Source organism: Equus asinus, chromosome 27, assembly GCF_041296235.1.
Source record: "Equus asinus isolate D_3611 breed Donkey chromosome 27, EquAss-T2T_v2, whole genome shotgun sequence".
NCBI lineage: Eukaryota > Metazoa > Chordata > Mammalia > Perissodactyla > Equidae > Equus > Equus asinus.
In genome coordinates, this window is record NC_091816.1 from 41758786 (window position 1) to 41830874 (window position 72089).

Genomic DNA, 72089 nt, shown 5'->3' on the forward strand with positions numbered 1-72089 from the left:
CTGGGTTCGGCCGATTGGAATACTGGGTGTGAGCCTGCTCACCACTGCTTCAGTCATTATGGGGCATACATCCAAGGTAGTTCAGAGGCAGATGGGAAGGGACGTTAGACAGGGCCAGACTTCCACAGCAAATACAGGAGCATTGTCAGCAGGTGTGAGCTCAACGATGCACTTCTGCCAAAACAAAACCAGTTAAAATTTGCAAAGAATAGAAACACTGAAGCTAAAAAAAAAAGAAACAAACGAGCTTGCTAGTGAGAAGAATAAGATCTTTATGAAGAACCTTAGCAAAACAGGTGAAAGCTATGTCAATCAAAAACTAACAAACGTTTGGGGAAAGAAATTCAAGGAGACACACGGAGAAAGAAGGATATTCCAGGATCTGGGAATGGAAGAATTAACACACTTGAAACGTCCATACCGGAGAAAGGAATCTCTGGATTCCATGAAATCCCAGTCAAAGTTGCAGCAATATTGGCCACAGAGACAGAAGAGAGAATCCGAAAGTTTCTACCGAGCAACAAGAGACCCTGAGTAGGCAAAGGAATCCTCAGGAAAACGAAAAAAGCAGGACGTGTCACTTTCTGATTTCAACATATAGGACGAAGCGCTAGATACTGAAAAGGCACAGTCTGGGCCCAAAAACAGGCACGCAGACCCATGCAACAGAATCGACAGCTCACAGCCCAACTCAAACGCATATGTACATCCCATTTTCGAACAGGGAGTCAAGAGGAGACAGTGGAGAAAGGAGAGTCTGTACAATAAACGGTGCTGGGAAGCCTGCACAGCCACATGGACACAACGAGAGTAGACCATGATGTTACACCTGGCACACACACCACCTAGAAATGGATTAAAGCCTTAAATGGCAAACTTGAAACCGTGAACCTTGTAGAAGAAGACCTAGGCAGAGTCCACTTTGCCATCTGTCTGAGCCCCCTATTTGGAAGAAGCATGTCGGACCGGGCAAGGGCAACAAAGCAAGCAAGAAACAAATGGGACGACATCAAATGCACACACTTCTGCCCAGTCAAGGAAACCATCGACTCAATGCAAAGACAGCACGACAACCATGGGAGGATGTTTGCAAAGCACACATAGGACAAGGGTTGAAAAGCCCAAAGATATAATCACCTCGCACGTCTCCACAAGAAAAAAAACAAGAAGCCAATGAAAACCTGGGCAAAAGATGGAAACAGAGATAGCTGCCAAGAAGATTGAAAGAGGGCCAACAGGTGCATGAAAACTTGTTCACCATCATTAATTCTCAGGCCAACGCAAATCCAAACTGCAAGGGCATAGCAGCTCACTGTGTTCAGAATGGCTATAACGAAGCAAACACGAAAAATGTGTCAGAGAGGAGGTGGAGAGAGTGGAAGCCTCCTGCACTGCTGCTGAGAGTGTAAACCGGTGCAGCAACTACTCCAAGCGGTGTGGAACTGCCTCAGAAATTTAAGAATCCGTGTCTCATATGATCCAGCTATTCCTCTGTGACGTGTTTATCCAAAGAACCCAGAAACACTACTGCATAAAGACATGTGCACCCCTGAGTTCACCACTGCACTACTGCCGCTATTGAAGACTTGGAAGCCGCCCTGGTGCGCAGCAAGGGAGGAATGCAGAAGGAAAATATGCTATAGCCACACAATGGCATACCAGTCAGCCAGAACAAATGATGCAATCCAGCCATTTGTGACAACCAGAATGGCTGTGAGGGTTTTAGGAGAGGTGAATCAAGCCCCAGGGAGAAAGTCAAATACCGTAGGATCTCACTTACAAGGAGAAGAATAAGCAAGCACTAAACAACAGGTGGCAGAGGACATTTGATTGGGGGTTCCACAGGCAAAGAGGGGCGGTGGGGGAGGGTGAAAGAGATGATGAGGCACAAGTGTATGGTGAGGGCCTGTCATTAGGCTTACGCTGGTGCAGATGATGTAAGCTACGCAGAAGTCTAAATCGATGAGGATGCAAATCTGAAAGATAAAAGATGTTCTAATTCAGGGTTATGGAAATAAATTCACCAAAAATCAAAATTCCAAAAAGGGGTCCAGAATGACGGCATAAATCTTTGGGGGCTGAAAGAGATTAGAGAAGGTGAACTTGCAAGGATGGAACATCCTCTGAAAATGCTTACTGCTTCTACAGAAAGGTAGACCATTCCAAACAGATGAAGAGGAATACTACCAAGAGAACATGATCCGTCCTAAACCCATGAACCAACGGAAAATGTTACCGTCCATGATGTTACTACTAATCACCTTCACGAATAATGCAAACAGGCCCACGTCTTCCCAATTCAGGCAAAAGGTTGGTCCAAAATTACAATTCAGGGCCGTCTCTGTGATGGAGCGCGTAAGTGCCCACGTTCCTCTTGGGCGGCCCAGGCCTCACTGTTTGACATCACGGATACACATCACATTAGCAGTGTTAGGAAATATAGATTTCATGGTACTATGCGGACAGGGATGATAAATAAGTTGCAATTGTGAGGATACGTTATCAATACGCACCAGAAAATGAACCATGAGAATATTACAATCTATGAACGAATCTGGTACACTTCCCCAAAGGAGAAAGGAAGGAAAACATGTGACCTGCCAAGGTGGAATATGCAGAGTGCTAGGAGATGACACGATCATTGCGCATCACAGGATTGCCTGGGCAACTTCAACTTGGCAGGGAGTCCAGGGTTTTCTCAGGGGAAGGTCCACCCACTTGGCCATCTACACAAGGTATAAGAGATACAACCCAGGATAATCTTACAGGAAAGAAACCAGTGTCTAGAGAGAATGCAGCAGGCCTTCAAAGTTCGAGAAGAAAGTTAGAAACAGACAGGTAATCCAGAGAAAGGAAAACTATCCTCCCTGGAAAGGGTGAGGAGTCAGACTGGTCTGAGATGGCTCTAAAACTCTGTGTGCATGGAGATTGTCAGGACAAGTTAGAATTTTGAGGTTTTTTATGGCATCACAGTGACCATGTCTCCGTCGTTTTCTAACTTTCTCCTCTAACTTTGAAAGGTCTACTACATTCTCTCTACACACAGGTATCTTTCCTTTAAGATTATTCTTGGTTTTATCTCTTATCTTTTGTGGATATGGTTAAACTGGTGGACTTTCCCTGGAGACAGTCCTGGAGGCCATCCCAAGTTGAAGTTGCCCATTCAATTGCCTGATGCACAATGATCATGTGGTCTCCCAGCAGTCTGACAATTCCACCTTGGCAAGTCACATGCTTTCGTTCCTTCATCATTTGGGGAAGTGTACCTGATGCGTTCACAGATTGTAATATTCTCAAGGTTCTCTTTCTGGTGTGTATTGATAAGGTCTCCTCACCATTTCTACTTGTTTATGTTCTCTGTGCCCATCAGACCGTGAAATCTGGATTTCCTAACGCTTGTAATATGGTCTACACCCGTGATGCTAACCTTTGAAACCCGGTCAGCTCAAGTGGAACATGTGCACTTACCCGCTACACCACAGGGCTGGCCCTGAATTGGACTTTTGGATCAAACTTTGGCCTGAACTTCGGAATATGTTGGCCTGCTTCGATCATTTGTGAAGGGAATGAGTAGTAACATCATGGATGGTAACATTTTCCATTGGGTCCTGAGTTTGGCTCGGACAATGTTCTCTTGCTAGTATTCCTCTTCATCTCTTTGCAAAGGTCTACCTTTCAGTAGCATCATTAAGCATTTGGAGGTGATTGCCAATCCTTGGAAGCTCATCTTCTCTAATCTCTTTCAGCCTCCAAAGCTTTAGGCCGTAAATCTGCACCCCTCTTTGGAGTTTTGATTTTATGTGAATTGATTGTCATAACCCTACATTGTAAGATCCTATAGCTTTCAGGTCTACATCCTCATAGATTTAGACTTCTGTGTAAGTTACATCATCTTCACCACCGTAAGCCTAATTACAGGCCCTCACCACACACTTCTGCCTAATCAGCTCTTACTCCCTCCGGTTGCCGCCCCCATTTCCCTCTGGGAACTACCAATCCTATGTCATGTGCTACCTGTTTGTTAGTCCATTTTTCCTCTTCTCCTTGTGCATGAGATCCTGTGGTATTTGACCTTTCCCCAGGGCTTTTTTCAGTTCCCCTAATACCCTCAGGAGCCTTTCTGGTGTTCACAAATGGCGGCACTGCCTCCGTTCCTACAACTGATTGTTATGCCATTGTGTGGCTATAGCCCATCTTCCTTCTTCTTTCGTCACATGATGGGGACCAGGGCGGCCTCGAAGTCTTGGATATCGGGAGTAAGGCTGTGGTGAGCACAGTGGTGCACGGATCTCTATGCGTTAGTGTTTCCAAGTTCTTTGGATAAATATGCTGCCAAGGACTACCTGGATCTTATGGTAGATGGATTCTGACATTTCTGAGGCTGTTCCACACAGCTTTGCATAGTGGCTGCACCGGTTTACACTCCCACCATCAGTGCAGGAGGCTTCTCTTCTCTCCACCTCCTCTCCGAAACCTGTGGTTTCCTGTCTTCCTCCGTATAGCCCTCTGACCACTGTGAGCTGCTGTCTCATTGCCGTTCGGATTCACATTGACCAGACACTTAATGATGATGAGCATGTTTTCATTTGGCTGTTGGCCATCTTTCTATATTCCTGGGAGAAATGTCTGTTTCCATCTTTTTAACAGTTGGTATTGGGCTCGTTGTTTTTTTTCCACTGGAGACACATGAGTTCATTGGATCTTTTGGCTATTCACCTCTTCTCCGATGTGTGGTTTGCAAACATCCTGTCGCAGTTGTTGTGCTGTCTTTGCATTGAGCCGATGGTGTCGTTGGCTGGGCAGAAGGTTCTGCGTTGGATGGAGTCCTGCTTGTTTCTTGTTTCCTTTCTTGCCATTGCTCAGTCACACATGCTTCTTCCAAACAGGCAGCCAAGCCAGATGGCAAAGAGGAAGCTGCCTGCGTTTTCTCCTCATAGTGTCACGGTTTCAAGTCTTCCATTCAAGGCCTGAGTCCATTTTGAGGTGGTGTGTGTGCCTGGTGTAACATCATGGTCTACTCTCATTGTGTTACATGCGGCTGTGCAGTCTACCCAGCACCGTTTCTTGTCGAGACTCTACTTTCTCTGCTGTCTCCTCTTGGCTCCCTGGTCGTAAATGGGCTGTCCATGGATGTGTGAGTTGACCTCTGGGGTCTCGATTCTGTTGCATGGGTCTGTGTGCCTATTTTGGGGTCCAGGCTGTGCTGTTTCAGGACCTAGCCCTTTGTTCTATATGTGGCAATCAGAAAGGGTGATAATTGCTGCTTTGTTCGTTTTCCTCAGGATTCCTGTGTCTATTCAGGATCCTTTGTTGCTGGAGAGAAAGTTTAGGATTCTCTCTCCTATTTGTGTGGGACAGATTGCTGCAACTTTGACTGGGACTGCATGGAATCCAGACATTGCTTTGTCGTCAAAAATAATCCATAACCAATCTATAAATGAAACTTTGGGTGAGCTTACTCTGAGCTTAAATCTGAGGATTATAACCCGGGCATCAAACAAGTGGGGTGCACAGACTGGTTATATGCTCCAGAGAGGATGTTTCACATAGGATTGAAATGTCCCATTTACAATAGTCACGAGACTACTCTGTTGGCACAGCGATTGATGGAAATAGCAGGTAGGTCTTCTGTCTCATTGAACACAGCAGGGTGGCGGTCTGTTGCCTCCAGCTGACTGGTCACAGGTGGGCTGGGTGGTCAAAGGTGAGTGCAGCAATCTGTTCATGGCCTAGGACAAAATGCTTATCCCTAAGGAAATGTTAATGTTGGGGAAGTTGCACCTTTATCTTAAGGGCCATTGGAAATGTCTAAGCAGATATGCAATGCGTGCTAAATAGCCCTAGTCAGGCCCTTTTGGAAAAAACAAAATCAGGCCGAATTAGGTCTATACCAAATGGCTTCCTCCTATACTCCAATATATCCTATTGCTTCCCATTTTTATTTGTCAGCTTTCTGCCGTATGGACGTTTCAAGTGTGTCCGTTGTTCCATTCTAAGGGCATGGAATAGCCTTGCATTGCCTTGTGACTTGTGGAATTTCTTTCCCCAAAACTTTGCTAGTTTTTGGTTTCCATCACTTTCTCCTGTTTGGCAAAGGTTATTCGTAGATATAATTTTCTTCTCACTGGCATGGGTCTTTTTTATTTTGAGGTTCAGCTTTTCTATTCTTTGCAACTTTTAATTGGTTTTGTTTTGGCAGATGTTTATGGCTGTGCTCAAATCTGCTGGCCATGCCGCTGTATTCTCTGAACAAGAGTGGTGCTCTCTAAAGTCGCTTCCCATCTGCCTCTACACTAGGTCACATGCCTGGCCCGGAATGGCTGGACGATCATTGAGGAGGCTGACCCCCAGGATTCCACGTGGCTGACCATGGGCTATCGACCCAAAAGAAGTGAACTAAACACTGCCCCACTGGCCAGCCCCTTTCATGTTCCATTGGCAACCTGCAGTTGACTGGAATGGGACTTGAATATGCTACTTGAGCCCAAATCTGGCCTGGTGTAGATGAGCCCAGCCTGTTTATCTGGCACACTGTGATGTCGGAGGATTTGTCAGAATCGTGTCTCCTCTGTCCAGTCTAGCTTCGTGGACACAGGCTTCAGATCCTGCGGGGACTAGTCTCATAACTCACCCTTCCCAGTTAGACCAGGTTTGACCTTCGCTGTAATTTTTGGGGTTGTGACTTTCTCAGACTTTCAAGCGTACAAGCAGAATGTGTCTAAAGACTGACGTCTATCACTGTGGATTATTCACTTGTGATTTCTGTTGGCCTTCCATTTGACAGGACCTTATTTTCTTTTCCGTCGTCCAATCGTCATGGTCTTTCTGAGGTATCTCCCTTTGGTATGCTTATCAGTGCGTTCTCCTTCATTCCAAGTTATGAATTTTGCATTTCTATAATCACCTTAGGTTCTGTAGGCCGAGGTGTGAGTCCTTTCGTGATTGTTGGGTGTTGTCTTGGAATTTTTATAGGTCACTTGTAGGAATCTTTGCTATCCTGGTCGAGTTGACACTGAGCCCTGAGAACTCATGGTCGTCTTGGCTGGTTTGACATTCTGAGATCAGAAAATCCAGATTCGTGGGGGTCCCGGCAACCGCCTTCACGGACATTATGTTTCTGAGGCAAGTTAGCAAAATCTGATGAACTCCTCTCTCCAGGTAACAGATTTTTCTGTCTCTTTTCTGGATTTGGGAAATTTCGAACTTAACCCCTGATCCTTGGGCGCTCCACCAGATTAGGTCTAGATACTGGCTTACTTTATTTCCACAGGGTTTTCTATAGGTTTGACTTACATCCTCAGCTCTGGCATGTGTAGTTTTCTTTAAATATAATGGTAGTGTTCTAATTTTCAGCCAACCCCCTTCCATATGGTGTCAAAACACAGAATCACTACTCCTTCTACGGCAAGAGATAATGGGAGAGAATTTCATTGGAGTCCAACTGAGCACGCTAGCCTGTGGGGGCAGCCTTGACACAGGAACAAAGCCCTCTGGAAAAGGGTGCTTTTCAGCATACTTCCAGTGCCCTTCCAAACCAGCAGACATACTCAAAGAATGACAGGCGTGCATTTCTTCAAGGCTTCAAAGAGATGTCTTGGGACACATTAGCATGTACCCAGTGGGCCCCCATGACTCCAGAGCTGTGGAAAGGGAGACTTCTCTTCAAAGGATGCTAGGGGCGTAGGACGGAGGCTTTGATTCTTCTCTTCAATGTCCTCAAGAGATCATTCTTGACTTTGGATTATGAGTAAGGCAGAAGGCCACATAGGACTGATAAGCACCAAGTCCGGCCTCTTGTTTCAAATCAAGTTTCAAGGTTGAATCAGCACGGCCTCCCCATCTACTTGAGTAGATGACAATGTTCTCCTCTCAGCGCTTGTCCCTCTATTACCGCTTCTTCCCAGTGATTCCTTTGTTATCCCTTGAATCAGCGTCTCTTTGATCTCTTCAAGTTTCTGTGCCTGGTTCCTGTTGGGAAAAGCTGTTTCTGGGTATCTCTCACTTCACTATCACAGCCTAGGAAAATACTCGCCCTGGAAGCATGCGGACATCTTTGGTGACATGTTCACCGTGATGTCATAAACACCCTCGGATTTTTCTAAGTTATCCTGACAACGTCCATGCACACAGTGTTTGAGAGCCATCTCATACCAGTCTGAAGACTCCATCTTTCCAGGTAGAATAGTTCTCCTTGTTCTGCATTTCTTATCAGTTTCTAAGATTCTCCTCGAACATTGAAAGGTCTACTACCTTCCATCCAGAGACCGGTTTCTTTCCTTTAAGATTATCCTGGGTTTTACCTCTTACCTTTTGTGGATATGGCCAAATGGGTGGATTTTCCACAGAGAAAGTCCTGGAGTCCCTCCCAAGTTCAATTTGCCAAGACAATCCTCTGACTCGTGTGATCACCTGACAGTCTGACAATTCCACCTTGTCGGGTCACATGTCTTCCTTCCTTCATCATTTGGGGACGTGTACCTGATACGTTCATAGATTGTAATATTCTCATGGTTCCTTTTCTGGTGCGTATTGATAAGTTCTCCTCACAATTTCTACTTCTTTATGATCTCTGTGCCGACCAGACCATGAAATCTGGATTTCCCATTGCTATTAATCTGATCTCCACCCGTGATGCTAGGCGGTGATGCCCGGGCCGCCCAAGAGGAATGTGTGCACTTACTTGCTACACCACAGCACTGGCCCTGAATTGGACTTTTGGAGCAATCTTTTGCTGAACTTGGGAAGAAGCTGGCCTTTTTTGATCATTCGTGAAGGTAATTAGTAGTGACCTCATAGAGGGTAACATTTTCCCTTGGTTCATGAGTTTAGCACGGAACACATTCTCTTTGTAGTATTCATCTTAATCTATTTGCAATGGTCGACCATTCTGCAGCATGATTAAGCATTTTGAGGAGCTTCACAATCCTTAGAAGTTCATCTCTCTAATCTCTTTCAGCATCAAAAGCTTTATGCTGCAAATATGCACGCCTTTTAGGATTTTTTCTTTCCCTCTGGGAACCACCAATCCAAAGGGAAGGCTGGTATCCAAAGCTAGAATGCTCAGTTTGGCAACAATGAAATTCTCTCCCCCATCCCTAGCCATAGAAGAGTATTGCTTATGTGCTTTGACACCATATGTGAGGAAGTTGACTGAAAATTAGAACATTACACTTATATTTAACGAAAAATAAACATGACAGAGATGACTATGTAAGTCGAACAACTAACGAATCCTACAGAAATAAAGTAAACCAGCATCCAGATGTAGTCTACTGAAATGATCAAGGATCCAGGGTCCACTTCGAGCGTCCCCAAATTCAGAAAAGAGACATAAAAATATCTTATGTGGAGATAGGAATCCATCAGATTTCTCTAATTTGTCTCGGAAACATTATGTCCATATGGTGGTTGCCAGGACAACCTAGAATCTGGAGATTCTGATCTCAGAATGTCAAACCAACCAAGATGACCTCGTGTTCTCAGTGCTTAGTTGGACCTAGGCTAGGATAGCAAAGATTCCTTTAAGTGAACGATTGAAATTCAAAGACAATACCCAAAAATCACGAAAGCGCTCACACGTCAGCCTAGAGAACATATGGTGACTAAAGAAATACAAAATTAATAACTTGAATGAAGGACAAGGGACTGATAAGCATATCTATGGGAGACAGCTGAGAAAGACCATGACAATTGATGTGGATTAAGGCCACCCCAGCTCGAAAAGCCCAAGGTTATCTGGTGTACATGCAGAATTATATGACCCGGTGAATTTCTTTTGGTATGAATTACAGGTGCCACAGTGAGAGAAGCCCAGGTCATGCTCACCTACATGTCTATCTATATGGCCAGATTAGTATCTAATATTATATGACCACACAATAACCAGACCCCATCTGAACTGAAATCATTTCATGACGTTTACATCATATTTTCTTTTTCCAGTCAAAATAAGTCATGTACCCATGCCTCATAAAATTAGCCCTTCCCCTCAACTCAGGGCATCAGCAGGAGCTCTGACTGCCCATGGGTCCTTTGCGTCTTCAGCAGCAGCAGCAGCTCTTCGCTGCCCATGGGTCCTGTCCCCATGCATGCAGCTCTACACTGACCATAGATCCTGTCCCCATGCAGCAACTCTTCACTGCCCATGGGTCCTGTCCCCATGTTATCCTGTAACGTTCTCTAAATAAAAGAGCACCACTACCAGACGTTGAGAGTCCAAGAAATCTTTCAACTCTTCAGCTCGCTGAGCCTGCATCATATCTTGTGTCCTGTATGGGGAACTTGCTTCGTCAGTTTTTGAGCTCGACTTCTGGTAAGTGCCCCTTTCTTCCTGGTGCCTCTCTCTTTTTCGAGGATGGATCTAAACTCACTTCTCCATCAGGAACTTTCTTGGTTAGCTCTATGAATCGATGTTTGTTGCCCACGGTTACTCTATGGGGCAAATCATGGCATTCAGCTTGAAGAGAATCAGTAGCTTAAGCCTCAGGGTGATGTAGCATGAATTAATCCATTCCTTCCTGAGTCTATCTCTAATATATAAATATTACCTGGGCATGCATAGGCCACTCAAGTCATTAGGATGGTTGGCAATCTGCAAGACTCCAGTGGAAGGTTTATTCTACCAAGGCTGGATTGGGATACCTCCCATGGCACCTGACCAGGCTCTGAACTGTGCAAATGTCCCAATCGGGAATCGAGTTCAAGGAAACTATCAAAGTCTAACCTTTGCTTGAGTATGGGAAACCCTTCTTCAGAGAATGACTCCAACACGCAATTGGGTAGAATGTCCCTCAGAGCGGCGGAAAATTCCTCACACTTTTTCTCCATTATGTTCTCTCTTAAACTTCTCCTTTTGTCTCGGGGACCATTCACCAGGCACCTATTACTGCCAGGCAGAATAGGAATGATGTTCACCAGGCACCTGTTACTGCCAGGCCTCCGAGGGAAGGTATACAAGGGATGCAATGCTGGCAGACACCCCCGTCACCCCTTGCTATAGGAACCCCACAGTAGGAACAACAGGTGGGATGCTGCCGTAGGTTCAGAGGGCATTTTCAAGGTAATGGACGTGTCTCTTTCATCTTTGTTAGATATACAATGGCCATTTTCGTCTCCTTTTGAGCTTTGCAACTGGGAAACAAAGAAATCTTTCAAGAGTCAAGTCCTCCAACACTGGGAGCCCCAACTTTGGCTTTCTGGGCCTGATCACCCTGGCGAGCCCAAGAAGGGTGCCCTCTGTTGGCGGTTGACTCATTGAGTATTTTAGTCACCTACTGAGTTGGCTATGAGGGTAGGAAATCTGTGATTTTTTCTGTGAACAGTCGTGCTACGGTAGTGTGCCACAGCACGGGAACTGTTGTGTGACTGTTATCTTGAGAACCCTCTGAGCGGCCATGAGGGTGAGGTCTGGTGTCTTCTTTTCCTTTCTTTGTTTTGGTCATCATCTCCTCTGTTGTCACCAAGTCGAGGTTAAGATCAGGCTGGACCTGATCAGAACCTGCACCTTCTGTGAAATCGAAAAGCTTGAAAATATTTTTCAGGGGACTTAACTCTCAACCCAGGTACTTGGAGCTCCAGGCCCCAGTCAGTTCCAGGCCTTTGTAGGCACTCCACCTTTCTCCACTCCACTGTCAGTCGCACACTGGCTTTACTGCCATGGGGAATGCCATAAGCATCCCCAGAGACTCACCACTCAGGGTCATTCTAACTAATTAGAAACACTTTCAATTGTCTGGGTTATGGCACAGAAACTGCAGCTGGGAGAAAGTTTGTGAGGTTTCTCTGTGCCTTTATGGTGCAGTTGGACAGGTAGATCAACCTAGAATGTCCTTCAAGTTACAGTCCAGTTTCTGAGAAATCAAGAGCAACCGTCCTTAGAAAGTCCTTGCAAGACTGGAAAGACAGTTCTAGAGGCAGCTCAGTTTCGACCTAGTTCCTTTATCATGAAAAGGATTATCATCCCCCCTCTCCAGGAACTACTATCTAGCCAATCACTCAGTCTTAAGACTCAAAAAAAAAAAACAAAGAAAGAAAGGAGGGAAAGGATAAATGGCCATAAGTGTGTCATTGCAAAAAGTATAGCATCTAGAGAGTCTTCTCCATAAGCATTAGTAAAAAGGCTCAAAACAAAGTTTGGATTCATAACTGGTGAGCTTTATATTATTGTACCTGTTTCACGGCAGTAGCTTTTAAAACAATAGTTGTACAGTCTCTGTGTATGTGTGGCTATGTGTACGTTATACATGTGATATTTTTACCCCTGGATGATATGGCCAAAATAAAGATCTCTGTTTAGTAGGCTTAAAGTAAGTGCTTTCATAAATTCTAAATGTAGTAGAAATTAACTCAGTGCCTTTCAAAGTTAACATCATGTGAATTAACATTTGGTAAATGAAAGCTTCTTTAAGTTTGTTGGTTTGACTGAAAATAGTCTTGTCAGAGTTGTCAGTATTTGCATAGGATGCAGGCATTCAGCCTCGGTTTACTAGTCATATAAGTTCACGTTGTCTGTTAAATTTGTCAGTGAAATAATATATTTAAATGATGACCAGTTTTGTCTAATGCCTCATGAGGGTTTCGTAGGTAATCTGAACACAATTGTTGGAAACAAATTGTTTAAATACATAAAACTCATAAAAGTGAATACAATAACATTTATGGTCTCTATACTTGGGGGAAAAAAACAGCTTCAAATTCTTTTGGTAACAATCTTGAATTTTGCCAAGTAAAGTTAAATAATAAATATCTGAATATCTGGATCATTTTTGGATAGGATGAAACACTGAATCATTATTAATAAACATATCTAAGTTATCTACTTTTGGCTTCTTATGAAAGAGGCTAAAAGCGTGTGGGTGTATTAAAAAGCATGCCTTGTGTTTTGTTGTAAAGCGGCGTGTTTCTAAACTTATGAAGTGTTTAGAATACTGATAGAAAAGACAATCCATAATTGTTTACCTTTTTAGTGTTTACTAGGTCTGTTAAGGGTTAAAGTTCTAATTACCTTATGGAATTAAACCTACTGCAAATTACTAAGGAAAAGAGCTTTGTATTCAAGGAGGTTAAAATGGATGCTTTCAGTAAAAAAGGTATCAAGAATGGAAATATTTTTGTTTGATGGGTTAAGAAAGATAAATTTGTCGTGATGTACTAGAAAGGAAAAAACAAAGACTTTGGGTCAAATTCTGAAAACAAAAAAGAAAGTTGTAGAAGGTTTGTGAAGGAGAAATTCTGAAAGGAGTTTTATGCCTGGTCAAGTAGACTAAAGTAAGTTCAATTAAGTGCATGAGTTTGAAAGTTCAAAATAAGTAGGTGCAGAAATTCAAGTTTGGTTTTCTCTAAAAGGATACATTTTCTTGAACTTTCGATCTGCTCTTGGTAAAGAGGTCTTAAAAGCTATTCCTTTGAGTAAGTCTACCTAAGAGACAAATCTGTTTTGTGAAAATAATGACTGAGGTCACTCTTAAGATTTTTGACTCTGTTATCACTTTGAATAGATACCCGAGCATTGCTTCACAGCGAGTGTTGCTTTCTATTTGAACAAGCATTTGAAAAGCTTTTGATATGTTTTTACAAGCTTCTCCCTCAAAAATATTCAAATGCTGAATGAAGGCTTTCTTTTGACCTGGTAGGCAGAAGAAAAATTACTCTGAGGATTTTTAGAGGGCCCCTGAGACTTCTCGAAGACATTTGCTCTCTCTTCCTATAAGAAGGAAGATATTAAACTAATTAGGCTTACTTGGTCTATTAAATTACATGGGAAACATTGTGAAATAAGTGATGATAGACTTCCTTAGGTGGTATAAGATGGGTAAATGTTATTAATATAGGTGTCTTAAAATTATACAGCATTCCTAAGAGTCTGATCTTTCCTGGTTAACAGTCATAAGTCCAATTATTATCAGCAAGTGTTATATGTCACTGAAGTAGCCAAGTTTCTTGGTCAATTGCCCTTTTGAGTCCTTTGTCCATTTCCAGGTAGTTGTTGTTTTACTCTGATGCTTTTTTCTTTTGCAAATATGCTTCATCTTCCGAGAAATTCCAGGAAAGGGTTCTGACACAAAGGTTCTAAACGACAGGCTTCTGATAAACTTTCAGATTGTAAAACTGAACGGAGTAAGAAATTACAGAATTCTAACAGAAACTAAGCTCATCGATGTGCTAACAGAAAACTCAGCTCAAGAATTGATTATACAGGACTGTGTGAACTGATGAGGATGGTTGTAATATTTTAGAACTACTGTTTGAAATATTGTTGAGTTTTGATGTGATGTTTTGTTTTCTCGTAATGAAGGAAAGCTTTTTCTCTTTTCCCTTATGCTAACAATGACTCACAGCCATTTGGTGAAATTATACCTTCATGAGCAAAACTGAAACATTTATCTTTTTCTCCCTACCTTATCCCCAAGAAATTTGGAAACTCTTTGTCACTGAGTATGGTTATTTAGTGGCAATATTTGCATAAGTTCCATAAGAATCTGTTCACCTTATAACAGGCCACATTGGTTATACTACCAAGGCTTTGACTGGAATGTCATATTTGAAACATACAGGCTCAGATATGACAAGACAGCATTTCAGGAACAAAGATTGGACTTTCTGGAATACAGTCCCTAGGAAACATGGGCCTGGTACCTTGTTTACAGAGATTCTGGCAATCTTGCCCGGTCGCTAAGGAAGCTTGCTTATCTGCCAGGTGCAAGGAACCTCCGAATATTTTGGTGGACCTCAAAGAGAACTCAACTCACATCTGTAGGTACTGCAGGCCAAATCTGATGGCAAGTCCTTGGCTTGGCTTTTCTGGCATCTAGAGGCCTTCACAGATCAATGTGAGATTACTCTCCCTGGGGCAGCCCCAATTCATACTAGAAAAATATCCACCAGGTCATGTAGTTTGGCATGTAGGCCAGGTCACCTTGGGCTTCTCTAGCTTGGGCAGCATTAATCCACATCATAACCCACCCCTGAACCCATTATGACTGGAAATCTTTGGGGATATGAATGATGGTCAGTCTTCTGTAACTACTTCTGGCTGTACAAGGTCGTAGAGCTGCCCCAAAATGGGGCCATAGGTACAGGTAGGAAGTTCAGTGGACCAGAAGTCTTCACCGGTGGAGTTCAAGGGTGACAAGTTGTACAGAGCCTCTGGAGACGAGAGAATCCTTTGACGAGAGGTGGTCCAGGAGGTGAAACATTTTTGACATGCTAAAGACAAACAACGAAAGAGACAACAAATTATAATAAGAAATACAAGCAGTATGTTTAACCCAATGAATAAGATTTTGAAGTACTGCAGAAACCTGGTCCTGACTAGGAGTTCAACCAGTCGTTTACAGTTAGGGTTGGTCAGACATGGATTTAATTTGGTGGCTAGGATAGGAAGCCAGAAATATTTTGATGGTAGTCAGGAATATAGACACAACATTGTTTTTATAATGACACTGGTGCCCCCTTGTGCTGCTGTCAAGACATCCAGTGCCATTTGGATTTGGAGGACTGCCTTACACACTTGGGATACTTCTAAATTGAGCAGCAAAATGCTATGTTGTGTATCATTTAATGCCTTCATAGTAAATTTGTTTAGGACTTCCATGTGCAAGATGATATTTTCGATTCCTAATTGGGGAAGGAAAATTGCGGAAAGATTGTCATACCAGTGGAAGACACAGCGGGTCCAGTGCTGTTGCAGGTTGTGTAGCTTAGCAGGAGGAGATATAGTAAATGTAGTTCTACGTTGCATCCAGACAAAGGCTAGGGTGCATCATCCAATCCATCCAGGTGGCAGCCAAGGTAATAAATTGGAGCCACATATCCACTGAGCACCGTTAGGGGCTAACCAAGGCATACTGGGCAGTCTATCCAAGTCAGTCCCAAACTAACCTGTATTTTTTTTTAAGGCTATGACATAAGAACACATATAAAAGGGATTTTTTCCCAAGGTCAGCTGCTATTAGGCCATGTATCACAGGTGTGGTTGGTTTGTTCCCAACAGAGAGTGGCCTTTTACTGAGTTGCCCACTAGTAGGAGTGAACCAAATATACCCATCCCAAATTAGATATGGTCCATCCTGTGTGTATCGATAAGTTGGGGACTTTACTGTTGGAACTTGTTTTGTTTGATACACCTGTGACAAGGCAAATCTAGTTAGTATTTGGACAGTAGTATTGAAGGAAAATGTTTAATTGTGGCCAGGGAACTCCGAGGTGTCAGAGATAGATGGCCACAAGGAGACATTACGATTAGTAATAGATGAATCTTGCGGAAGAAAAGAGCTAGAATCTAATATCCATGAATGGCTACTGTAGCTTCTACAGAAGCGTAATTTTCTGCTCTCTTAAATCATCCTCATTTTTACAAAAGGTAGCCAAATTATGATTAACACGTTTGCAAATAAAGTGTAGTTTCAATACAACTTGCTCCAATTATTTACATACGAGCAGAAAGAATCGGAATTGCTTATACAGGTTTTTTAAAATCTGCTTTGCTGGAATTTTTTCTGAGGAGTCTCAGATTGAACTGTGAAGGCATCTAGAGGCCAGAAAAGCCAAGCCAAGGACTTGCCATCAGATTTGGCCTGCAGTACCTACAGATTTGAGTGGCGTTCTCTTTGAGGTCACCCAAAATATTTGGAGGTTCCTTGCACCTGCCAGATAAGCAAGCTTCCTTAGTGACCGGGCAAGATTGCCAGAATCTCTGTAAACAAGGTACCAGGCCCATGTTTCCTAGGGACTGTATTCCGGAAAGTCCAATCTTTGTTCCTGAAATGCTGTCTTGTCATATCTGAGCCTGTATGTTTCAAACATGACATTCCAGTCAAATCCTTGGTAATATAACCAATGTGTCCTGTTGTAAGGAGAACAGATTCTTATGGAACTTATGCAAATATTGCCACGAAATGACCATACTCAGTAACAAAGGGCTTGACAATTTCTTGGGGATAAGGTAGGGAGAAATAGGTAAATGTTTAGGTTTTGCTCATGAAGGTATAATTTCACTAAATGGCTGTAAGTCATAGTTAGCATAAGAGAAAAGAGAAAAAGCTTTCCTTCATTACAAGAAAACAAAACAACACATCAAAACTCAACAATATTTCAAATAGAAGTCCTAAAAAATTACAATCATCCTTATCAGTTCACACAGCCCTGCATAATCAGTTCTGGGGCTGAATCTTCTGTTAGTAGGTTGATGAACTTAGTTTCTGTTAGAATTCTGTAATTTCTTACGCCGTTGAGTTTTACAATCTGAAAGTTTATCAGAAGCCTGTCGTTTAGAACCTTTGTGTCAGAACCCTTTCCAGGAATTTCTCAGAAGACGAAATATATTTGCAAAAGGAAAAAGAATCAGAGTAAAACAACAGCTACCTGGAAATGGACAAAGGACTCAAAAGGGCAATTGCCAAAGAAACTTGGCTACTTCTGTGACATATTAAACTTCCAGATAATAAGTGGACTTATGACTGATAACCAGGACAGATCAGAATTTTAGGAATGCTATATAATTTTAAGTCATCTATATTAATAACATTTACCCATCTAATAACACCTAAGAAAGTCTATCATTACTTATTTTACAATGATTCCCGTGCAATGTAATAGACCAAATAAGTCTAATCAGTTTAGTATTTTCCTCCTTATAGGAAGAGAGAGCAAATGTCTTTGAGAAGTCTCAAGGGCCCTCTGAAAAGCCTCAGATTAATTTTTCTTCTGTCTATCAGGTCAAAAGACAGCCTTCATTTAGGATTTGAATATTTTTGAGGGAGTATCTTGTCAAAACATATCAAAAGCTTTTCAAATGCTTGTTCAAATGTGAAACAACACTCACTGTGAAATGTACTCGGGTATATATACAAAGTGATAACAGAAAGAGTCAATAATCTTAAGAGTGACCTAAGTCATTATATTGACAAAACAGGTTTGTCTCTTAGGTAGACTTACTCAAAGGAATAGCTTTTATAACCTCTTTATCAAGAGCAGATCAAAAGTTCAAGAAAATGTACCCTTTTAGAGAAAACCAAATTTGAATTTCTGCAACTACTTATTATTAACATTCAAACTCATTCACTTAATTGAACTTACTTTGGTCTTCTTGACCAGGCATAAAACTCCTTTCAGATTTTCTTCTTCACAAACCTTCTAAAACATTCTTTTATGTTTTCAGAATTTGTCCCAAAGTCTTTGTTTTTTCCTTTCTAGTACTTCAGGACGAATTTATCTTCCTTAACCAATCAAACAAAAATATTTCCATTATTTATACCTTTTTTACTGAAAACGTACATTTTAACTTTCTTGAATACAGATCTCTTTTTCTTAGTAATTTCCTGTAGCTTTAATTACGTAGGTTAATTAGAACTTTTAACCCTTAACAGACCTACTAAACACTAAAAAGGAAAACAATTATGAATTGTCTCTTATATCAGCTTTCTGAACACTTCATAAATTTAGAAACACGCCACTTTACAATAAAACACAAGGCATGGTTTTTAATACACCCACAGGCTTTTAGCCTCTTTAAGAAGAAGCCAAAAGTAGATAACTTAGATGTGTTTATTAATAATGTTTCAGTGTTTCGTCCTATCCAGAAATGACACAGCTATGCAGATTTTTATCATTTAACTTAACTTGGCAAAACTCAAGATGGTTACCAAAAAGCATTTCGAAGCTGTTTTTCTTTCCCAAACTATACAGACCATAAAAGTTTTTGTACTCTCTTTAATGAGTATTATCCATTTAAACCATTTGTTTCCATCAATTATGTTCAGATTACCTACTGAAACCTCATGAGGCCTTAGACAAAACTGGTCATCATTTAAAGCTATTACTTTGCTGACAAATTTAGCAGACAACGTGAACTTATATGACTAGTAAACCCAGGCTGAAGGCCTGCATCCCTATGCAAATACCGACATCCCTGACAGCAAGACTATTTTGAATCAGACCAACAAACTTAAACAGTCTTTCATTTACCAAAGGTTAATTCACATGACATTAACTTTGAAAGGCACTGAGTTAATTTCTACTGCATTTAGCATTTATGTAAACACTTACTATAAGCCAACTAAACAGAGATCTTAATTTTGGTCATACCACCCAAGGCTGAAAATATCACATGTATAACCTACACATAGACACGCATACACAGAGACTGTACAACTCCTGTTTTAAAAGCTACTGCCGTGAATCAGGTACAATAATATAAAGCTCACCAGTTATGAAGGTAAACTTTGTTCTGAGCCTTTTTACTAATACTTATGGAGAAGACCCTCGAGATGCTAGACTCTTTCAATGGCACCCTTATGGCCATTTCTCCTTTCCCCTCCTTTCTTTTTTTCAGTCTTAAGAGTGAGTGATGGGCTAGATAGTAGTTCCTGGAGAGGGGGGATGATAATTCTTTTCATGATAAAGGAACTAGGTGGAATCTGAACTGCCTCTAGTGCTGTCTTTCCAGTCTTGCAAGGATTTTCTAAGGACGGTTGCTCTTGATTTCTCAGAAACTGGACTGTAACTTGAAGGACGTTCTAGGTTGATCTACCTGTCCAACTGCACCATAAAGGCACAGAGAAACCTCACAAATTTTCTCCCAGCTGGATTCTCTGGGGCATAACCCATACAATTGAAAGTGTTTCTAATTAGTTAGAATGACCCTGAGTGGTGAGTCTCTGGGGATGCTTATGGCATTCCCCATGGCAGTAAAGCCAGTGTGTGACTGGCAGTGGACTGGAGAAGGGTGCAGTGGCTACAAACACCTGGAACTGGCTGGAGGCCGGGGCTCCCAGTACCGGGGTTGAGAGTTAAGTCCCTTGCAAAATATTTTCAAGTTGTTCGATTTTACAGAATGTCCATGTTCTGGTCAGGTCCAGCCAGAACTTAAGCTCGACTTGGTGACAACAGATGACATGATGAGCAAAACAGAGAAAGGAAAAGAAGACAGCAGACCTCACCCTCATGGTTGCTCTCAGAGGGTTCTCAAGTTAAGAGTCACACAACAGTTCCTGTGCTGTGGCACACTACCGTAGCACGACAGTTCACAAAATAAATCACAGGTCTCCTACCCTCATGTCCAACTCAGTAGGTGACTAAACTACTCAATGAGTCAACCGCCAAGAGAGGGCACCCTACTTAGGGTCGCTGGGGTGATCAGGCACAGAAAGCCATAGTTGGGGCTCCAGTGGTGGAGGCCTTGATCATTGAAAGATTCCTTTGTTTCCCCAGTGGCAAAGTTCAAAAGGAGATGAAAATGGCCATTGTAACTCTAACAAAGATGAAAGAGACATGTCCATTACCTTGAAGATCACCCCTGACCCTACGGCAGCATCCTACATGTGGTTCCTACTGTGGGGTTCCTATAGCAAGGGGTGATGGGCGTGGCCCCCAGCGTTGCATCCCTTGTGTACCTTCCGTGGTATGCCTGGCAGTAACAGCTGCCTGGTGAACATCTTTCCTATTCTGCCTGGCAGTAATAGGTGCCTGGTGAATGGTCCCCAAGAGAAAAAGAGAATTTTAAGAGAGAACAGGATGGAGAAAAATAGTGTAGAATTTTCCACCGAGCTTGGGGACATTCTACCCAATTGCGTGTTGGAGCCATTCTCCGAAGAAGGGTTTCCCATATGCAACCAAAGGTTAGACTTTGGTACTTTCCTTGAACTGGAGTCCCGATTGAGACATTCACACAGTTCAGAGCATGGTCAGGTGCCATGGGAGGTATCCCAATCCAGCCTTAGGAAGAGAAACCTTCCAGGGGAGTCTTACAGATTGCCGGCCATCCTAAGGGCTTAAGTGGCCAACCCGTGCCCACCTAAAATTTGTATATTAGAGATAGAGTCAGGAAGGAATGGAGTAATTCACTCTACATCGCCCTTAGGCTTAAGATACAGATTCTCTTTAAGCTGAATGCCATGATTTGCCCCATAGAGTAGCCATGGGCAGCAAACGTGGATTCATGCAGCTATCCAAGAAAGTTCCTGATGGAGAAGTGAATTTAGATCCATCCTTGAAAAAGAGAGATGCACAACGAAGAAAAGGGCACTTACCAGAAGTCGAGCTCACAAACCTATGAAGCAAGTTTTTGATATGGGCCACAAGATATGATATGGGCTTGGTGAGCTGAAGAGTCAAAAGAAAGATTTCTTGGACTCTCAAATTCTGGAAGTGGTGCTCTTTTATTTATAAAATGGTACAGGACAACATGGCGACAGGACCCATGGGCAGTAAATAGTTGCTGCATGGGGACAGGACCTATGGGCAGTGAAGAGCTGCTGCTGCTGCAGCATGGGGAAAGGTTCCATAGGCAGTCAGAGGTCCTGCTGCTGCCCTGAGTTGAAGGTAAGGGCTAATTTTATAATGCATTGGTATGTGACATTTTTACTGGAAAAAGAAAATATGATTTTAAAAGTCATTAAATGATTTCAGTTCAGATGGGGTCTGGTTATTGTGTGGTCATATAGCATTAAATACCAATCTGGCCATATAGATAGGCATGTAGGTGAGCATGAAATGGGCTTCTATCACTGGGGCACCTCTAATTCATACCAAAAAAAAAAAAAAAACTCACCGGGTCATGTAGTTTGGTATGTAGGCCAGGTAACTTTGGGCTTTTCGAGTTGGGGCAGCCTTAATCCACATCATTCGTCATGGTCTTTCACAGCTACCTCCCATAGATATTCTTATCAGTCTTTTCTCCTCCATTCCAAGTTATGAATTTTGTATTTCTTTATTCACCATATGTTCTCTAGGGGTCCAGATTTACGGCCTAAAACTTTGGAGGCTGAAAGCGATTAGAGAAGATGAACTTTCAAGGATTGGTAATCACCTCAAAATGCTTAATGATGCTACAGAAAGGAAGACCATTACAAAGAGTTGAAGAAGAACATTACCAAGAGAAGACGTTCTGTGCTAAACTCAGGAGCCAAAAGAAAAGGTTACAGTCCACAATGTTACTACTAATTACCATCACGAATAACCAAAGCAGGCCAACATCATCCCTAGTTCAGGCAAAAGTTTGATCCAAAAGTCCATTTCAGTGATGGCCCTGTGGTGTACTGGGTATGTGCCCACGTTCCGCCTGGGCGGCCAGGGCTTCATTGGTTAGCACCACGGGTGTGGATCAGATTAGTAGCATTAGCAAATATAGATTTCACGGTATGCTGCGGAGAGACATCCTAAAGAAATCGAAAATTTGAAGAGACGTTATGGTTACACACCAGAAAAAGAACTGTGGGAATATTACAATCTATGAACGCATCAGGAACACTTCCCCAAATAATGAATGAAGGACAACATGTGACCTGCCAAAGTGGAATTGTCAGACTGCTAGGAGATGACATGATCATTGTACATCAGAGGATTGCCTGGGAAGTCATCTTGGGAGGGCCTCCGGCACTTTCTCTTGGGAAAGTCCACCCATTTGGCCTCATCCACAAAAGATAAGAGAGAAAACCAAGATTAATCCGAAAGGAAAGAAACCAGTGTCTAGAGGGAAGGTAGCAGACCTTTTCAAGTTTGAGGAAAAAGTTAGAAACCGACAAGAAATACATAACGACGAAAACTATCCTACCTGGAAAGGGGGAGTAATCAGACTGGGATGAGATGGTTCTGAAGAACTGTGTGCATGGAGGTCTTCAGGACAACTTCGAATTCTGAGGGTGTTTATGACATCACTGTAAATATGTCACCCAAGATGGCCACAGGTTTCCAGCCCGAGGATTGACATAGGCTAGGATATTCAAGTGAGGGATACTCAGAAACAGCTTTTGCCCGCAGAAACGGGGCACAGAAAGTTGAAGAGATCAAAGATACGGTCATTCAAGGGATAAGACAGGAATCATTGGGAAGAAGCCATAATAGAGGGACAAGCACTGAGAGGAGAACATTGCCATCTCCTCACGTCGAAGAGGAGGCCGTTCTGATTCAAGCTTGAAACTTGATTTGAAACAAGAGGCTGGAACTATGAGACCTATGTTGTCCTTCTGCCTCACTCATAATCCAAAGTCAAGAATGATCTCTTGAGGTCATTGTAGAGAAGACTCAAGGCCGCCTTCCTAGGCCACTAGCATTTTTTAAAGAGAAGTCTCACTTTCCATAGCTCTGGCATCACGGGTGCCCACTGGCTACATGCTAATGTGTCACAAGACACCTCTTTGAAGCCTGGAAGGAGTGGACCCCTGTCATGCTTAGGGTATGTCTCTTGGTTTGGAAGGACTCTAGAAGTTGATCAAAAGCACCGTTTTGCAGAGGGGTTCATTCCTTGGTGAATGCTGCACTCCAAGGCTAGAGTCCTAAGTTGGGATCAATGAGATTCTCTCCCCCTTCTCTTGCCGTAGAAGGAGTATTGATTATGTGTTTCAACACCACATGTAATGATGTTGGCTGAAAATTAGAATATTATCATTATATTTAAGGAAAAATAAACACGCCACAGGTGAGGATATAAATCAAACAAATAACAAACCCTGTGGAAACAAAGTAAGCCAGTATCTAGACATAATCTAGCAGAGCGTTCAAGGATCAGGGGTGAAGTTCGAACTTTCCAAATCCAGAAATAGACAGAAGGATCTCTCACCTGGAAAGAGAAATTCATCAGATTCGTCTAATTTGTTGCGGAACCATTGTGTCCGTGAAGATGGTTGCCAGGACAGCCTCAAATCTGGAGTTTCTGATCTCAGAATCTCTAACCAAGGAAGTTGCCCACATGTTCTCAGTGCTCAGTGTCACCTCGGCCAGGATAGCAGAGATTCCTTCAAGTGACCGATGGAAATTCAAAGACAACACCCAACAATCATGAAAGCACTCACACAACGGCCAACAGAACATATTGTGATCAAAGAAATGCAAAATTTATAGCTTGGAATGAAGAGGGAACACACTGATAAGCATATCGAAGGGAGATAGCTTAGCAATACCATGATGATTAGCCTATGGAAAAGAAAAAAAGGTCCCAGAAAATGTAAGGCAAACAGAAATCACAACTGAATAATCCACAGTGAAAGACGGCCGTGTTTAGACAGATTCTGCTTAAACGTTTGAAAGTCAGAAAAGTCACAACCCCAAAACCGGCAGTGAAGGTCAAACCTGGGCTAAATGGAATGGGAGAGTTCTGAGACTGCTCCAAGCGGGCTCTGAAACCTTGTGTCCATGAAGCTTGCTGGCACAGCACAGACACAATTCTCAGAAATCCTATGACATCACAGTGGACCAGGAAAACAACATGGCTTCATCTACACAGGGCCAGAGCTGGGCTCCAGTAGCATATTGAAGTCACATTCCAAGACAGCAGGTTGCCAATGGAACATGAAAGGGGCTGGCCACTGGTGAAGCTGTGAAGTCCGTGCCTTCTGGGTCCACAGCCCGTGGTCGTCCATTTGTGCTCTTGGGGTTGAACTTCCTCACCGCTGGTACAGCCATCCTGGGAGAGTCCTGGGAGGTAGTGTAGAGGCAGATGGGAAGTGACGTTAGACAGTGCCACTCTTGCTCAGCAAATACAGCAGCACGACCAGCAGATGTGAGCACTGCCATAAACTTCTGCCAAAACAGAACCAATTAAAAGTTGCAAAGAATAGAAAAACTGAGCCTCAAAAAAAGAAGCATGTCACTAAGAATAATAAGATATCTAGGACTAACCTTCACTAAACAGGTGGAAACATTGTAAACTGATACTATCAAAGCTTTGGCTAAAGAAATTCCAGAAGACACAACGAAACAGAAGACTATTCCGTGCTGTTGGAATGGAAGATCTAACACACTTGAAACGTCCATAGAGGATAGAGGAATCTGTGGATTCCAAGCAATCCCAGTCAAAGTTGCAGTGATCTTTCCCACAGAAATAGAAGAGAGAATAATAAAGTCTCTATCCAGAAGGAAAGGACCCTGAATACCCAAAGGAATCCTGAAGAAAATGAACAAAGCAGGACGTATCACACTTTCTGATTTCCACATATAGGACGAAGTGCTAGGAACCGGAATGGCACAGTCTGGGCCCAAAAACAGGCACACAAATCCATGGAACAGAATCGAGAGCCCAGAGGTCAACTCACGCATATATGCACATGCATACATGCACAACATATTTTCAACCAGGGAACCAAGAGTACACAGCGGAGAAAGGAGAGTCTCGACAAGAAACGGTGCTGGGAAGACTGCACAGCCAAATGTAACACAATGAGAGTAGAGCATGATGTTACTCTAGTCACACACACCACCTCGAAACGGATTAAAGACTTGAATTGAAGACTTGAAACCGGGAGACTTCTAGGAGAAAACCTAGGCAGCATGCTCGTTGCCATCTGTCTTAGCAGCCTATTTGGAAGAAGCGTGTGTGACAGGAATGGGCAACAAAGGAAACAGGCAGATGGGAAGCGACGTTAGACTGGGCCAGTCTTCCTCAGCAAATACAGCAGCATTGCCAGCAGATGTGAGCACAGCAGTAAACATCTGCCTAAATAAAACCAATCAAAAGTTGCAAAGGATAGAAAAACTGAACCTCAAAAAAAAAAAAAGCATGCTAGTAGGAAGAACAAGGTATCTAGGAATAACCTGTGCCAAACAGGTGAAAGCTATGTAAACCGAGAAGTAGCAAAGCTTTGGGGAAAGAAATTCCACAAGATACAAGGAAACGGAAGGGCATCAGTGCACATGGAATGGAAGCAAACGAAGGAAGAATGAAGTATCATCACAATGATACCTTTCTTATCCCTGGAATCAGCATCTCTTTGATCTCTTCAAGTTTCTGTGCCTGGTTTCTGTTTGGAAAAGCTGTTTCTGGCTATCTCTCACTTGAGTATCCCAGCCTAAGCCAATCCTGGTACTGTAAACATGCAGCCATCTGGGGTGACACGTTCACTGTAATGTCATAAACACTCTCAGAATTCAAAGTTGTCCTGACAACCTCCATGCACACAGTGTTTCAGAGCCGTCTCCTCCCAGCCTGACTACTCCCCCTTTGCAGGAAGGATAGTTTTCCTTGTTCTGGATGTGTTGTCGGTTTTCAACTTTGTCCTCTAACTTGCAAAGGTCTACTACATTCCCTCTAGACACCGGTTTCTTTCCTTTAAGATTATCCTGGGTTTTATCGCATATCTTTTGTGGATATGGCCAAATGGGTGGACTTTCCCCAGAGAAAGTCCTGGACTCCCTCCCAAGTTGACGTTGCCCAGGAAATCCTGTGATGCACAATGATCGTGTGATCTCATGGCAGTCTGACAATTCCACCTCGGTGGGTCACATATTTTCCTTCCTTCATGATTTGGGAAAGCGTACCAGATGCGTTCATAGACTCTAATATTCTCATGGTTCTTTTTCTGGTGAGTATTGATAAGGTCTCCTCACAATTACTACTTCTTTATGATCTCTGTGCCAACCATACCTTGAAATCTGGATTTCCTAATGCTAGAAATCTGATCTGTACCCATGATGCTAGCCCCTGAAGCCCGGGCCACACAAGAGGAAGTTGGGCACTTACCTGCTGCACCACAGGGCCGGCAATGAATTAGACTTCTGCACCAACCTTTGGCCTGAACTTGGGAAGATGTTGGCCTGCTTCAATCATTCGTGAAGGGAATCAGTAGTAACATCATGGAAGGTAATATTTTCCATTGGTTCATGAGTTTAGGATGGAACACGTTCTCTTGCTAGTATTCCGCTTCATCACTTTGCGAAGGTCTACCTTTCTGTAGCATCATTAAGCACTTTGAGGTGATTACCAATCCCTGGAAGTTCATCCTCTCTGATCTCTTTCAGCCTATAAAGCTTTAGGCCGTAAGTCTGCACCCCTTTTTGGAGTTTTGATTTTATGTGGATTGATTGCCGTAACCCTGCATTCTAACATGCTATGGCTTTCAGATCTACATCCTCATAGATTTAGACTTCTGAGTAGGTTACATCATCTTCACCACCGTAAGGCTAATTACAGGCTCTCACGATACTTGTGCCTAATCAACTCTTTCTCCCTCTGGCCCTCGCCTACTTTTCCTCTGGGAAGTACCAATCCCATGTCACATGCTACCTGTTTATTGGTCCGTTTTTCCTCTTCTCCTGTACGTGAGATCCTGTGGTATTTGACCTTACCCCTGTCACTTGTTTCATTTCCTCTAGTACCGTCAGGAGCCATTCTGGTGGTCACAAATGGCTGGACTGCATCCATTCCGACAGCTGAATGCTATGCCACTGTGTGGCTATAGCCTATGTTCCTTCTCCATTCGTCCCTTGATGGGCATCAGGGAGGCTTCCAAGTCTTGGATATCGGGAGTCATGCTGTGGTGCACACAGCAGTGCACGGATCTCTGTGCATTACTGTTTCCATGATCTTTGGATATATACGTCACAGAGGAATAGCTGGATCATATGCTAGGTGGATTCTGAAACATTCTGAATTTTCACTCCTTTGTGTAGTGGCTGCATCGGCTCAAACTCCCACCTTCAGTGCAGGAGGCTTCCCTTCTCTCCACCTCCTCTCTGAAACATGTTGTTTCGTGTCTTCACCCTTATAGCCATTCTGACCACTGTGAGCTGCTATCTCTTTGCACTTCGGATTTGCATTGGCCTCAGACTTAATGATGAGGAACATGTTTTCATACAGCCTGTTGGCCATCTTTCTATCTTCCTGGGAGAAATGTGTGTTTCCATCTTCTGCCCAGGTTTTGTTGGGCTCATTGTTTTTTTTCCTGTGGAGATGTATGAGTTCACTGGATCTTATGGCTGTTCACCCCTTCTCCGATGTCTGTTCTGCAAACATCCTGTCGCAGTTGTTGTCATGTCTTTGCATTGAGTCAATGGAGTCGTTGGCCGGGTAGAAGCTTCTGCGTTGGATGGAGTCACGCTTGTTTCTTGTTTCTTTTGTTGCCCTTACCCAGTCACACATGCTTCTTCCAAGTAGGCGGCTATGCCAGATGGCAAAGAGCAAGCTGCCTGCATTTTCCCACATAAGTTTCACGGTTTCAAGTCTTCCATTCAAAGCTTTAATCCATTTCAATGTGGTATGTGTGCCTGGTGTAACATCATGGTCTAGTCTCATTGTGCCACTTGTGGCTCTGAAGTCTTCCCAGCACTGTTTCTTTTCGAGACTCTCCTTTCTCTGCTGTCTCCTCTTGGCTCCCGTGTCGAAAATGGGCTGCCCATATATGTGGCAGTTGACTGCTGGGCTCAATTCTGTTCCATGGGTCTGTGTGCCTATTTTGGGGGAAAGGCTGTGCTGTACCGGTACCTAGCGCTTTGTCCTATATTTGGCAATGAGAAAGTGTGATACATGCTGCTTTGTTCGTTTTCCTCAGGATTCCTCTTCCTATTCAGGGTCCTTTGTTGCCACATAGAAACTTTAGTATTCTCTCTTCTATTTCTGTGGGAAAGATTGCTGCAACTTTGACTGGGACGACATGGAATGCAGACATTGCTTTTTCCGGTATGGATGCTTAAAGTGTGTTCGTTCTTCCATTCAAAGAACATGGAATAGACTTCCGTTTCCTTGTGTCTTGTGGAATTTCTTTGCCCAAAGCTTTGCTAGATTTCGGTAGACATAGCTTTCTCCTGTTTGGCCAATGTTATCCCTAGATGTTTTTTTCTTTTTACTGACATGCTTTCTTTTTTGCTGTTCCTTTTTTCTATTCTTAGCAACATTTAATTGGTGTGTTTTGGCAGAAGTTTATGGCTGTGCTCACATCTGCTGGTCATGCTGCTGTATTTGCTGAGCAAGAGTAGCGCGGTATAACGTTGCTTCCCATATGCCTCTACACTGGTTCGCACGCCTGGCCCAGAATGGCTGGATGAGTGGTGAGGAGGCTCACCCCCAGGATTCCACCTGGCTGACCCTGGGATGCTGACTCAGAATGCAGGGACTTCACGGCTGCCCCACTGGCTGGCCCCTTTCATGTTCCATTGGCAACCTGCAGTTGAGTGGAATGTACTTTAACATGTTACTTGAGCCCAACTCTGGCCCTGTGTAGATGAGGCCAGCTTCATTTTCTGCACCACTGTGATGTCAGGGTATTTGTCAGAATCGTGTCTCTTTTCCAATCAGGCTTCAGGGACACAGGTTTTCCGAGCCCGCGTGGAGCAGTCTCAGAACTCACCCTTCCCAGTTAGCACAGGTTTGACCTTCAATGCAAGTTTTGGGGTTGTGACTTTCTCCGACTTTTAAACGTTCAAGCAGACCTTAACTAAACACTGAAGTCAATCACTGTGGATTATTGAGGTGTGATTTCTGTTTACCTTCCATTTTCTGGGAGCTTGCTTTCGTTTCCATAGTCTAATCGTCATGGTTCTGAGCTATCTCCCTTCGATATGCTTATCAGTGTGTTCTCCTTCATTTCAAGTTAGGAGTTTGGTATTTCTTTAATCACCATAGGTTCTGTAGGCTGATGTGTGAGTGCTTTCGTTACTGTTGGGTGTTGTCTTTGAATTTCCATCGGTCATTTGAAGGAATCTTTGCCATCCTAGCCTAGATCCAACTGAGCACTGAGTGAACGTGGTCATCTTGGTTGGTTCGATATTGTGAGATCAGAAACGCCATGTTTGAGGTTGTCCTGGAAACCACCTTTCCAGACACAATGGTTCCGAGACAAATTAGACGAATCTGATGGATTCCTCTCTCCAGCTGAGAGATCCTTCTGTCTCTTTTTTAGATTTGGAAAGTTCAGAACTTCACGCCTGATCCTTGAACGCTCCACTAGATTACGTCTAGATACTGGCTTACTTTATTTCCACAGGTTTTGTTATTTGTTTAATTTACCTCCTCAGCTGTGGCATGCTTATATTCCTTTAAGTAGAATGGTAATGTTCTAAGTTTCAGCAAACATCGTTATGTGCGGTGTCAAACACCTAATCAATACTCCTTCTACGGCAAGAGATGGGGGAGAGAATCTCATTGATCTCAACTGAGCACTCTAGCCTGGGAGGACAGCCTTCACACAGTAACGAAGCTTTCTGCAAAAGGGTGCTTTTGCGCACTCTTCCTGAGTCCTTCCAAACCAAGAGACATACCCCAAGCATGACAGGGGCCCATTCCTTCCAGGCTTCAAAGAGATGCCTAGTGACACATTACCATGTACCCAGTGGGTGTCTATGACGCCAGAGCTATGGAAAGTGAGACTTCTCTTCACAGAATACTAGGGACCTAGGACCGAGGCCTCTATTCTTCTCTTCAATGTCTTCAAGAGATCATTCTTGACTTTGGATTATGAGTAAGGCAGAAGGCCAACATAGGTCTGATAAGCCCAAGGTCCGGCCTCTTGTTTCAAGTCAAGTTTCAAGCTTGAATCAGCATGGCCTCCCCATCGACTTGAGGAGATGGCAATGTTCTCCTCTCAGTGCTTGTCCCTCTGTTATCACTGCTTCCCAATGATTCCTTTCTTATCCATTGAATTAGCGTCTCTTGCATCTCTTCACGTTTCTGTGCCCAGATTCTGTTTGCAAAAGCTGTATCTGGGTATCTGTCACTTGAGTATCCAAGCCTAGGCCAATCCTCGGGCTGGAGACCTGCGGCCATCTTGGGTGACATGTTTACCGTGATGTCATAAACACCCTCAGAATTCTAAGCTGTCCTGAAAACCTCCATGCACACAGTTCTTCACGACCATCTCATACCAGTCTGACTACTTCCCCTTTCCAGGTAGGATGGTTTTCCTTGTTCTGGATTCCGTGTCTGTTTATAACTTTATCCTCGAACTTTGAAAGGTCTACTAGAATCCCGCTAGACACCAGTTTCTTTCCTTTCAGATTATCCTGGGTTTTATCTCTTATCATTTGTGGATGAGTCCAAATGGGTGGACTTTCCCCAGAGAAAGCCCTGGAGTCCCTCCCGAGATTGATTTTCCTGGTCAATCCTCTGATGCATAATGATCGTGTCATCTCCATTTCTACCTTGGCAGGTCACATGTTTTCCTTCCTTCATCATTTGGGGAGGTGTTCCTGATGCGTTCATAGATTGTAATATTCCCATGGTTCTTACTCTGATGTGTATTCCTAACGTCTCTTCACAATTTCTACTTCTTTAGGATGTCTGTCTGCACCATACCGTGAAATCTATATTTGCTAATGCTACTAATCTGATCTGCACCCGTGATGCTCGCCGATGAAGCCTGTACCCCCCAAGTGGAATGTGGGAACTTACCCAGTATACCACAGGGCCGGCACTGAATTGGATTCTTGGACCAACATTTTGCCTGAACTGGGGAAGATGTTGGCCTGCGTTGATTATTTGTAAAGGTAATTAGTAGTAACATCATGGACGGTAACCTTTTCCTTTGGATCCTGAGTTTAGCACGGAACATGTTCTCTTGGTAGAGTTGTTCTTCATCTCTTTGCCACTGTCTACCTTTCTGTAGCATTATTAAGCACTTGGAGGTGATTAGCAATGCTTGGAAGTTCATCTTCTCTAATCTCTTTCAGCCTCCAAAGCTTTAGGCCATAAACCTGCTTGCCTTTTTGTAGTTTTGATTTTACATGAATTGATTGCCATAACCCTGCATTATAACACCCTATTGTTTTCATATTTACAACCTCCTAGATTTAGACTTCTTTGTATGGTACATCATCTTCACCACCGTAAGCCTAATGACATGCCCATACCACACACTGGTGCCTAACCAACTCTTTCTTCCACTGTCTTCTGCCACCGATTCTCTCTAGGAACCACCAATCCCTTGTCATGTGCTACCGGTTTGTTTCTCCTTATTTTACTCTTCTCCTTGTGAGTGAGATGCTACGGTACTTGACTTTCTCCCTGGGGCTTCTTTCAGTGCCCCTCATACCCTCAGGAGCCATTCTGGTGTCACAAATGGCTGGACTGCACCCTTTCTTGCAGCTGAGTGCTATCCCATTGTGCGGCTATAGCCAATCTTCCTTCTCCATTCGTCCCTTGATGGGCCCCAGGGCGATATACAAGTCCTGGACATCAGGATTAAGGCTGTGGTGAGCACAGCGGTGCAGGGATTCCTATGCGTTGGTGTTTCCAAGTTCTTCAGATACATACGACACAGAGGAATAGCTGGATCATATTGTAGATGGATTCTGAAATTTCTGCAGAAATTCCACACCGCTTTGCGTAGTTACCGCACCAGCTTTCACTCCCACCAATGGTGCAGAAGGCTTCCCTTCTCTCCACCTCCTCTCCGACACTTGTTTCCGGTCTTGTTCCTTATGGGCATTCTGACCACAATGTGCTGTTATCTCATTGCCATTTGGATTTGCATTGGCCTTAGACGTAATGATTATGAACATGTGTTCATACAGCTGTTGGCCATCTTTCTATCTTATTTGGTAAAACTCTGTTTCCATCTTTTGCCCAGGTTTTAATGGGCTTGTTGTTTTTTCTCTTGTGTTGGCATGTGCGGTCGTTGGCTCTTTTGGCTATTCAGTCCTTCTCCGATGTGTGGTTTGAAACATCCACTGGCAGTTGTTGTGCTGTCTTTGCATTGAGTGGATGGTTTCCTCGGCTGGGCAGAAGCTTCTGCGTTGGATGCAATCCCATTTGTTTCTTGTTTCGTGTGTTGCCCTTGCCCAGTCACACATGCTTCTTCCAAATAGGTGGCTATGACACATGGCCATGAGCAAGGTGCCTGGTTTTCAACTGGAAGTTTCACGGTTTCAAGTCTTCCGTTCAAGGCTTTAATCTAATTCGAGGTGGTGTGTGAGCCTGATGTAACATCATGGTTTACTCTCATTGTGTCACATATGGCTGTGCAGTTTTCAAGCACCTTTTCTTCTTGAGACTCTCCTTTCTCCACTGATCCTCTTGCCTTCCTCATTGCAAATGGGCTGTCCATATATGTGTGAGTTGACCTCTGGGCTCTCGATTCTTTTCCGTTGATCTCTGTGTCTGTTTTTGAGACCAGACTGTGCCGTTTCTCTACATAGCACTTCGTCCTACATGTTGAAATCAGTACATGTGATATGTCCTGCTTTGTTCGTTTTCCTCAGGATTCCTTTGGGTATTCAGGGTCCCTTGTTGCTGGATAGAGACTTAAGGATTCTCTCTTATATTTCTGTGGGAAAGATTCTGCAACTTTGACTGGGATTGCATGGAATCCAGAGATTGCTTTATCCGTTATGGAGGTTTCAAGTATTTTAGTTCCTACATTCCTATAGCACGGAATACCCTTCCATTTGCTTGTGTCTTCTGGAATTTCTTTCCCCAAAGTTTTGCTAGTTTCTGATTTCCATAGCTTGCACCTGTTTGGCTAAGCTTATTTCTAGAGATCTTATTCTTTTTTTTCCTGAGGTTAGCCTTTTCTGTTCTTTTCAAGTTTTCATTAGTTTTGTTTTGGCTGATGTTTATGGCTGTGCTCAGATCTGCTGTCAATGCTGCTGTATTTGCTGAGGAATACTGACGCTGTCTGACGTTGCTTCCCAGCTGCCTCTACACTACCTCCCATGCCTCCCCGAGAATGGCTGGACCAGCGGTGAGGAGGTTCACCCCCAGAATTCTGCATGGCCAGCCCCCCGCTGCTGACCCAGAACGTGCAGACTTCACCACTGCACCACGGGCCAGCACCTTTCATGTTCCATTGTCAACCTGCAGTTGAGTGGAATGGGACTTGAATATGCTACTTGAGCCCAACTCGGGCACTGTGTAGATGAGGCCAGTTTGTTTTTCTTCTCCACTGTGATGTCAGAGGATTTGTCAGAATTGTGTCTCTGCTGTCCCTGCAAACTTCATAGACTCAGGCTTACAGAGCCTGATTTTAGCAGTCTCATAACTCACCCTTACCAGTTAGCCTAGGTTTGACTTTCGCTTGGGTTTTTGGGATTGTGACTTACTCTGACTTTCGAATGTTCAGAGTATGTCTAAAACTGACATCTTTCTTTATGTATTATTCATGTGTGATTTCTGTGTGCCTTCCATTTTCTGGGAACGTTTTTTATTTTCCGTGGTACAATCGTTGATATGGGCTCAGCGAGCTGAAGACTCGAATGAAAGATTGCTTGGACTCTCAAGATCCTGCATTGGTGTTCTTTTATTGAGAGAACAGTACAGGATAGCATGGGGACAGGACACATTAGCAGTCAAGAGCTACTGCTGCTGCTGCCTGGGGACAGGACCCATGGGTAGTCAGGGCTCCTGCTGCTGCCCTGACTGGAGGGTTAGGGCTAATTTCATAAGGCATGGGTATATGACTTATTTTTACTCGAAAAAGAAATAATGATGTAAAATGTCTTTGAATGATTTCAGTACAGATGGGGTCTGGCCATTGTGTTGTCATATTTTTAGATACAAATCTGGCCATATAGATTAGCATGTAAGTGAGAATGCCCTGGGCTTCTTGCCCTGGGGCAGCCCTAATTCATACCGTAAAAAAATCCACTGGGTCCTATAGTTTGGCATATATTCCAGGTGACCTTCAGCTTCCCTAGCTGGGGCAGCCCTGATCCACATCATAAAACCTCCCTGAACCTATTTGGACTGGAAATCTTTGGGGATATGGATGATGGTCAGTCTTCTGTGACTACTTCTGGCTGTACAGGGTCGTAGAGCTGTCCCTAAATGGGGCCATAGGTACACTTAGGCAGTTTAGTGGACCAGAAGGCTTGCCCCATTGAGTTCAAGCCTGACAAGTTATACAGATCCTCTGGAGATGAGAGAGTCATTGACAAGAGGTGGTCCAGGAAGTGAAACATTTTTGACATGCATAAGACAAACAATGAAACAGACAACAAAATATCATAAGAAATACGAGCAGTATGTTTAACCCAATGAATAAGGTTTTGAAGTAGTGCAGAAACCTTGTCCTGACTAGGAGTTCAACCAATCATTTAGATTTAGGGTTGGTCAGACATGGATTTAATTTGGTGGCTGGGATACCAAGCCAGAAATATTTTGATGGTAGTCAGGAATATAGACACAACATTCAGTTTTTATAATGGCACAGGTGCCCCCTTGTGCTGCTGTCAAGACGTCCAGATCAATTTGGATTTGGAGGACTGCCTTACACACTTGGGATACTTCTAAATTGAGCAGCGAAATGCTATGTTGTGTATCATTTAATGCCTTCATACTAAATTTGTTTAGGACTTCCATGTGCAAGACGACACTTTCGATTCCCAATTGGTGAAAGAAAGTGCGGAAAGATGGTCATACCGATGGAAGACAGGGCTGGCCAAGTGCTGTTGCAAGTTGGGTAGGTTAGCAGGAGGAGATATAGTAAATATAGTTCCACCTTGCATCCAGACAAAGCCTAGAGTTCATCGTCCAATCCATGCAGGTGGTAGTCAAGGTCATAAATGGGAGCCACGTATCCACTGAGCACCGTTAGGGGCTAACCAATGCGTGTTGAGCCATGTATCCCAGTCAGTCTGAAACCAATCAGTATTTTTTTTAAGGCTATGATATGAGAACACATATAACAGGGATTTATTCCCATAGGTCGAGTGCTATAAGGCCATGTATCACAGGGGTGATTTTTTTCCCCAAAAGAAAGTGGCCTTTTACCGAGTTGCCCACTAGTAGGAGTGAACCAAATATATTCATCCCAAATTTTGTATTGTCCATCCTGTGTCTATTAATAAGTTGGGGACATTACCTTTGGAACTTGTTCTGTATGATCCAAGTGTGACAAGGCAAATCTAGTTAGTATTTGGACAGTAGTATTGAAGGAAAATGTTTGATTGTGGCCAGGGAACTTCCAGGTGTCAGAGTTAGATGGCCACAAGGAGACATTAATATTAATAATACATGAATATTGCGGAAGAAAAGAGCTAGACTCTAACATCCATGAATGCCTACTATAGCTTCTAAAGAAACATAATTTTTTCTCTCTTAAATCACTCTCATTTTTACAAAAGATAGTCAAATCAGGATTAACGGGTTTGAAAATCAAGTGTAGTTTCAATACAACTTGCTCCAATTATTTACATAAGAGCAGCAAGAATAGTAATTGTTCATACAGGCTTTGTTAAATGTGCTTCGCTGGATCTTTTCCTGCAGAATCTCAGATTGAACTGTGAAGGCCTCTAGAGGCCAGAAAAGCCAAGCCAAGGACTTGCCATCAGATTTGGCCTGCAGTACCAACAGATTTGAGTGGTGTTCTCTTTGAGGTCTCCCCAAATATTCGGAGGTTCCTTGCACCTGCCAGATAAGCAAGCTTCCTTACTTACCAGGTAAGATTGCCAAAATCTCAGTAAACAAGGTACCAGGTCTGTGTTTCCCAGTGGCTGTATTCCAGAAAGTCCAATCTTTGTTCCTGAAACGCTGTCTTGTCATGTCAGAGACTGTGTGTTTCATATATGACATTCCAGTCAAAGCCTTGGTAATATAACCAATGTGTCCTGTTATAAGGAGAACAGATTCTTATGGAACTTATGCAAATATTGCCATGAAATGACCATACTCAGTCACAAAGGGTTTCCAAATTCAGGAGGGATAAGGTAGGCAGAAAAAGATAAATGTTTCAGTTTTGCTCATAAGGGTATAATTTCACCAAATGGCTGTAAGTTATAGTTCACATAAGAGAAAAGAGAAAAAGATTTCCTTCATTATGAGAAAACAAAACAACACATCCAAACTCAACATTATTTCAAACAGAAGTCCTAAAAATTTATAATCGTCCTAATCAGTGCACACAGTCCTGTATAATCAATTCTTGAGCTGAATCTTCTGTTAGCAGATCGATGAGCATAGTTTCTGTTAGAATTCTGTCATTTCTTACTCCGTTCAGTTTTACAATCTGAAGGTTTATCAGAAACCTGTCGTTTAGACTCTTTGGGTCAGAATCCTTTCCAGGAATTTCTCGGAAGTTGACACATATTTGCAAAAGGAAAAAGCATCAGAGTAAAACAACAACTATCTGCAAATGGACAAAGAACTCAAAAGGGCAATTGGCAAAGAAACTTGACTACTTCTGTGACATATAACACTGCCAGATAATAAGTGAACTTATCACTGACAACCAGGGCAGATCAGAACTTTAGGAATGCTATCTAATTTTGGGACGTCTATATTAATAACATTTACCCATCAAATACCAGCTAAGAAAGTCTATTGTCGCTTATTTCACAATGTTTCCCATTTAATTTAATAGACCAAATAAGCCAAATTACTTTAGCATTTTCCTCCTTGTAGGAAGAGAGAGCAAATTTCTTTGAGAAGTCTCAGGGACCCTCTGAAAATCCTCAGAGTAATCATTCTTCTGTCTACCAGGTCTAAAGAACGCCTTCATTCAGGATTTGAATATTTCTGAGGGAGAAGCTTGTCACAACATATCAAAAGTTTTTAAAATGTTGTTCAAATAGCAAACAACACTCACTGTGAAACAATGCTCAGGTATCCATTCAAAGTGATAACAGAAAGAGTCAAAAATATTAAGAGTAACCTCAGCCATTATTTTCACAAAACAGATTTGTCTCTTAGGTAGACTTACTCAAAGGAACAGCTCTTACATCCTCTTTACCAAGAGCAGATCAAAAGTTCAAGAAAATGTATCCTTTTAGAGAAAACCAAATTTGAATTTCTGCACCTACTTATGTTTCACATTCAAACTCATTCACTTAATTGAACTTACTTTAGTCTACTTGAGCAGGCATAAAACTCATTTCAGAATTCCTCCTTCACAAACCTTCTACATCTTTCTTTTTCATTTTCAGTACTTGTCCCAAAGTCTTTCTTTTTTCCTTTCTACTATATCAGGAGCAATTTATCTTTCTTAACCCATCAAACAAAAATATTTCCATTCTTTATACCTTTTTTACTGAAAACATACATTTTAACTTCCTTGAATACAGAGCTCTTTTGCTTAGTAATTTCCAGTAGCTTTAATTCCAAAGGTTAGTTAGAACCTTTAACGCTTAACAGACCTAGTAAACACTAAAAAGGTAAACGATTATGAAATGTCTTTTATATCAGCATTCTAAAGACTTCACAACTTAAGAAACATGACACTTCGCAATAAAACACAAGGCATGCTTTTTGATACAACCAAACGCTTTTAGCCTCTTCAATAAGAAGCCAAAAGTAGATAACTTAGATATGTTTAACAATAATGTGTGAGAGTTCCGTTCTATCCAAAAGTGACCCGCATATTCATCTTTTTATCATTTAACTTAACTTGGCAAAACTCAAGATTGTTACCAAAAAGGATTTCAAAGCTGTTTTTTTCCCCAAATATACAGACCATAAAAGTTATTGTACTCACTTTTATGAGTTTTATGTATGTAAACCATTTGTTTCCAACAATTATGTTCAGAGTACTACGGAAGCCTCATGAGGCATTAGACAAAACTGGTCATCATTTAAAGCTATTATTTTGCTGACAAATTCAACAGACAACGTGAACTTATATGACTAGTGAGCCGAGTCTGAATGCCTGCATCCTATGCAAATACTGACAACTCTGACAAGAAGACAATTTTCAATGAAACCAACAAACTTAAAGAAGCTTTCATTTACCAAAGGTTAATTCACGTCACGTTAACTTTGAAAGTCACTCTGTTAATTTCGACTACATTTAGAATTTAAGAAAGCACGTACTTTAAGCCAACTAAACAGAGATCTTAATTTTGGCCAGACCATCCAGGGGTTAAAATATCACACGTATAATGTACAAATAGACACATATACACAGAGACTGTACAACTATTGTTTTAAAAACTACTGCCATGAATCAGGTACAGTAATATAAAGCTCACCAGTTACAAATCAAAACTTTGTTTTGAGCCTTTGTACTAATACTTATGGAGAAGACCCTCAAGAAGCTAGACTTTTTGCAAGGGCACACTTATGGCCATTTATCCTTTCCCCTCCTTTTTTTTTTTTCAGTCTTAAGAATGAGTGATATGCTAGATAGTAGTTCCTGGAGAGGGGGGAAGATAATCCTTTTCATAGTAAAGGAACAAGGTGGAATCTGAACTGCCTCTAGAACTGTCTTTCCAGTCTTGCAAGGATTTTCTAAGGACGGTTGCTCTTGATTTCTCAGAAACTGGACTGTAACTTGAAGGACGTTCTAGGTTGATCTACCTGTCCAGCTGCACCAGAAAGACAGAGAGAAACATCACACATTTTCTACCAGCTGGAGTTTCTGGGGCATAACCCATACAATTGAAAGTGTTTCTAATTAGTTAGAATGACCCTGAGTGGTGAGTCTTAAGGGACGCTTATCTCATTCTCCACAGCAGTAAAGCCAGTGTCTGACTGACAGTGAAGTGGAGAAGGGTGGAATGCATACAAAGGGCTTGAACTGGCTGGAGACCGGGGCTCCCAGTACCCGGGTTGAGAATGAAGTTCCTTGCAAAATGTTTTCAAGTTTTCTGATTTTACAGAAGTTCCAGGTTCTGGTCAAGTCCAGCCTGAACTTAACCAAGACTTGGTGACAACAGAGGACATGATGAGCAAAACAAAGAAAGGAAATGAAGACATCAGACCTCACCCTCATGGCCGCTCAAAGAGGGTTCTCAAGAGAAGACTCACTCAACAGTTCCCATGCTCGGGCGCACTACTGTAGCATGACAGTTCACAGAATAACTCACAGGTCTGCTACCCTCATAGCCAACTCAGTAGGTGACTAAAACACTCAATGACTCACCACCCAAGAGAGAGCACCATACTTGGGCTTTCCGGGGTGATCAGGCCCAGAAATGCCAAGTTTGGGCTCCCAGGGGTGGAGGCCATGACTGTTGACAGATTTCTTTGCTTCCCTGTTGCAAAGCTCAAAAGGAGACGCAAAACACCATTGCGACTCTAAGAAAGATGAAAGAGAGAGGTCCATTACCTTGAAAATCCCCCCTGAACCTGGGGCAGCATCCTACCTGTCATTCCTACTGTGGGGTTCCTATAACAAGGGGTGATGGGTGTGTCCCCCAGCATTGCCTCCATTGCATATCTTCCCTGGTATGCCTGGAAGTTACAGGTGCCTGGTGAACATCTTTCCTATTCTGCCTGGCAGTAATAGGTGCCTGGTGAATGGTCCCCAAGAGAAAGGGAGAAGTTCATGAGAGAACAGGATGGAGAAAATTAGTGAGGCATTTTCCGCCGCTCTGGGGGGCATTCTACCCAATTGCGTGTTGGAGGCATTCTCCGAGAAGGGCTTCCCATACGCAACCAAAGGTTAGACTTTGGTACTTTCCTTGAACTGGAGTCCCAATTGGGACATTCACACAGTTCAGAGCATGGTCAGGTGCCATGGGAGGTATCCCAATCCAACCTTAGGAAAGGAACCTTCCAGGGGAGTCTTGCAGATTGCTGACCATCCTAATGACTTAAGTGGCCGACCCGTGCCCACCTAAAATTTGTATATTAGAGATAGAGTCAGGAAGGAATGGAGTGATTCACTCTACATCGCCCTTAGGCTTAAGGTAGTGATTCTTTTCAAGCTGAATGCCATGATTTGCCCCATAGAGTAGCCATGGGCAGCAAACGTGGATTCATACAGCTATCCAAGACAGTTCCTGATGAAGAAGTGAATTTAGATTCATCCTCGAAACAGAGAGAGGCACAAGGAAGAAAAGGGCACTTACCAGAAGTTGAGCTCAGAAACCAATGAAGCAAGTTCCCCCTAGCGGGGCCACAATATATGATGGTGGGTCAGCGAGCTGATGAGTCAGAAGAGAGATTTCTTGGTCTCTCAAGGCCTGGCAGATGTGCTCTTTTATTTAGAGAATGGTACAGGATAACATAGGGACAGGAGCCAGGGGCAGTAAAGAGTTGCTTCATGGGGACAGGACCTATGGGTAGTGAAGAGCTGCAGGCATGGGAACTGGACCCACAGGCAGTGAATAGCTGCTGCTGCTGCATGGGGAAAGGAGCCATGGGCAGTCAGATGTCCTGCTGCTGCCCTGAGTTGAGGGTAAGGGCAAATTTTATAAGGCATGGGTACGTGACATTTTTACTGGAAAAAGAAAAGATGATGTAAAAGGCCATTAAATGACTTCAGTACAGATGGAGTCTGGTTATTGTGTGGTCGTATAACATTAGATACGAATTTGGCCATATAGATAGGCAAGTAGGTGATCATCACCTGGGCTTCTCTCACTGGGGCACCTCTAATTCATACCAAAAAAAATTCACCGGGTCGTATGCTTTGACATGTAGGCCAGGTAACCTTGGGGTTTTCGAGCTGGGGCAGCCTTAATCCACATCAATCGTCATTGTCTTTCTCAGCTATCTCCCATAGATACGCTTATCAGTCCGTTCTCCTTCATTCCAAGTTATGAATTTTGTGTTTCTTTAATCACCATATGTTTTCTAGGCTGATGCGTGAGTGTTTTCATGATTGTTGGGCATTGCCTTTGAATTTCCATCTTTCACTTGAAGGAATCTTTGCTATCCTAGCCTAGGTCCACCTGAGCACTGAGAACACGAGGTGATCTTGGTTGGTTTGACATTCTGAGATCAGAAATTCCAAATTCTAGGTTGTCCAGGCAACCACCTTATGGACATAATGTTTCTGAGACAAATTAGAGAAATCTGATGAATTCCTGTCTCCAGGTAAGATATTTTTATGTCTCTTTTCTATATTTGGGAAGGCTGGAACTTGACCCTGGATCCATGGTCCTCCTAGTAGCTTACATCTAGATACTGCTTTACTTTATCTCTGTAGGGTTTGTAAGTTGTTTGATTTCCACCCTAAGCTCTGGCATGTTTATTTTTCATTAAATATAAGTGTAATGTTCTAATTTTCAGCCAGCTTCCTCAGATATGCTGTCAAAACACATAGTCAATAATCTTCTATGGCCAGAGATGGGAGAGAATTTCACTGGTGCCAAACTGAGCACTCTAGCTTTGGATGTCAGCCTTCACTTTGGATTGGTGATTCCCAGAGGGAATGAAAAAATCCAAAAGGCGTGCTGATTTGGGCATAAAGGATTTGAGGCTGAAAGAGATTAGAGAAGATGAACTTCCAAGGACTGTGAATCTCCTCCAAATGCTTAATGATGCTACAGAAAGTAGACCATTGCAAATAGATTATGGGGAATACTATGAAGAGAATGTGTTCCCTGCTAAACAGATGAACCAAGGGAAAATGTTACTGTCTATGATGTTACTAGTAATTACATTCACGAATAATCACAGCAGGCCATCTTCTTCCCAAGTTCAGGAAAAATATTGGTCCACAAGTAAAATTCAGGGCCAGCCATGTGTTCAGGAGTGTAAGTGCCCACATTCCTATTGGGTGGCTGGGATTCATGGATTCGCATCACTGGTGCTGATCAGATTAGTAACGTTGGGAAAGATAGATTTCATGGTATGGTGTGTACAGAGATCACAAAGAAGTCGAATTTGTGAGCATACATCAGAGATAGGCAATAGGAAAAAAAAACATGAAAATATTGCAATCTATGACACATCTGGTACACTTCCCTAAATACAGACTGAAGGAAGTGATGTGACCTGCATAGGTAGAATTGGCGGACTGCATGAGATGACACGATCATTGCACATCAGAGGCTTGAGTGGGCAACTTCAACTTTGGATGGACTCCAGGACTTTCACTGGGGAAAGTCTACACATTCGGCCATATTCACAAAATGTAACAGATAAAAACCAGGATAAACTTAAAGTAAAGAAACCATGTCTAGAGAGAATGTAGTAGACATTTAAAAGTTCAAGGATAAAGTTAGAAACCCACAAGAAATCCAGGAAATGGAAAACTATTCAAGCTGGAAAGGGAGAGTAGTCATGTGCATAGAAGATGCTGGGACAACTTAGAAGTTTGAGGGAGTTTATGACATCACAGTGAACATGTCACCCAAGATGGCCTCATGGTTATAGTCTGAGGATTGTCCTAGGCTACGATACTCAAGTTAGAGATACCCAGAAGAGAATTTAAAAACAGAAACCAGGCACTGAAACATGAAGAGAGAGAATACATGCTGATTAAAGGGGTAAGAAAGAAGTCATTGTGAGGAAGCAATAATAGGGGGACAAGCGCTGAGTGGAGAACATTGTAATCTACTCAAGTGTATGGGGAGGCCATGCTGATGTAAGCTTGAAACTTGATTTGAAACCGGAGGCTGGACTTGGGGCTTATCAGACCTACATTGTCCTTCTGCCTTAATCATAATCCAAAATTAAGAATGATCTCCTGAAGACACTGTAGACAATGATTGATGCTTCCTTTCCTATGCCCCTAGCATTCATTGAAGAGAAGTCTCACTTTCCATGGCTCTGGCATTACAGAGGCCCATTGGGTACATGCTAATGTGTCACAAGATATCTCTTTGAACCCTTGAAGGAATGGACCCCCGTCATGCTTCGTCTATGTCCCATTGTTTGACAGGGCTCCAGAATTGTGCTGAGAAGCACCCTATTCCAGACGTATTCGTTGCTTTGTGAGGGCTGCCCTACCAGGCTAGTATGCTTGGTTTGGCTTCAATGAAATTCTCTCCCCGTATCTCTTGAAGTAGAATGATTATTAATATCGTGTATTGACAGCATATGTAAGGAGGTTGGCTCAAAATTAGAACATTACAATTATGTTTATAGAAAAATAAACATGCCAGAGCTGAGGATGTAAATCGAACAAGTAAAACACTCTATAGAAATATAGTAAGCCAGTATCTAGACATAATCTAGTGGAACACTCAAGGATCGGGAGTAAAGTTCGAAACTTCCCAAATCCAGAAATGAGACAGAAAAGTATCTTACCTGGAGCGGAGTTCATCAGATTTCTGTAATATGTCTCGGAAACATAATGTCCGTGAAGGCGGTTGCCAGCACAACCTCGAATCTGGAGTTTCTGATCTCAGAATGTCACACCAACCAAGATGACCACGTGTTCTCAGGGCTCAGTGTCACCTCGGCCAGGATAGCAGTTTCCTACAGGTGACCGATGGAAATTCCAAGACAACACGCAACAATCATGAAAAGACTCAGACCTCGGCATACAGAACATATGGTGATCACAGAAATATAAAAGTCATAGCTTGCAATGAAGGAGAACGGACTGATAAGCATATCGAAGACAGATAGGTCAGAAAGACCGTAATGATTAGACTTTGGAAAAGAGAAAAAAATCCCTGAAAATGGAAGGCCAATAGAAATCACATCTGAATAATCCACAATGAAAGACTTCAGTCATTAGACAGACTCTGACTGGACGTTTGAAAGTCCGAGAAGGTCACAACGCCAAAAACTGCAGCGAAGGTCAAACCTGCACTAACTGGGAAGGGTGAGTTATGGGACTGCTCCACGCGGGCTCTGAAAGCCTGCATCCACGAAGCTAGACTGGACAGCAGACACACGATTCTGACAAATCCTCCGACATTACAGAGGGCCAGAAAAAGAAGCTGGCCTCATCTACACAGGGCCAGAGGTGGGCTCAAGTAGCATATTCAAGTCACATCCCACTCAAATGCAGTTTGCCAATGGAACACAAAAGGGGCCGGCAAGAGGGTAAGTGGTGAAGTCCGCACATTCTGGTTCGGGAGCCCAGCTTCAGCCACATGGAATCCTGCAGGTGAGCATCCTCACGGCTCATCCAGCCATTCTGGGGCAGATGTGTGAGGTAGTGTGGAGGTAGATGGGAAGCGACATTAGACTTCTCCACTCTTCCACAGCAAATAGAGCAGCATGGCCCGCAGATATGAGCGCAGCCATAAACTTCTGCCAAAACAAAGCCAATCGAAAGTTGCAAAGAATTGAAAAATTGAACCTCACAAAAGAAAGCATGCCAGTAAGAAGTAAAAGATATCTAGCAATAACCTTGGCCAAACAGGAGAAAGCTATGGAAACCGAAATCCAGCAAAGATTCTGGGGAAGAAACTCCAGAAGACACAAGGAGACGGAAGGCTATTCCGTGTTCTTCGAATGGAAGAACTAACACACTTGAAGCATCCATACCGCATAAAGCCATCTCTGGATTCCATGCAGTCCCAGTCAAAGTCGCAGCACTATTTCCCACAGAAATGGAAGAGAGAATCCTAGAGTTTCTATCCAGCAACAAAGGACACTGAATAGCCAAAGGAATACTGAGGAAAACGGACAAAGCAGCAGGCATCGCACTTATTGATTTCCAGATATAGGACGAAGTGCTAGGTACGGAAACAGCACAGCCTGGCGCCCAAAAGAGGCACACAGTCCTATGGAACAGAATCGAGAGCCAAGAGGTCAACTGAAACACATATTTACAGCCCATTTTTGACCAGGGAGCCAAGAGGAGACAGCAGAGAAAGGAGAGTCTCGACAAGAAATGGTGCTGGGAAGACAGCACAGCCAAATGGAACACCGTGAGAGTAGACCGTGATGTTACACCAGGGACACACACCACCTCGAAATGGATTAAAGCCTTGAAAGGAAGACTTGAAAGCGTGCAGCTTCCAGGAGAATACGCAGGCAGCTTGCTCTTTGCCATCTGGCTTAGCCACCTGTTTGGAAGAAGCATGTGTGACCGGGCAAGGGAAACGAAGGAAACAAGAAACAAGCGGGACTCCATGCAATGCAGAAGCTTCTGCCCAAAGACACCATCGACTGACTGCAAAGACTGTGCAACAACTGACAGCAGATGTTTGCAAACCACACAACGGAGAAGGGGTGAACAGCCATAAGATCCAATGAACTCATACGTCTTCACAGGAAAAAAAACAGCGAGCCCAATAAAACCAGGGCAAAAGATGGAAACAGACAGCTCTCCCAGGATGATAGAAAGATGGACAACAGGCTGTATGAAAACATGCTCGTCATTGTTAAGTCTCTGCTCAATGCAAATACGAACGGCACTGAGATAGCAGCTCACAGTGGTCAGAATGGCTATAAGGATGAAGACAGGAAACAACAAGTTTCAGAGAGGAGGTGGAGAGAAGGCAAGCCTCCTGCACTGCTGGTGGGAGTGTAAACCGGTGCAGCCACTACGCGAAGTGGTGTGGAATTGCCTCAGAATTTTCAGAATCCATCTACCACATGATCCAGGTATTCCTCTGTGGCGTATATATCCAAAGATCTTGGAAATGCTAATGCACAGATATCCGTGCATTGCTGTATTTCCCACAGCCTTACTCCTGATATGCAACATTTGGAAGCCTCCCTGATGCCCATCAAGGGACAAATGGAGAAGGAAGATGGGCTATAGCCACACAATGGCATAGCACTCAGCTGTAGGGACACATGCAGTGCAGCCATTTGTGACCACCTGAATGGCTCCTGAGGGTATCAGGGGAACTGAAACAAGCACTGGGGTAAGGTTAAATACCACAGGATCTCACGTACAAGGAGAAGAGGAAAAATGGACCAACAAACAGGTAGCAGGTGACATAGGATTGGCAGTTCCCAGAGGGAAAGGGGTCGGGGGACGGAGGGACAGAGTTGATTAGGCACAAGTGTGTGGTGAGGGCCTGTAATTAGGCTTACACTGGTGAAGATGATTTAGCCTACACAGAAGTCTAAATCTATGAGCATGTAGATTTGAAAGCTATAGGATGTTAGAATGCAGGGTTACGGAAATCAATTCACATAAAATCAAAACTCCAAAAACGGGTGCAGATTTACGGCCTAAAGCTTTGGAGGCTGAAAGACATTAGAGAAGATGAACATCCAAGGATTAGCATTCGCCTCCAAATGCTTAATGATGATACAGAAAGGTAGACCTTTGCAAAGAGATGAAGAGGAATACTACCAAGAGAACATGGTCCGAGCCAAATCATGAATCAACGGAAAATGTTACCGACCCTGATGTTACTACTGCTTCCCTTCACGAATGATCGAAGCAGGCCAACATCTTCCCAAATTCAGGCCAAAGTTTGGTCCAAAAGCCCAATTTGGGCCCGGGCTGTGGTGTAGCAGGTAAGTGCCCACATCCGCTTGAGCGGCCTGGGCTTCACCGGCTAGCATCACGCTTGGGGATCAGATTACTAGCATTAGCAAATACAGATTTCAAGGTCTGGTGGTCACAGAGATCATAAAGAAGTAGAAATGGTGAGGAGACCTTATCAGTACGCACCAGAAAAGGATCCACGAGAATATTACAATCAATGAATGCATAAGGAACACTTCCCCAAATGATGAAGGAAGGAAAACATGTGACCTGCCAAGGTGCAATTGTCAGACTGCTAGGAGATCACACGATCAGTGTGCATCAGGGGAATGCCTGGGCAACTTCAACATGAGAGGGCCTCCCGGACGTTCTCTGGGGAAAGTCCACCCATTTGGCCATATCCACAAAAGATAAGAGATAAAACCCGGGATAAGCTTAAAGGAAAGAAACCGGTGTCTAGAGGGAACATAGGAGACCCTTCAAGTCCTTGGAGAAAGTTAGAAACCGACAAGAAATCCAGAGCAAGGAAAACTATCCTACCTGGAAAGGGGGACTAGTCAGATTGGGATGAGACGGCTCTGAAACACTGTGTGCATTGAGGTTGTCTGGACAACTTAGAATCTGAGGGTGTTTATGACATCACGGTGAACATGTCACCCAAGATGGCCACATGTTTACAGTCCGAGGATTGGCCTAGTCTAGGACACTCAAGTGAGAGATACCCAGAAACAGCTTTTCCAAACAAAAACTTGAAAGGATCAAACAGACTCTGATTCAGGGGAGAAGAAAGGAATCATTGGGAACAAGCGATAATAGATGGACAAGCACAGAGAGGAGAAAATTGTCACCTTCTCATGTAGATGGTGAGGTCGTGCAGATTCAATCTTGGAACTTGATTTGAAACAAGAGGCCAGACTTGGGGCTTATCAGACCTACATTGTCCTTCTGCCTTACTCATAATCCAAAGTACAGAATGATCTCTTGGGTACGTTGAAGAGAAGAATCGAGGACTCCTTTCGTAGGCCCCTAACATCCTTTGAAGAGAACTCTACCTTTGCATAGCTCTGGCCTCATGGGGGCCCACTGGCTACATGCTAAGGTTTCCCAAGAGATGTCTTTGAATCCTTGAAGGCATGGACGCCTGTCATGTTTGGGGTATGTAGCTTGGTTTGGAAGGGCTCTAGAAGTGTGCTGAAAAGCACCCTTTTCCAGAGGGCTTCATTCCTGTGTGAAGGCTGCCCTCCCAGGCTACAGTGCTCAGTTGGGCTCCAATGAAATTAACTCCCCCATCTCTTGCCGTAGAAGGAGTACTGATTCTGTGTTTTGACACCATATGGAAGGAGGTTGACTGAAAACTAGAACATTACCATGATATTTAAAGAAAAATACACATGCCAGAGCTGAGGATGTCAATCAAACAGTAACAGACTCTGTAGAAATAAAGTAAGCCAGTATCTAGATGTAATCTAGGGGAGCGTTCAAGGTTCAGGGCTGAACATCGAAACTTCCCAAATCCAGGGGAAGAGACGGAAGGATTTCTCACCTGGAGAGAGGAATTCATCAGACTCATCAAATTTGTCTCAGAACCATTGTGTCCTTGAAGGTGGTTGCCAGGACAACGTCTAACCTGGAGTTTCTCATCTCACAATGTCAAATGAACCAAGATGGACACGTGTCCTCAGTTCTCAGTTGGACGTAAGCTAGGATAGCAAAGATTCCTTCAACTGACAGATGGAAATTCAAAGACAACATCCAACAATCACCAAAGCACCCACACGTCAGCCTACAGAACATATGGTGATTAAAAAAATACAGAATTCCTAACCTAGAATGAAGGAGAACCCACTGATAAGCATATCGAAGGGAGAGAGATCAGAAAGACCACTACGATTAGACTAAGGAAAGAAAACAAGCTCCCAGAAAATGGAAGGCAAACAGAAATCATAACTGAATACTCCACAGTGAATGAAATCAGTGTTTACAAAGAGTCTGCTTGAACGTTTGAAAGTCCGAGAAAGTCACAACCCCAAAATTTGCAGTGAATGTCAAACTTGGGCTAACTGGGAAGGGTGAGTTCTCAGACTGCTCCAAGCTGGCTCTGAAACCCTGTGTCCATGATGCTTGCTGGGACAGCAGAGACCCAATTCTGACAAATCCCAGTGGATCGGAAAAACAACCTGGCCTCGTCTACACTGGACCAGATTTGGGTTCAAGTAGCATATTCAAGTCCCATTCCACTCAACTGCAGGTTGCCAATGGAACACTAAAGGGGCCAGCCAGTGTTGCATAGGTGACGTCCGTGTGTTCTGTGTCGGCAGCGTGTGGTTGGCCTTATGGAATTCTGGGGTGAGCCTCCTCACCGCTCGTGCAGCCTTTCTGCGGCAGGCGTCCGAGGTAGTGTACAGGCAGATGGGAAGCGACGTTAGACAGGGCCAGTCTTCCTCAGCAAATACGGCAGCGTTGCCAGGAGATATGAGCACAGCAGTAAACATCTGCCTAAACAAAACCAATTAAAAGTTGCAAATGATAGACAACCTGAACCTCAAAAAAAAAAAAGCATGCTAGAAAGAAAAACAAGTAATCTAGGGATAACCTGCACAAAACAGGTGAAAGCTATGTAAACCGAGAAATAGCAAACCTTTGGGAAAGAAATTCCAGAGGACACAAGGAAACGGAAGGGAATTCAGTGCTCTTGGAATGGAAGAAAACGAAGAAAGCATGAGGTATCATCACAATGATTCCTTTCTCATGCCTTGGATCAGCGTCTCTTTGGTCTCTTCAAGTTTCTGTGCCCGGTTTCTGTTTGGAAAAGCTGTTTCTGGGTATCTCTCACTTGATTCTCCTAGCCTAGGCCAATCCCTGGACTGTAAACATGTCGCCATCTTGGGTGACATGTTCACCGTGATATCATAAACACCCTCAGACTTCTAAGTTGTACTGACAACCTCCATGCACACAGTGTTTCAGAGCCATCTCATACCAGTCTGACTACTCCCGTTTTCCAAGTAGGATAGTTTTCCCAGTTCTGGATTTCTTGTCGGTTTCTAACTTTCTCCTCAAACTTTGAAAGGTCTACAACATTCCCTCTAGACACGGGTTTCTTTCCATGAAGATTATCCCAGGTTTTCTCCCTTATCTTTTGTGGATGTGGTCAAACGGGTGGACCTTCCCCAGAGAAATTCCTGGAGCCCCTCCCAAGTTGAATTTGCCCAGGCAATTCTCTGATGCACAATGAGCGTGTCATCTCCTAGGAATCTGACAATTCCACCTGGGCAGGTCACATGATTTCCTTCCTTCATCATTTGGGAAATTGTACCTTATGCATTCATAGGTTGTAATATTCTCAGCGTTCATTTTCTGGTGTGTATTGAAAATGCCTCCTCAGAATTTCTACTTCTTTATGATCTCTGTGCCCACCATACTGTGAAATCTGTATTTCCTAATGCTAGCAATCTGATCTGCAACCCTGATGATAGCAGGTGAAGCCCGAGCCGCCCAATCAGAACTTGGGCACTTACCTGCTACACCACAGGGCCGACCCTGCATTGGGCTTTTGGACAAACATTTGGCCTGATCTTGGGAAGATGTTGGCCTGCTTCGATCATTCGTGAAGGCAGTTAGTAACATCATGGACGGTAGCGTTTTCCGCTGGTTCACGAGTTTAGCATGGAACACGTTTTCTTGGTAGTGTTCCTCTTCGTCTCCTTGCAATGGTCTACCTTTCTGTAGCCTCATTAAGCATTTTGAGGTGATTACCAATCCTTCGAAGTTCATCTTCTCTAATTTCTTACAGACTCCAAAGCTTTAAGCCGTGAACCTTAACGTCTTTTGGGAGTTTTGATTTTACGTGAATTGTTTGCCATAACCCAGCATTATAACATCCTATACCTTTCAGATCTACATCCTCATAGATTGAGACTTCTGTGTACGTTACATCATCTTCACCACCGTAAGCCTAATTACAGGCCCTCACCACACACTTGTGTCAAATCAACTATTTCTCCCTTTGGGCCCCGCCACCTTTCCCTCTGGGAACCAGAAATCCCATGTCATGTGCTACTTGTTTCTTGGTCCTTTTTTTCCTCTTCTCCTTGTAAGTGAGACCCTATGGTATTTGACCTTCCCTCTGGGGCTTGTTTCCATGCCCCTAAAACCCTCAGGAGCCATTCTGTTGGTCACAAATGGCTGGAAGGCGTCTGTTCCTGCAGCTCAGTGCTATGCCGTTGTGTGGCTATAGCCCATCTTTCTTGTCCCTTGATGGGCACCAGGGAGGCTTCCCTGTCTTCGATATCGGGAGTAAGGCTGTGGTGAGCACAGCGGTGCACGGATCTCTGTGCATTAGCGTTTGCAAGTCCTTTGGATATATATGCCACAGAGGAGTACCTGGATCATGTGGTAGATGGATTCTGAAAATTCTGAGTCAATTCCACACCACTTCGCGTAGTGGCTGCACCGGTTTACACTCCCACCAGCAGTGCAGGAGGCTTGCCTTCTCTCCACCTCCTCTCTGAAACTTGTTGGTTCCTGTCTTCATCCTTATAGCCATTCTGACCACTGTGAGCTGCTATCTCAGTGCCGTTCGTATTTGCATTGAGCAGAGACTTAATGATGATGAGCATCTTTTCATACAGCCTGTTGTCCAATTTTCTATCTTCCTGGGAGAGCTGTCTGTTTCCATCTTTTGCCCAGGATTTATTTGACTCGTTGACTTTTCTCCTGTGGAGATGTATGAATTCATTGGATCTTTTGGCTATTCACCCCTTCTCCGATGTGTGGTTTGCAAACCTGCTGTCGCAGTTGTGACGTCTTTGCACTGAGTCGATTGTGTTGTTGGCTCGGCAGAAGCTTCTGATTGAATGGAGTCCCGCTTGTTTCTTGTTTCCTTTGTTGCCCTTGCCCAGTCACACATGCTTCTTCCAAATAGGCGGCCAAGCCAGATGGCAAAGAGCAAGCTGCCTGCATTTTCTCCTCGAAGTGTCACAGTTTCAAATCTTCCATTCAAGGCTTTAATCCATTTCGAGTTGGTGTGTGTGCCTGGTGTAACATCACGGTCTACTCTCATTGTGTTACATCTGGCTGTGCAGTCTTTCCAGCACCATTTCCTGTCTAGAGACTCTTTTCTCCGCTTTCTCCTCTTGGCTCCCTGGTCGAAAATGGGCTGTCCATAGGTGTGTGAGTTGATGTCTGGGCTCTCGATTCTGTTCCATGCATCTGTGTGCCTCCTTTGCAGACCAGGCTGTGCTGTTTTGGTACCTAGCTCTTCGTCCTATATGTGGCAGTAAGAAAGTGTGATAATTGCTGCTGTGTTCGTTTTCCCCAGGATTCCTTTTGCTATTCAGGGTCCTTTGATGCTGGATAGAAACTTTAGGATTCTCTCTTCTATTTCTGTGGGAAAGATTGCTGCAACTTTGACTGGGACTGCATGGAATCCAGACATTGCTTTGTCGACAAAAGTAATCCGTAACCAATCGGTAAATGAAAATATGGGGGAGTTTATTCTGAGCTTCAATCTGAGGATTATAACCCGGGGCCTTTCTACCCAAAGGAAGAAAGAGCATCAGAGAAGTGGGGTGCACAGACTGGTTGTATTCCCCTCATAGAGGATGTTTCACATAGGATTGAAATGTCCCATTTACAATAGTCGCAAGACTGCTCTGTTGGCACAGCGATTGATGGAAATAGCAGGTAGGTCTTCTGTCTCAGTGAACCCAGTAGGCTGGCAGTCTGTGGTCTCCAGCTGACTGGTCACAGGTGAGCTGGTTGGTCAAGGGTGAGTGCAGCAATCAGTTCCTAACCTAGGGAGAAATGCTTGTCCCTAAAGAGATGCTAATGTGGGGGGAAGTTGCACCTTTATCTCAAGGGCCATAGGAAATGTCTAAGCAGATATGCAATGCGTGCTAAATAGCCATAGTCAGGCCCTTTTGGAAAAAACAAAATCAGGCCGAATTAGGTCTATACCAAATGGCTTCCTCATATAGTCCAATATATCCAATTGCTTCCCATTTTTATTTGAGCTTTATGCCATATGGACGTTTGAACTGTGTCGGTTGTTCCATTCGAAGGGCACGGAATAGCCTTGCATTTCCTTGTGTCTTGTGGAATTTCTTTCCCCATAACTTTGCTAGTTTTTGGTTTCGATCGCTTTCTCCTGTTTGTCCAAGGTTATGCGCAGATATCATTTTCTTCTCACTGGCATGGGTTTTTTTTGAGGTTCAGCTTTTCTATTCTTTGCAACTTTTAATTGGTTTTGTTTGGCAGAAGTTTATGGCTGTGCTCAAATCTGCTGGCCGTGCTGCTCTCTTTGCCGAGGAAGATTGGCGCTGTCTAACATCGCTTCCCATCTGCCTCTACACTAGCTTGCACGCCTGACCCAGAATGGCTGGACGAGCGTTGAGGAGGCTCACACCCAGGATTCCACGCGGCCGACCCTGGCCTGCTGACCCAGAACACGTGGACTTCACTGCTGGCCCACTGGCTGGACCCTTTCGTGCTGCATTGGCAACCTGCGGTTGAGTGGAATGTGACTTGAATATGCTACTTGAACCCAACTCTGGCCCTGTGTAGATGAGGCCAGGTTGTTTCTGTTTCCCACTGTGATGTCGGAGGATTTTTCAGAATCGTGTCTCCTCTGTCCAGTCTAGCTTGGTGGACACAGGGTTTCAGAGCACGCGTGGAGCAGTCTCATAACTCACCCTTCCCAGTTAGGCCAGGTTAGACCTTCCCTGCAGTTTTTGGGGTTGTGACTTTCCCGGACTTTCAATCGTTCAAGCAGAGTCTGTGTAAAGACTGACATCTTTCACTGTGGATTATTGAGGTGTGATTTCTGTTGCCCTTCCATTTTATGGGACCCTGTTTGCTTTTCCATGGTCTAATCGTCATGTTCTTTATGAGCTTGTCCTTTGACATGTTTATAAGTGTGTTCTCCTTCACTCCATTTTAGGAATTTTGTATTTCTTTAATCACCATATGTTCTGTAGGCTAAGGTGTGAGTCCTTTCGTGATTGTTGGGTGTTGTCCTGGAATTTTCATCGTTCACTTGAGGGAATCTTTGCTATCCTAGCCTAGATCCAACTGAGCACTGACTACACGTGGTCATCTTGGTTCGTTTGACATTGTGGGATGATAAACTCCAGGTTCGAGGTTATCCTGGCAACCACTTTCATGGGCCCAATGGTTCTGACACAAATTAGATGAATCTGATGAATTCCTCTCTGCAGGTGAACGACCTTCTGTCCCTTTTCTGGATTTGGGAAGTTTTGAGCTTGATCACTGATCCTTGAACTTTCCACTAGATTACGTCTAGATACTGGCTTACTTTATTTCTACAGGGTTTGTTATTTGTTTGATTTACATCCTCAGCTGTGGCATGTTTATTTTTAAGTATAATGGCAATGTTCTAATTTTCTGCCATCCTCTCTACGTGTGGTTTCGAAACACATAATCAACACTCCTTCTATGGTAAGAGATATGGGGAGAGAATCTCACTGATTCCACTGAGCCCTGTAACCTGGGAGGCCAGCCTTCACAAAGGATGGAAGCCCTCTGCAAAAGGGTACTTTTCAGCACACTTCTAGAGCCCTTCCAAACCAAGAGACATACCCAAGCATGGCAGGGGTCCATTCCTTCAAGGCATCAATGAGCTCTCTTGTGACATATTGGCATATACCCAGTGGGCCCCCGTGACTTGAGAGCTGTGGAAAGTGAGAATTCTCTTCAAGAATGCTAGGGGCCTACGAAAGGAGGCCTCGATTCTTCTCTTCAATGTTCTCAATTGATCATTCTTGACTTAGTATTATGGGTAAGGCAGAAGGACAACGTAGGTCTGATAAGCCCCGGGTCTGGCCTCGTTTTTCAGAACACATTTCCAGCTTGAATCAGCATGGCCTCCCTAGACTTCCGTAGATGACAATGTTGTCCTCTGAGTACTTGACCCTCTATTGTCTCTTCTTCCCAATGATTCCTTTCTCATCCCTTGAATTAGCGTCTCTTTGATGTCTTCAAGTTTCTGTCCCTGGTTTGTGTTTGGAAAAGCTGTTTCTGTGTACCTCTCACTTGAATATCCTAACCCAGGCCAATCTTCGAGCTGGAAACCTATGGCCAACTTTGGTGACATGGTCACAGTGATGTCATAAACATGCTCAGTATTCTAAGTTGTCCTGACAACCTCCATGCACACAGTGTTTCAGAGCCATCTCATACCATTCTGATGACTCCCCCTTTCCAGGTGTGATAGTTTTCCTTTTTCTGGACTTCTTGTCGGTTTCTAACTTTATCCTAGAACCTTGAGAGTTCTACTACATTCCTTCTAGACAGTGGTTTCTTTCCTTTAAGATAGTCCAGGGATTTATCTCTTATCTTTTGTGGAAGTGGCCAAATGTGTGGACTTTCCCCACAGAAAGTCCTGGAGTCCCTGCGAAGCTGAAGTTACCCAAGCAATCCTCTAATGAGCAAAGATCATGTCAACTCATAGCAGACTGGTGTTTCCACCTTGGCAGGTCAGATGTTTTCCTTCCTTCATCATTTGGGGAAGTGTACCTGATGTGTTCATAGATTGTAATATTGTCATGGTTCATTTCCTGGTGTGTATTCATCAGGTATCCTCACAATTTCTACTTCTTCATGATCTCTGTCGGCACGATACCTTGAAATCTATATTTCCTAATGCTCCTAATCGGATCTGCACCTGAGATGCCAGCCTGCCAGTCCCAGGCCGCCCAAGTGGAACATGGACACTGACCCACTACACCAGAGGGCTGGCCCTGAATTGGACTTTTGGACCAACCTTTGGCTTGAACTTGGGAAGATGTTTTTCTGCATTGATTATTCGTAAAGGTAATTACCAGTAACATCGTGGACAGCAGCATTTTCAGTTGGCTCAGGAGTATAGCACGGGTCAGGTTCTGTTGGTAGTGTTCTTCTTCATCTCTTTGCAATGGTCTACCTTTATGTTGCATCATTAAGCATTTTGAGGTGATTATCAATCCTTTGAAGTTCATAATCTCTAAACTCTTTCAGCCTCCAACTTTATCCCTTAAACCTGCTTGCCTTTATGGAGTTTTGATTTTAGGTAAATTGATTTCCATAACCTAGCATTAGAGAATCCTATAGCTTTCAGATTTACATCCTCATAGATTTAGACTTCTGTGTATGCTACATCTTCTTCCCCACAGTAAGCCTAATTACAGGCGCACACCCCACACTTGTGCCTCATCAACTCTTTCTCCCACCATCCACTGCCACCCATTCCCTCTGGGAACCACCAATCCCATATCACGTTCTACCTGTTTGTTGGTCCTTATTTTAATCTTCTGCTTGTAAGTGAGATGCGATGGTATTTGATTTCTCCCTTGGGCTTGTTTCAGTTCCCCTCCCACCCTCAGGAGTGATTCTGCTGTCACAAATCGCTGGACTGCACTCTTTCTTACAGCTGAGTGTGTTGCCTTTGTGTGGATATAGCCCAACTTCCTTCTCCATTGGTCCTTTGATGGGCACCAGGGCGGCTTCCAAGTCTTGGATATCGGGAGTAAGGCTGTGGTGAACACAGTGGGGCATGGATCTGTGTGCATTAGTGTTTCGCAGTTCTTTGGATAAACACGCTGGAGAGGAATAGCTGGATCATATGGTAGATGGACTTGGAAATTTCTGAGGCAATTTCACATGGCTATGCCTAGTGCCCTCACCGGTTTGCACTCCCACCAGAGGTGCAGGACTCTTCCCTTCTCTCCACCTTCTCTCTGACACTTGTTGTTTCCTGTCTTGTACCTTATAGCCATTCTGAACACAGGGAGCTGTCATCTCATTGCCGTGAGGATTTGCGTTGGCCTTATACGTAATGGTGTTGAACATGTGTTCATACAGCTGTTGGCCACCTTTCTGTCTTCTTGGGGTAAATCTCTGTTTCCATCTTCTGCCCAGGTTTTAATGGGCTTTTTGTTTTTTCTCTTGTGGAGACGTGTGTGGTCATTGGGTCTTTTGGCTATTCAGCCCTTCTCAGATGTGTGGTTTGAAACATCCTCTCTCTGTTGTTGTGCTGTCTTTGCATTGAGTGGACGGTTTCCCCAGCTGGACAGAAGCTTCTACGTTGGATGGAGTCCTGCTTCTTTCTTCTTTTCTTTGTTGCCCTTGCCCAGTCACACATGCTTCTTCCAAATAGGTCGGCTACCCCAGATGGCAAAGAGCAAGCTGCCTGTGTTTTCTCCTAGAAGTTTCACTGTTTCAAGACTTCCATTGAAGGCTTTAATCCATTTCGAGGTGGTGTGTGTTCCTGGTGTAACATCATGATCTACTCTTATTGTGTTACATATGGCTGTGCAGTCTTCCCAGCACCATTTATTTTAGAGACTCTCCTTTCTCCACTGTCTCCTCTTGCCTTCCTCATTGCAAATGCGCTCTCCATATATGTGTGAGTTGACCCTTGTGTTCTCCATTCTGTTCCATTGGTCTTTCTGCCTGTTTTTGGGACCAGGCTGTGCTGGTTCACTACCAAGTGCTTCATACTACATGTTGAAATCAAAGTGTGATACGTCCTGCTTTGTTCGTTCTCCTCAGAATTCCTTTGGGTATTCCGGGTCCCTTGTTGCTGGATAGAGACTTTAGGATTTTCTCTTCTATTTCTCTGGGAAAGATTGCTGCAAATTTGACTGGGATTGCATGCAACCCAGAGATTGCTTTATCCATTGCGGACGTTTCAGGTGTTTCAGATCTTACATTCCTAGAGCACGGAATACTCTTCTGTTTCCTTGTGTTTTCTGGACTTTCTTTCCCTAAAGCTTTGCTAGTTTTCGGTTTCCATAGCTTGCACCTGTTTGTCTAAGCTTATTCCTAGAAATCTTATTCTTCTTACTTGCATGTTTTTTTCCCAGAGGTTCAGTTTTTCTATTCTTTGAAACTTTTCATTGGTTTTGTTTTGGCAGATGTTTATGGCTGTGCTCACATCTGGAGGCAATGCTGCTGTATTAGCTGGGCAAGAATGATGCTGTCTGACGTTGCTTCCAATTTGTCTCTACACTACCTTGGACGCCTGCCCCAGAATATCTGGATCATCGGTGCGGAGGTTCACCTCAAGGATTCTGCATGGTCTGCCCTGGGTGCCGACCCAGAATTTGCGGACTTCACCACTGCACCACTGGCCAGCACCTTTCATGTTCCATTGGAAACCTGCCTTTGATGTGGAATATGATTTGAATATGCTATTTGGGACAAATGTTGCACTGTGTAGACGAGGCCACTTTGTTTTTCTTCTCCACTGTGATGTCAGAGGATTGCTCAGAATTGTGTCTCTGCTATCACAGCAAACATCATCGACACAGGTTTTCAGAGCCACATTTTAACAGTCTCATAACTCACCCTTACCAGTTAGCCTAGGTTTGACATTTGCTACAGTTTTTGGGTTTGTGACGTTCTCTGTCTTTTGAACGTTCAGGGAATGTCTAAAACGGACATCTTACATTGTGGATTATTCAGGTGTGATTTCTGTGTGCCTTCCATTTTCTGCGACGGTTTTTTGTTTTCCTTGTTATAATTGTTGATATGGGCTCGGCGAGCTGAAGACTCGAATGAAAGATTTCTCGGACATTGAAGGTCTGGCACTGGTGCTCTTTTATTTAGAGAATAGTATGGGATAGCATGGGGACAGGACCCATGGGTAGTGAGGAGTTGCTGCTGCTCCCTGGGGATGGGACCCATGATCAGTCAAAGCTCCTGCTGCTGCCCTGAGTTGAGGGTTAGTGCTAGTTTTATAAGTCATGGGTACATGATTTATTTTTACTGGAAAAAGAAATGATGTGGTAAAATGTCTTTAAATGATTTCAGTGCAGACGGGGTCTGGTTATTGTGCAGTCATATAACTTTAGATACGGATCTGGCCCTGTAGATCAGCATGTAGCTGAGGATACGCTGAGTTTCTCTCCCTGAGTCAGCCCTAATTCCACCTGCTCATATAGTTTGGCATGTAGGCCAGATCACCTTGGGCTTCCCGAGCTGGGGCAGCCTTAATCCACATCATAAACGCCCCCTGAACCCATTTGGACTGGAGAGGTTGGGGATATGGACGATGGTCAGTCTTCTGTAACTACTTATGGCTGTACAAGGTTGCAGAGCTGTCCCTAAATGGGGTCACAGGTACAGGTAGGAAGTTCAGTGGACTGGAAGGCTTCACCTGTGGAGTTCAAGGCTGACAAGGTATACAGAGCCTCTGGAGACGAGAGAATCATTTGACGAGAGGTGGTCCAGGAGGTGAAATTTTTTCACATGCGGAAGACAGACAATAAAACAGACAACAAACTATAATAAGAAATACAAGCAGTATGTTTAACCCAATGTATAACGTATTGAAGTAGTGCAGAAACCTGGTCCTGACTTGGAGTTCAACCAATCGTTTAGAGTTAGGGTTGATAAGACATGGATTTAATTTGGTGGTTGGGATAGGAAGCCAGAAATATTTTGATGGTAGTCAGGAATATAGACACAACATTCAGTTTTTATAATGGCATAGGTACCCCCTTGTGTTGCTGTCAAGACATCCAGTGCCATTTGGATTTGGAGGACTGCCTTACACACTTGGGATACTTCTAAATTGAGCAGCAAAATGCTATGTTGTGCCTCATTTAATGCCTTCATAATAAATTTGTTTAGGATTCCATGTGCAAGACGACACTTTCGATTCCTAATTGGGGAAGGAAAATTGCGTAAAGATGGTCATACCAGTGGAAGACAGACCTGGTTCAGTGCTGCTGCAGGTTGGGTAGGATAGCAGGAGGAGATATAGTAAATGTAGTTCTACCCTGGATCAAGACAAAGCCTAGTGTGCATCGTTCAATCAACTTAGGTGGCAGCAAAGGCCATAAATTGGAGCCGCATAGCCACTGAGCACCATTAGGGACTAACCATATCGTGCTGGGCTGTCTATCCAAGTCAGTCCCAAACCAATCAGTACTTTTTTAAGACTATGATATGAGAACACATATAACAGCGAATTTTTCCCATAGGTCGGCTGTTATTAGGCCATGTATCACAAGTGTGATTGGTTTGTTCCCAATAGAGAGTGACCTTTTACTGAGTTGACCACTAGTAGGAGTGAACCAAATACATTCATCCCAAATTTCATATGGTCCATCCTGTGTGTATCGATAATTTGCGGACTTTACCTTGGGAACTTGTTTCTGATCCACCTGTGATAAGGCAAATCTAGTTAGTATTTGGGGAGTAGTTTTAAAGGAAAATGTTTGATTGTGGCCAGGGAACTCGCACGTGTCAGACATAGATGAGCACAAGGAGACATTACGATTAGTAATAGATGAATCTTGTGGATGAAAAGAGCTAGAATCTAATATCCATGAATGCCTACTATAGCTTCTACAGAAACATAATTTTTTCTCTCTTAAATCACCCTCATTTTTACAAAAGATAGCCAAATCAGGATTAACAGGTTTGCAAGCAAAGTGTAGTTTCAATACAACTTGCTCCAATTATTTACATAACAGCTACAAGAATAGCAATTGTTTATACAGGCTTTTTTAAGTATACTTTGCTGGAAATTTTTATGAGGAATCACAGATTCAACTGTGAAGGCCTCTAGAGGCCAGAAAAGCCAAGCCAAGGATTTGCCATCAGATTTTGCCTGCAGTACTTACAGATTTGAGTGGAGTTCTCTTTCAGGTCCCCCAAAGTATCACCGAGGTGATCAGACCAAGAAAGCCAATGTTGGGGCTCCCAGTGTTGGAGGACTTGACTCTTGAAAGATTTCTTTGTTTCCCGGTTGCAAAGCTCAAAAGGAGATGAAAATGGCCATTGTAACTCTAAGAAAGGTGAGACAAGTCCATTACCTTGAAAATCCCCCCTGAACCTAGGGAAGCATCCTACCTGTTGTTCCTACTGTGGGGTGCCTATAGCAAAGGGTGATGGGGGTGTCCCCCAGAATTGCATCCCTTGGATACCTTCCCTGCTATGCCTGGCCGTAACAGGTGCCTGGTGAACATCTTTCCTTTTCTGCCTGGAAGTAATAGGTGCCTGGTGAATGGTCCCCAAGAGAAAAGGAGAAGCTTAAGAGAGAACATGATGGAGTGAAATAGTGAAGAAGTTTCTGCCACGCTGGGGTCATTCTACCCAATTGCGTGTTGGAGCGATTCTCCAAAGAAGGGTTTCCAATACTCAGCCAAAGGTTAGACTTTGGTACTTTCTCTGAACTGAAGTCCCGATTGGGACATTCACACCGTTCAGATGCTCAAGTGCATGGGAGGTATCCCAATCCAGCTTTAGGGATAGAAACCTTCCACGAGAGTCTTGGAGATTGCCAACCATCCTAATGACTTAAATGGCTGACCCGTTCCCACGTAAAATTTATGTATTAGAGATAGGGTCAGGAAGGAATGGATTAATTCATTCTACATCACTCTTAGGCTTAAGGTACTGATTCTCTTCAAGCTGAATGCCAGATTTGCATCATAGAGTAGCCATGGGCAGCAAACATGAATTCATACAGCTATTCAAGACAGTTCCTGATGGAGAAGTGAATTTAGATCCATCCTCGAAAAAGAGAGAGGCACAAGGAAGGAAAGGGCACTTACCAGAATTCGAGCTCACAAACCAATGAAGCACGTTCCCCACATGGGCCACAGGATGTGATGCATGGTCGGCAAGCTCAAGAGTTGAAAATAAGATTTCTTGGATCCTCAAGTTCTGGCAGTGGTGCTCTTTTATTTAGAGAATGGTACAGGATAGCATGGGGACAGGACCTATGGGCAGTGAAGAGCTGCATGCATGGGGACAGGACCCATGGGCAGTGAAGAGCTGCTGCTGCTGCTGCATTGGGAAAGGACCCATGGGCAGTCACAGCTCCTGCTGCTGCCCGGAGTTGAGGTTAAGGACTAATTTTATCAGGCATGAGTACGTGATTAATTTTTCCTGGAAAAAGAAAAGATGAGGTAAAAAGTCATTACATGATTTCAGTTCAGATGGGTTCTGAATATTGTGTGGTCTTATAACACTAGATACGAAACTGGCCCCATAGATAGGCATGTAGGTGAGCATGACCTGGGCTTCTCTCACTGGGGCACCTCTAATTCATACCAAAAGAAATTCAACGCGTCATATAGCTCTGCATGTTCACCAGCTAACCTTGGGCTTTCGAATGGGGGCAGCCTTAATCCACATCAATCCTCATGGTCTTTCACAGCTGTCTGCAATAGATATGCGCATCAGTGTGTTCTCCTTCATTCCAAGTTAGGAATTTTGTATTTCTTTAATCACCATAAGTTCTCTAGGCCGATGTGTGGACTTTCGTGATTGTTGGGTTTTGTCTTTGAATTTCCATCGTTCCCTTGAAGGAATCTTGGCTATCCTAGCCTAGGTCCAACTGAGCACTGAGAACACGAGGTCATCTTGGTTGGTTTGACATTTTGAGATCAGAAACGCCAAACTCTAGTTTGTCCTGGCAACCACCTTATGGACATAATGTTTCCGAGACAAATTAGACAAATCTGATGAATTCCTCTCTCCAGGTAAGATATTTTTATGTCTTTTTTTCTGAATTTGGGTAGGCTAGACCTTGACTTCGGATCCTTCATTGTTCCAGTAGATTACGTCTAGATACTGGTTTACTTTATTTCTGTAGGGTTTGCTAGTTGTTTGGTTTACATCCTCAGCTCTGGCATGTTTATTTTTCATTAAATATAAGTGTAATATTCTAATATTCAGCCAACTTCCTCACATACGGTGGCAAACCACATAATCAATACTCTTCTATGACAAGAGACGGGGGAAAGAATTTCATTGGGGCCAAATGCAGCATTTTAGCTTTGATGGCAGCCTTCACTTTGGATTGGTGGTTCCCAGAGGGAAAGAAAAAATCCAAAAAGCTGTGCAGATTTACGGCATAAAGCTTTTGAGGCTGAAAGAGATTAGAGAAGATAAACTTTCAAGGATTGTGAATCTCCTACAAATGCTTAATGATGCTACAGAAAGGTAGACCATTGCAAATATATTAAGAAGAATACTACAAAGACAATGTGTTCCGTGCTAAACTCATGAACCAAGGGCAAATGTTACCTTCTGTGAGGTTACTACTCATTACCTTCACGAATAATCACAGCAGGCCAGCTTCTTCCCAAGTTCAGGCAAAAGATTGGTCCAAAAGTAAAATTCAGGGCCAGTCATGTGTTCTGGTGTGTAAGAGCCCACGTTCCTAGTCTGTGGCCTGGGACTCATGGATTCGCATCACGGGTGCTGATCAGATTAGTAACATCAGGAGAGATAGATTTCATGGTATGGTGCGGGCAGAGATCATACATAAGTGGAAATTGTGAGCATACCTTATAGATATGCACCAGGAAAACAACATGAAAATATTGCAATCTATGATGCATCTGGTAGACTTCTCAAATACAGAATGGAGGAAGTGATGTGACTTGCATAGGTGGAATTGTCGGACTGCACAAGATGACACGATCATTGAACATCAGAGGATTGGCTGGGCAACTTCAACTTGGGAGGGGCTCGTGGACTTTTTCTGGGGAAAGTCTACATATTTGGCCATATCCACAAAATGTGACAGATAAAACCAAGGATAAACTTAAAGTAAAGAATTCAGTGTCTAGAGAGAATGTAGTAGACATTTAAAAGTTCAAGGATAAAGTTATAAACAGACAAGAAATCAAGGAAATGGAAAACTATCAGACTGCTATCAGATGGCTCTGAAATACTGTGTGCATGGAAGATGCCGGACAACTGAGAAATTTGAGGGTGTTTATGACATCACAGTGAAAATGTCACCCAAGATGGCCTCATCTTTATAGTCCGAGGATTGTCCTAGGCTACGATACTCAAGTGAGAGATACCCAGAAAAGAATTTAAAAACAGAAACCAGAACTGAAACTTGAAGAGTTAGAATTGCCGCTGATTAAAGGGATAAGAAAGAAGTCATTGTGGAGAAGCAATAAATAACAGACAGACAAGCACTGTGTGGAGAACATTGTTATCTACTCAAGTAGATGTGGAGGCCGTGCTGATTGAAGCTTGCAACTTGATTTGAAACCAGAGGATGGACTTGGGTCTTATCAGACCTACGTTGTCCTTCTGCCTTAATCATAATCTCAAATCAAGACAGATCTCCTGAGGACATTGTAGAGAAGGATCGATGCTTCCCTTCCTATGCCCCTAGCACTCATTGAAGAGAAGTCTCACTTTCCATAGCTCTGGCATTACGGAGGCCCACTGGGTACATGCTAATGTGTCACAATACATCTCTTTGAACCCTTGAAGGACTAGAACCCCGTCATGCTCCAGGTATGTCGCATTGTTTGGCAGGGCTCCAGAAGTGTGCTGAGAATCACCCTTTTCCAGAGGGCTTCATTGCTTTGTGAGGGATGCCCTACCAGGCTAGTGTGCTCAGTTTGGCTCCAATGAAATACTCTCCCCCATCTCTTAGAGTAGAATGATTACTGATGACGTGTATTGACACCATGTGAAAGGAGGTTGTCTGAAAATTAGAACATTACAATTATCTTTATAGAAAAATAAACATGCCATAGCTGAGGTTGTAAATCAAACAAATAACACACCTTATAGAAATACAGTAAGCCAGTATCTAGACGTAATCTAGTGGAACGTTCAAGGATCAGGGGTCAAGATCGAAACTTCCGAAATCCAGAAATGAGACAGAAAAGTATTATTACCTGGAACGGAATTCATCACATCTGTCTAATTTGTCTCGGGTACATTATGTTCATGAAGAAGGTTAACATGACAACCTAGAATTTGGAGTTTAAGATGTCAGAACGTCAGAACAACCAAGATGAACACGTGTTCACAGTGCTAATTTTGACCAAGGCTAGCATGGTAAAGATTGCTACAAGTGACCAATGTAAATTCAAAGACAACACCCAACAATGAAAAGCACTCACATGTAGGCCTATAGAACATAGGGTGGTTAAATAGAAAATTGATACCTTGGGATGATGGAGAACTGGCTGACAAGCATACCAAAGGGGGAAATCTGAGAAAGACCACGATGATTATGCTATGGATAAACAAAATGGGCTCAAACGAATGAAGGAAAACACAAATAACACCTGAATAATCCACAACGAAAGGTGTCAGACTTTAGGCAGACTCTGCTTGAACTGTTGAAAGTCAGAAAGTGTCACAAACCAAAAAACTGCAGCGAGGTAAAACCTGGGCTACCTGGAAAGGGTGGGTATGAGACTCCTCCAAACGTCCTTTGAAACCCTGTGTCCATGAAGCTTGCGGGGAGAGCAGAGACATAATTATGACAAATTCTCTGACATCGCAGTTGACCGAAAATACAAACTGGCTACATCTACTCAGTGCCAGAGTTGGGCTGAAGTAGCCTATTTAAGTCACATTCCACACAAATGCAGGTTGCTGAGGGAACATGAGTGGGGCTGGTCAATAAAGAATTGGGGAAGTCTGCGCACTCTGAGTTGGCAGCCAGGAGTTGGCAGGGTAGAATCCTGGGGGTAAACCTCCTCACCACTGGTACAGTCATTCTTGGGCGGGAGTGGGAGTTAATGTAAAGGCAGATGAGAAGCGACGTTAGACAGGGCCACTCTTCCTCAGCAAATACAGGAGCATTTCCAGCAGATGTGAGCACAGTGATAAATCTCTTTCAAAAGGAAACAAATTAAAAGTTGCAAAGAATAGGAAAATTGAACCTCAATAAAAAAGAAAAAGGATGCCAGTAAGAAGAATAAGATACCTAGGAATAACCTCACCCCAACAGGTGAAAGCTCTGTAAATAGAAAACTAGCAAACCTTTGCAGAAAGAAATGGGAGAGGACACAAGGAAGCGGAAGGATATTCCATGCTCTTGAAATGGAAGAATTAACACACTTGAAATGTCCACAACGCATAGAGAAATCTCTTCATTCCATGCAGTCCAGGTCAAAATTGCAGCAATATTTCTCACAGAGATAGAAGCGAGCATCCTAAAGTTCACATCCAGCAACAAAAGAACCCGAATAGCCAAAGGAATCCTGAGGAAAAAGAACAAAGCTCAATGTATCACACTTGCTGATTTCAGCATATAGGAGGAAGAAATTGAAATGGAAACAGCGCAGGCAGGGATGCAAAACAGAGAAACAGAACTATGGAACAGAATCAAGAGCCCAGAGGTATAGGGATACATATATGGACAGCCCATTTTCGACCAGGGCGCCAAGAGGAGACAGTGGAGAAAGGAATGTCTCTACAATGAACGGTGTTGGGAAGAGTGCAGAGTCTCATGTAAGACAAGGAGAGTAGACCACGGCGTTACACCAGGCACAAACAGCAACTCGAAATGGATTAAAGTCTAGAATGTAATACTGGAAACCATGATACTTCTGGAAGAAAACGTAGGTAGGGTTCTCTTTGTCATTTTTCTTAGCCTCATATTTGGAAGAAGCATATCTGTCTGGGAAAGGGCAATAAAGGAAACAAGAAACAAATGGGACTACATCAGACACAAAAACTTCTGCATAGCCAAGGAAATCATTGATTCAATGCAAAGACAGCACAACAACTGGGAGAGGATGTTTGCAAACCACACATTGGTGAAGGGGTGAATAGCCAAAAGAACCAATAAACTCATACGGCTCCACAAGAAAAAAAAAAAACAAGCCCCATTAAAATCTGGGCAAAAGCTGGAAACAGACATTTCTCCCAGGAAGATAGAAAGATGGCCAACAGGCTGTATGAAAACATGTTCATCATCATTAAGTCTCTGATCAGTGCAAATCTGAAAGGCAATGAGATAGCAGCTCACGGCAGTCAGAATGGCTATAACGATGAAGACAGCATATAAGTTTCAGAGAGGAGGTGGAGAGAAGAGAAGCCTCCTGCACTGCTGGAGGGAGTGTAAACAGGTGCGGCCATGACACAAAACGGTGTGGAAATGCCTTAGACATTTCAGAATACATGGACCATATGATCCAGCTATTCCTCTGTGGTGTGTTTATCCAAAGAACTTGGAAACACTCATACACAGAGATCGGTGCACACCTCTATTTACCCTGGCCTTATTCCCGATATCCAAGACTTGGAAGCCTGCCTGGTGCCCATCAAGGGATGAATGGAGAAGGAAGATGGGCTATAGCCACACAAAGGCATAGCACTAAGCTATAGGAACGGATTCAGGCCAGCCATTTGTGATCACCAGAATGGCTCCTGACGGTTTTAGGGGAACTGAAACAAGCCCCAGGGGTATGGTCAAATACCACAGGATCTCATGCACAAGGAGAAGAGCAAGAACGGACCAAGAAACAGGTATCACATGACAATGGATTGGCATTTCCCAGAGGGAAAGTGGGGCAGTGGCCAGAGAGAAAGAGTTGATTAGGCACAGGTGTGTGGTTAAGGACAGTAATTAGGCTTACGTTGGTGAAGATGATGTAACCTACTCTGAAGTCTAAATCTATGTGGATGTAGATCTGAAAGCTATAGGTTATTATAATGTTGGGTTATGGCAATCAATTCACATAAAACCAGAACTCCTAAAGGGATGCAGATTTACAACTGGAAGCTTTGGAGACAGAAAGAGGTTAGAGAAGGTGAACTTCCAAGTATTGGTAATCACCTCAACATGCTCAATGATGCTACAGAAAGGTAGACCTTTGCAAAGAGATGAAGAGGAATACTACCAAGAGAACATGTTCTGTGCTAAACTCATGAACCAACAGAAAACGTCACTGTTCATGATGTTACTACTGATTCCTTCACGAATGATCAAAGCAGGCCAACATCTTCACAGTTCAGGTCAAAGGTTGGTCCAAAAGTCCAATTCAGGGCCAGCCCTGTGATGTAGCAGGTAGGTTCCTACGTTCCACTTGGGCGGCCCGGGCTTCACCAGCTAGCATCAGGGGTGCGGATAAGATTACTAGCATTAGGAAATACAGATTTCAAGGTATGGTGGGCACAGAGATCATAAAGAAGGAGAAATTGTCACGAGACCTTAACAATATGCACCAGAAAAAGAACCATGAGTATATGACAATCTATGAACGCATCAGGAACACTTCCCCAAATGATGAAGGAAGGAAAACATGTAACCTGCCAAGTGGAATTTTTAGACTGCTAGGAGATCACACGATCATTGTGCATCAGGGGATTCCCTGGGCAACTTCCAATTGGGAGGGCCTCTAGGACTTTCTCTGAGGAAAGTCCACCCAATTGGGCATATACACAATGGATAAGATATAAAACAAGGGATAATCTTAAAGGAAAGAAACTGGTGGGTAGAGGGAATGTAGCATACCTTTCAAGTTCCACGAGAAAGTTAGAAACTGACAAGAAATCCAGAACAAGGAAAACTATCCTACCTGGAAAGGTGGAGTCGTCAGACTGATATGAGATGGCTCTGAAACACTGTGTGCCTGGAGGTTTTCTTGACAACTTAGAATTCTGAGGGTGTTTATGACGTCACGGTGAATGTGTCACCCAAGATGGCAGCAAGTTTAGAGTCCGAGGATTGCCGTGGCTAGGATACCCACGTGAGAGATATCCAGAAACAGCTTTTCCAAACAGAAACCGCACACAGAAACTTGAAGAGAGCAAAGAGGCACTGATTCAAGGGATAAGAAAGGAATCATTGGGAAGAAGTTATACTAGAGGGGCAAGCACTGAGAGGAGAACATTGTTATCTACTCAAGTAGATGTGGAGGCCTTGCTGATTGAAGCTTGCAACTTGATTTGAAACAAGAGGCTGGACTTGGGGCTTATCAGAACTACGTTGTCCTTCTGCCTTACTCATAATCCCAAGTCAAGAATGATCTCTTGAGGACATTGAAGAAAAGAATTGAGGCCTCCTTTCCTAAGCTCCTAGAATTCTTTGAAGAGAGGTCTCCCTTTGCATAGCTCTGGCGTCACGGGGTCCCACTGGGTACATGCTAATGTGTCCCAAGACATCTCTGTGAAGACTTAAAGGAATGGATGATTGTCATGCTTGGGGTGTGTCCTTTGGTTTGGAGGGCTGTAGAAGTGTGCTTAAATGCACCCTTTTTGAGAGGGCTTCGTTCCTGTGTGAAGGCTGCCCTTCCAGGCTACAGTGCTCAGTTGGGCTCCAATGAAATTCTCTCCCCCACCTCTTGCCATGGAAACAGTATTGATTCCTTGTTCTGACAACATATGGAAGGAGGTTTGCTGAAAATTAGCACATTGCCATTATATTTAAATAAAAATACACCTGCCAAAGTTCAGAATGAAAATCAAACCAATAGGAAATCATGTAGAAATAAAAAGCCAAGTATCCATATGTAATCTTGTGGAGCATTCAATGATCAGGGGTCAAGTTTGAAACTTCCCAAATCCAGAAAAAAGACAGACATATCACTTACCTGGAGGGAGGAATTCATCAGATTTCTCTCGAAAACACAATGTCCATGAAGGTGGTTGTCCGGACAATCTCGAATCTGGAGTTTCTGATCTGAGAATCTCAAACCTACCAAGACGACCATGTGTTCTCAGGGCTAAGTGTCACCTGGGCCGGGATAGCAAAGATTCCTACAAGTGACCGATGGAAATTCCAAGACCACACCCAACAATCATGAGATGACTCACACCTCGGGCTACAGAACCTATGGTAATTAAAGACATACAAAACTCCTAACTTGGAAAGAAGGAGAACACACTGATAAGCAAATCCAACGGAGATATCTCAGCAAGACCATAACAATTAGACTGTAGAAAAGAAAAAAGGATCCCGGAATATGGAGGCCAACAGAAATCAAAGCTGACTAATCCACAGTGAAAATCGTCAGTCATTAGACACACTCTGTTTGAACGTTTGAAAGTCAGAGAAAGTCACAACGCCAAAAACAGCAGCAAAGGTGAAACCTGGCATAAATGAGAAAGGTGACTTATGAGACTGCTCCCCGCGGGCTCTGAAACCCTGTGTCCACGAAGCTAGACCGGACAGCAGAGACACGATTCTGACAAATCACCCAACATCACAGTGGGCCAGAAAAGCAAGCTGGCCTGATCAACACAGGGCCAGAGTTGGGCTCAAGTAGCATATTCAAGTCACAATCCACTCAACTGCAGGTTGCCAATGGAACATGAAAAGGGCCAGCCAGTGGGGCCGTGGTGAAGTCTGCACATTCTGGTTCAGCAGCCCAGGATCGGCAATGTGGAATCCTGGGGGTGAGCCACCTCACCGCTCGTCCAGCCATTCTGGGGAAGGCGTCTGAGGTAGTGCAGAGGCAGATGGGAAGCGACGATAGATATCGCCATTCTTCCTCAGGAAATGCAGCAGCATGGCCAGCAGATGTGAGCACAGCTATAAACTTCTGTCAAAACAAAACCAATTGAAAGTTGCAAAGAATAGAAAAACTGAACCTCAAAAAAGAAAGCATGCCAGTAGGAAGAAAAAGGTATCTAGGAATAAACGTGGCCAAACAGCAGAAAGCTATGGAAACAGAAAACTTGCAAAGGTTTGGGCGAAGATATTACAGAAGACACAAGGGAATGGAAGGCTATTCCATGCTCTTCCAATGGAAGAACGAACACACTTCAAACGTCCATACCGCATAAAGCAGTGTCTGCATTGCATGCAGTCCCAGTCAAAGTTGCAACAATCATTCCCACAGAAATACAACACAGAATCCTAAAGTTTCTATCCAGCAACAAAGGACCCGGAATAGCCAGAGGACTCCTCAGGAAAACGAACAAAGCAGCAAGTATCACACTTTCTGATTTCAACATATAGGACGAAGCCCTAGGTATGGAAACAGCACAGCCTGGCCCCCAAAATAGGCACACAGACTCATGCAACAGAACGAGAAACTGGAGGTCAACTCAGACATCTACTGACAGTGCATTTTCGAACAGTGAGCCTAGAGGAGAAAGTGGAGAAAGGAGAGTCTCCACAAGAAACGGTGCTGAGAAGACTGCACACCAACAGGTAACACAATGAGAGTAGACCATGATGTTACACCAGACATACACACGACCTCGAAATGGATTAAAGCCTTGAATGGAATACTTGAAACCGTGCAACTTCTAGGAGACAACCCAGGCAGCTTGCTCTTTGCCATCTGGCTTGGCTGCCTATTTGGAAGAACCATGTGTCAGTGGGCAAAGGCAACACAGGAAACAAAAAACAAGCGGGACTCCATCCAATGCAGAAGCTTCTGCCCAGCCAACGACTCCATTGACTCAATGCAAAGACAGGACAACTGTGACAGGCTGTTTGCAAACCACACATTGGAGAAGGGGTGAGTAGCTAAAAGATCCAATGAACTCATATGTCTTCACAGGGATAAAAACAACGAGCCCAATAGAACCTGGGCAAAAGATGGAAACAGACATTTCTCCCAGGAAGATAGGAAGATAGCCAACAGGCTGTATGAAAACATGTTCATCATCATTAAGTCTCTGGTCAATGTAAATCCGAACGGCAATGAGATAGCAACACACAGTGGTCAGAATGGCTATAAGGATGAAGACGGGAAACAATAAGTTTCACAGAGGAGGTGGAGAGAAAGGAAGCCTCCTGCACTGCTGGTAGGAATGTGAACCAGTGAGGCCACTACACAAAGTGGTGTGGAATTGCCTCAAAAATTTCAGAATCCACCTACCACATGATCCATCTATTCCTCTGTGGCGTATATATCCAAACATCATGGAAACACTAATGCACAGAGATCGATGCACTGCTGTGTTCACCACAGCCTTACTCCCGATATCCAAGACTTGGAAGTGTCAGTGGTGACCATCAAGAGATGAATGGAGAAGGAAGATCGACTATAGCCACACGATGGTATAGCTCTCAGCTGTAGGAATGGATGCAGTCCAGTCATTTGTGACCACCAGAATGGCTCCTGAGGGTCTTATGGGAACTGAAGCAAGGCCCAAGGATATAGTTGAATACCACAGGATCTCATGTACAAGGAGAAGAGGAAAAACGGAGCAACAAAAAGGTAGGACGTGACATGGGATTGGTAGTTCCCAAAGGGAAATGGATGCGGAGGTCTGAGGGAGAAAGAGTTGATTAGGCACAAGTGTGTGGTGAGGGCCTGTAATTAGGCTTACAGTGGTGAAGATGATGTAACCTACACAGAAGTCTAAATCTATGAGATTGTAGATGTGAAAAGCTATAGGATGTTATAATGCTGGGTTACGGCAATCAATTCACATAAGATCAAAACTCCAAAGAGGGGTGCAGATTTACGGCCTAAGCTTTGGAGGCTGAAAGAGATTAGAGAAGATGAACTTCCAAGGATTGGTAAGCACCTCCAAATGCTTAATGATGCTACAGAAAGATAGATCTTAGCAAAGAGATGAAGCGGAATACTAGCAAGAGAATATGTTCCCTGCTAAACTCATCAACCAAAGGTAAATGTTACCGTCATTCATGTTACTACTGATTCCCTTCACGAATAATCGAAGCAGGCTAACATCCTCCCACGATCAGGCCAAAAGTTGGTCCAGAAGTCCAATTCATTGGCG